This window comes from Arvicanthis niloticus, chromosome X, assembly GCF_011762505.2.
Source record: "Arvicanthis niloticus isolate mArvNil1 chromosome X, mArvNil1.pat.X, whole genome shotgun sequence".
In the NCBI taxonomy this organism is placed as follows: Eukaryota; Metazoa; Chordata; class Mammalia; order Rodentia; family Muridae; genus Arvicanthis; species Arvicanthis niloticus.
In genome coordinates, this window is record NC_047679.1 from 42,502,876 (window position 1) to 42,574,964 (window position 72,089).

At 40.0% G+C, this 72,089-nt stretch overlaps 1 protein-coding gene and 2 pseudogenes across 1 annotated transcript; all 3 read right to left on the reverse strand.

Moving 5' to 3' along the window:
- Positions 1-7,581: 7,581 nt before the first annotated feature.
- LOC117694923 (melanoma-associated antigen B4 pseudogene) lies at positions 7,582-8,607 on the reverse strand (annotated as a pseudogene).
- Positions 8,608-34,618: 26,011 nt separating this feature from the next.
- LOC117694602 (eukaryotic translation initiation factor 1 pseudogene) lies at positions 34,619-35,062 on the reverse strand (annotated as a pseudogene).
- Positions 35,063-45,399: 10,337 nt separating this feature from the next.
- Positions 45,400-46,440, reverse strand: LOC117694600 (melanoma-associated antigen B4-like). Its single transcript, XM_034485574.1, has one exon. The coding sequence runs from the start codon at positions 46,438-46,440 to the stop codon at positions 45,400-45,402; it is 1,041 nt and encodes a 346-aa protein (XP_034341465.1).
- Between the last annotated feature and the right edge of the window lie 25,649 nt (positions 46,441-72,089).

Consider the following 72,089-nt stretch of genomic DNA (forward strand, 5'->3'; position numbering starts at 1 on the left):
TCAGGTCTGCAACTCTACCTGGGGCAGATTGGGCATTCCAGCCCCCCTCCCACATCCATGATAAAATGTTTAAAATTTAATATGCATATACATTTTAATTGTGCATGTAAAAAGAATGAGTTTAGCACATAACAAATATGAATTTAAAAAGAGAACTAAAGTCACCATAGTGTGTTAATTTTTTTTGACATAAACAACATATGAAAACAATCAAAAATATAAAAAAATTATCATAGACTTATCATACAATTATACCCAAGGGAAAAAATGTTAGAAAGTTTATCCTATTTCTTTAAGAATTAATAAAGGCTTAGTAACACAAAAGATCAAAAAGTGAAGTTTATCCTACAGACAAGGAATTTTCTCTCTTTTCTTTCTCTGTCTCTAAATAGCCTGGGGGGATTTTTATTGTGTCCCAGACTAACTTCTAGCAGTTAATCTGAAGTCACAACTAGTGCCAAGTCATATCTAGTAACATTTCCGCAAAGTAGTCAAATTAAAAGTAGAAAGCAGACTACAATTTAATGTGATTGTACTGAGAAACAGAGAGGGACAAAGAGATCCAGTAAGTCCCTCAAGTCCATTTTTAGAATTCTGTAGTGAGATAAAAATTTAAATAGAGGATCTAGATAAAAATCTAATTAAGCTTAGATTTTTTAAAACCTACTTTTAGCAAGGGTTCTCAAATACTTTGACCCCTCTTCTATCCCACCATCCAGAAGAAGGGGAGAAGAGATGGTAAATAGGACAAGGGGATGTGGACCTGTTTAGAAGTGGTTCTTTAGGGTGATTCCAATCTCTGTTGTCAGGATACCAGCAGTTTAGTTCAGTAGTGTCAGGATACCAAACAATCAGCAGCAGTTGCATGATACAGCAGAAACAGCCAGGCCTCTGATGAATTGGTACAAGTCACTGGGAGTTACCTTAACGAGACACTATGCCAGGATTTCTCTGCAGTGCCTCTCTCAACAAAGTGAAGATCAGCAAAGACTCAAGACCAATAAAGCATTGAAAGTCTTGCTATGCAAGTGACCCATCACTGTCCATTGAATCCTATTTATAGTCTTTCCAAACATCATGTGTCCTCCCACAGGTCTGTATCAGCAAAAACCCAATGACTCTTCCTCGGCAAAACACCTCGTAAGTCTGCATCACATGATATAACCAGAAACTTCCACTTCAACCAAGTATATGCGAACCCACTAATTCCTAGTCAAGGTGCAGGTATACACACCATTGACTAAATTGTCTGGGTTTTAATCTCAGTATGTAAGGTGGTTTGAGAAGTTGTTTGAATTGTTTGAAATCTCTTGCAAGGAGACAAATTCCCCCTCCAGTTGGTACCCTAACTTTCCCCAGAATGAGATTCCTGGGAAAATCCCATTATCCTTATGGATATATCCCATTCTTTGATATGTCCCTTTTGAATCTTTGTATCTGCCGGAGTAGTTACACAAGGAATAGGGAGGTTTTATAAAGATACTCCCCAGAAAAGCCCTGTGTTACTACATATGATCCAATAGCAGACTATGGATGGGTCTAGGAAATGTCTATTTTTCGTTATTGACACTCAAACATTTAGTGGGTTTCATGTTAGAAAAACTGAAACCAAGGAATACAGAACCATCAGACAAATTACAGACAGGAAAACTCCCCAACAGTTAAATGGGTCTTAACATAAATCCCCAGGAATATTGGGGTGTGACACAAACTAGTTTCATTTGGTTATATTTTACAGCCTGAAGGGTTCCCCTGAGCTGTAGAGACCTCTACTTAGGGAGACTTTGGGCTTTAGGCTGAAAGGAAGTTTAAGACTGGTTTGTATAATAAAGACATTTTAAGCATGAGACTTAAATGATCAAGGAGATCTCTAAGACACATGTTCTCAAAATGTGCTAGTTCTGAACTATCTGGGCTGCAGGTTCTACATTTATAGTTAAGTAAACTCTGTTCTCTATAAGTGATGGAAATTGTGTAACAAATGGAAAACACTTTAAATTATGACTGCCACATATAAGATTTTTATATAAGGCTTTCCTTCTCTGCTACCTCATGCCTACAATTTTTAAACAGTATTTATCTGTCCTTATACCAGACATAAGGAAGATAGGTGAAGAGTCATTTGACATCTCGGCTTTAAAGTTTCTCAGTTTCATAATGACAAACAGATGCAATTTTCTGTCTCTGTTATTCTAAAGTATATGATCACTTTAGGAGCTACCCGGGTTCCCTGACTTGCCTCCCGGTAAAACTGTACTTCTTCCCACTTTGAGTGTATGCTAAATAAATATGTTTGGATGCCTTTATACACATGCGTGGATGCTAGAACTTAGTTTAATGTCTTAATTAATCCCCAGCTTATTTCTTGAGACAAAGTTCCTCCCTAATTTTGGAGCCCACTGATTTGGTTAAGTGGACTAGCCAGCAAGCCAAAGGAAATGCCCTATCTCTCTGTGCAGCATGAAGCTTCAAGAGCCCACCACAGCACCTGATTTTTAAAATGAGAGCTTATTGGATTAAACTTGGGTGCTCATGCTTGGGCCATGCCTGTGCTCCCTTCCTTCTGTATATTAAGTAAGCATGTGTCTCCCTAAGACCCAGTAGAAGCAAGTAAAGAAAGATATTTCCTGAGTACAAACTACAAGGAAGTTTGCGAAAACTTCATAAAAGCTTTATGATTGGCTGCTCATCACAGGACAACAAAAGAATGTCCTCCATTCAAAGTATGAACAGTCCTAGTAGTCCCAACCCAGATGTTTTGAGATGCAACCCTAGAACTCAGACTTGAACTGTCAGTTCACCTAAAGTGAGATGATAGACATCTCTGTCATTACCTTGGGTTCCAAATGGTTTCAGTAGAGGCTTCTGTGTAGCACTCACAAAAATGAAATAAAATTTGACACATTCATATTTTTATCAACCTGACTTAACCCCTGACACAGCCTGGCAATCTTTCCTGACTTGTTTTTCATATGAAGTGACTTTAAATATCTTTATTCTTTTTTGTTTATAAGAAATTTGTATGTTGACTTTATTTCATAATTTATTATCTACTATTCTTTTTTCCTTTGGAAAAGTATTCTAGTGCAACTGTATTGGAATAGCTCTTTTCATTCTCTCCCTCTTTTCTTTCTCTTTCATTGAAAATAGGTTCTTCCTTCATATGATACATCCCAACTACAGTTTTCCCAAGCTCCACTCCTCCAAGCTATCTGCCCAGTACCCTATCCCCAGATCCACTCCCTTTCCATTTTCTCTTCAGAAAAGAGCAGGCCTCTGAGAGCCGACATCCAACCAGGACAAAACAAGATACAATATAAGGCAAAACTCCTCAGTCAATGCTGGGCAAGGTAACCTAATAGGCAGAAAAGACTCTTAAGAGCTGGCAAAGAAGTCAGCGTCACACCTGCTCCCACTGTTAGTGTGGGGTAAGTGGACCATGCCATGAGACAGAAGAACTGGTAAGGCTGAGTGAGTCCAAACCCTGTGAAACTCAAAATTGAGTACAGTAGGTGCGGGGCAGATCCCTGCCATACTTTACCTGCTCTGGAACATGTAACCATGACACTCCAGTGAAAGGACCATGACAGTCACTCACGGTCCAGGGAAAACACTTGAAGTCCTTCTCCATGCTAATAGAGCATCATTAGCATCTCCAACTGAGCCAATGGGTAACATCTATCCTGGATCCCACCATACTCTTCAATATTTATAAACTCTCTAATAAAGTGCACAAGTTATTTGACTGAGAATTATCTGCAAATGGCTGTTTACTGAGATGTAGCACTTTGTTGAAGAGTTTTCACTTCCGAAGCATTTATTGTTGGGTCTTTGACCCACCTGGCAGACTGGGCTCATGCCTCTGTTGTCCATGCTGTCCTGCCACTGCAGTCACAAACCCATTGCCACTGCTGCCTGAACAAGCCACCATCCGTGTGCTGACACTGGCACTGCCATAGTAGCAGGCAAGACCTGGGACCCTAGGTGCTCCTGGCATCCTGCATCCCCTCTGACTCCTACAATCTTTCCAACCTCTAGTCATTGGGGTCTCCAATTTCTGAATGGAGGAGACCTCCAATTTAGCCCCCCCCCCTCTCTGCATAATGTCTGGCTGTGGGTCTCTGCACCTACTTACATATGCTGCCAAAGGAAGCCAATCTGATGATGACTGGACATCCCAGTGTTGAGAAGCTACTCTACAGGCTACAGAAAGATAAACTTAGAGATCAACCCTGCCATAAAACTCTCGACCTACAATTTGTCCTGCCTGCAAGATGTGTGGGAGTGGCCAACCAATGTTTGGTTTAACTCAAGGCCTGTGTAATGAAAAGTAACCCATGCTGTACACTGCTTGGATGGCCAGGAACCAGAGACTGGGTAACCCAGAGATATAGGGAAAAACCAAATATGACTGGAAAAAACAGTTCAATGAAACAATTCGTAATGATATTCTGCTATACTCTGACTCCTTGTAAGACCTATGGTCTCATTCCAACAGTCTAGAATCTCAGATACTCCTTAGGGAGAAATGAAATTTGCCTTGCTGTCCTCAACTACCCCAGTGTTCCCAAGGTGAATGGCAGCCAAAGAAATGTGTGTGTAGGGAGGTATCAGGTACCTAGTACAAGCTAGAAACCTAGCCTCTGTTGACCTGAGACAGAACACATTTCATTGTTCTAGAAGGCTTTGTGATGCCCCAAGAGGAAGTGAACATGATTCATTGTGTTACCATACCATGTCTCTCATCATTCTTTCTGTATTCCTGTATTGATTGTTCCCTCATTTACACTTGGGATCATATTGGCTCCTGTTAGGGAGTATTAAACACACACACACACACACACACACACACACACACACACACACATATCCATCCCTCCCACATACACACACACACACACACACACACACACACACACACACACACACACACAATTTTCTCTCCAGTTGAGACCATCCCTATCAATCCCAGGAGATCTTACTGCAGAGAATCACTTCACAAACTACTACACAGAGGTCTAACTTCAACCTTTCAGTTTTCATGGCTTCTCAGAGATACAGAGATGAGGCTTTGTAAGATGATCTTGCTTCTCTGTTTACCTTTGGGTCCAGAATATGGCTTTTCAAATGTTCCTGTTCTACTTGGAGTTTGTATGATGCCATTGGGGTTTATTAGCTTATCACATTCAGAGCCCAGCAATCCTTTCTCACCTAACATGAGAATGCTGCTCCTGGGGCTGTGATGTCCCTTAGAATTCATGAGGGCATAGGTGCTTGCAGAGCCCAGAAGAGGGCATAGAGTCCCCTAGAGCTGGAGGCACTGTGAACTATTAGGACACATTAAAGCTATTAATATTGAAAATGAAGTAAGTCACAGTGTGCCTCAACATAAGAAGAAAGGAGTAGTTTAATCTCTAAAGCACATGTTTAACCTCAACTCTTTCAGTTTATATGGGAACTTCACTAAACATGAGATCATTAAATTTGTAAGCCTCTTCTCTCCATTGAGAAATGATTTTGATAATATTTTTCTTATATGATGGGGATACATGTGTACAATGCAACAGGTCTATTGTTATATCTCTCTCATACTAAAAGTATCATTTATTAATGTGCACACTTTAACCTGAATCATTACTATCCATATTTTTCTCTACTTTTTTACCTAAAAAATTCTACAGAAAGTGCTATATTCCAGGTCAGGAACAAAAAGAAAAAATAAAACCTTCCCTGATGATAATTAGCAATGCATATAGAAAAAATATTTTTGTTGAACAAAACATTGCCCATTTATTATTTCTTCAAGAAGTAGAGACCTTACTGTACTCTCTGCAATCATGAGAGTTTCTTAGATAGTCTACCATTGCATATGCCATACCTCCTGCTTCTTTCATTACACATTTTCAGTAAAAAGGGTGACAATTCCTCTACAGCAAGTATTAAGCTTGTGTTTGGGTAAAGCATGAACCTTTAAAAAGATACATGCTTCTCAATGATTTAATTTTTCATATATACTTTAATGCCATAAGTAAAAGCTAGGGTACACGTCTGACATCATTGCAGAGACAAAGACTAAATGAAAATATTCATTAAAAACTTAATATCTTTAGAAAATCTTTCATTCATATTTCCTAGCTTGTTCTTAATCTAATTCAGATTATTTTACTGAATATCATCAAATACTTAGAACATTTCATATTAATCCAAAAATTTTGAGCACTCAACCTGGTAAATAGCAGTGCAGGCTCAGTTTCCAAAACATATTTGTATACATTCACACTCCAAGTTAGCATTTTTCTCAAAGAACCCCAAAATTACCAACAATACACTTGAGTATAACTTGCAAAAAGATGAACAGACTTCTTCAGTGAAATACTGGAGGCTACACTTTATCTCAGTAGTAAGCAGGATTGCTCAACTTGGACTTAGAAATTCTTTTGGCTTCTTTTGACCAGTCACCCATGAGGAGATTTTTTTTGAGATGCAGCTATCTTTGAATCATTTCTGCTCCTGTAATTAACCCCTCAGCCATATTCCTGTAATTAACTCTAATAAAATTTATGGTTCCTCAAGTTGGAAATTGGCATTATCTGCACTTGAGTATGTTGTAAGATCTTTATCTGGGGTGAATAGGCATGTATTATATAACCACAGGAAGAAAATATTGTGGCACAACATCGAGAAATGAGTATGAGGTGTCTTCTTGTAGGACTGAAAAACAGGACTTAATGGGCAGCATTTGTGCATTTAGCTGCCTTGTACGATAGTCATAAAATGTGGGGCTCAATAATATAAACATTTTGATTTGATTCATTGATACCTATCCACCTGACATTAGTTTTCTACTTTTAAATTATATGCGACAGAATATGCAGCATTTTATTTGCAATAAAATAAACGATCAGAAATTTTTCTTTCTAAAAGGTGTTTTAAAACATTTTCTCTGAAAATACCACAAAATTCTACTTATTTCACTGGGAATTCTACACATTTCATTCTGATGCATAATGATGGCTTCTCCTAGAATCCACTACTGCATGGGCAGATGCTGGATCTACTTACAGTAAATATCTTCAGTATAAAGTCTGAAGACTTCCCAAGCCTGGATGTTTAATGTTTACGAAGAACATAAGCCTTGGAAAAAAAAAACACATCTGATTTATTGTGATTGAATTTCTCATGCATTCTTTAATATCAAAACAAATGGAAGGGTATAAGTTCAAAAATAGTAACTTCAGTTAACAATCCAACAAATGACCAGATGTTGCTATTGGCCATTCTCAAATATTTTCCTACAGATTTTTCTATCTCCAAGATTTTTTCTGTATAAATGCCAGGTTCTAATTTGTATTTCAAACTAATACAAAGTTTGAACATTCAGCTTGATAAACAGAAATTAAGCACAGTCTACAAAATTTATCAATATACATTCTAATGCCAAGTTAATATTTTGCTAAAAGACTACAGAACTAGATCAACAACATTTTTGCAAAAAAAAAAAAAAAAAAAAAAAAAAAAGAAGAAAGAAAGAAAGATCAGACCTCTTCAGTCACAAAGCAGAGGCTACCTCTACCTTACATCTCACTTGCCAGTGGGATTGGTCAACTTGGACTTAGAATGTTTCTTGGCTTTGCGCTTAGTGCCAGCCTTGGCTGCAGCTTCAGCTTGGGCTTTCTCTTCTTCTTCAATCAAAGCCTGTTCATAACGAGATGAGTAAGCACTGGGCATGGTTTCACTGACCTTACCTAAAAATTCCAGCACTCTTCTCTTGCCCGATTCTACATAGGCTCTTGGGCCCCACAGGAACTCATAGGATGGAGGGTCACTATAAGGAACCTGGCGATATTCTAGGTACATTTCCTGCACTAGATCTTCAGTGATGAGCTTCCTGACATCCCCAAAGATGAGGTGTGGGACCCCATCATAGACTCCTAACATATTCAGGAACTTCCAGACCTCCTTCTCTGGGGCACGGTAACCATTTAAGTAGATCACACTTAGGAGAGGGATCAGAATGCCCCTATTGGGAACACCCATCTCATTACTCTCACTTCCATCATCCTGGAAATTGAGCTTACTGACAAGAACGTAGGTTTGACCATGGGGCTGGATTTCTTTCAACTCAATGCCAAAAACCATATCCAATCGATGGGAGGCTTTCTTGAGGATATCAGGGAAGTGGTTCTTGAAACTTTTGTTGATGACTTTGAGCATTTCTCCCCTCTTTGCAGGCTGCTTAAGTTTGTACTTGCAGAGCATGTACTCTACCAACAGCCCTGTCTTCTTTGATAGAAGATCCATCTGTTTGCTTCCAGAGGAGTGCAGGGACCTACAAGAGCTACCATTTTTCTCTTCTCGGCCCTTTGCACCTTTACCAGACCTTTTGCGGGCCATGCCTTGACCAGCAGAGGTGGTAGGTGCCTTGCCCTGGGGGAAGACAGCAGTAGAGGTGCCTGCAACATCATCTCCAGAATCATGACCAGAGCAGGAGGCTGACTGTCCTTTCTCTGCTGCCTTGGTTTCGTCATCCTTGAGCCTCTGGGCCTCTTCCCGGACCTGGCGACGCTTCTCACGAGCACGGGCCTTACTCTTCTTTCCTCTGGGCATGATGGCTGTGGTCAGGAATAGAAAGCAGTAGTCTGGGTAAAAGAGCAGGTGATCTCACGACCTTGATCGGGAAAATAATACACCATGAGCACTTTTTGGAGATGCCAAACATCTTGACTTTCCCTAACATTTCTTTTCCCACATCTTGAGATCATTGCTTTGAGGATGCACAGGGCTTCTTTCTGTTCTGACCAGATGCTATTAAATCTGTCCTACAGAGGGATCTAAACACTCTTAGTTCTTTTCACATTCTATTCTCCTGGCTCTATGAAAACACCTAGGGACTGGATAAAAGCTTCAGAGAGCTCAGTCTACTCAAATAACTGGGTACAGAATGCTGAGAATCCTGTAATGCTCAATCTAAGACTCTCTGGTGTCTTCAATTCTTCTTGAGGTTGCTTTTCTGGGTTCACTGTTAAGCATAGAACTATTGCTCTCCTTTTTTACCGGGCCCAGAATACCACACAAAGAATTTTATCTCTTGACTGAATGAAATACATGTTGATCGGCTAGGATGGTAATTCAATCCATAATGAGCTTGCCTTGCAAATTCAAGGTCTTGAGTTTTAAACCTATAATCCATGTTTTCAAAGAAAAGCAAAGTAAGATGGATTGCACTTGTAATATCAGTGCTAGGGTGAAGATACAGGGATCTCTGGGGCTCAGCAACCAGGAAAGATAGCCTACTTGCCAGAGGCAGGCCATGAAGAGAACACCCTCTCAAATCCAACACAGATAGCTCCTGAGCAAATGTAGCTTAACTTGGCATCTGGTTTCTACAGGCATGAACTCATGCACTGGGCCACACATATACATATGCTCTCAGACAAAGCATATTTCTTCCACAACACAAACACGGGGGTGGGAATGCTAAAAATCCCAGCACTAATGTTTGTCCTTTTGGGCTGAAGATTCCCTGGGAACAGTGACTAGCTAGTCAGGCCTACATGTCCTGCACATACTGTATGGCCTGGGCTTTAAGTAGCCCTACTGTTTCTAGAAGTGATTCTCCATGTTCATATATCCTCACTGTAATTAGGAACTACATACCAAGGGTAAAGTGGGCCTGCATTGGGCCTAGGCTGTCCCTTCTCAGGGGGCTCTCTCAGAGAAGCAGGCAGGCCTCTCCCTCTGCCAGCTCCTCCTTCATGAGCACTTTAAATATCTATGCTATGCACTAAGTCGCAGTTTGCATTCAACCAGGACATTAGCATCCCACTCAGACATTTTTAAACTGACACTTTTCCATTGTCTGCATTCATTTTACTAAGTTATGAGAACTGTTGTCAAATTCCACACGAGGAACCTTGTACATTAATCATATTCTCCTCCACTTCCCTCTCCCACTGCTGTTATTTCCTCATTTCCTTTCCCCTCCTTCTGGACAATTTCCCCACTATCCTCTTATTTCTAACAGTGCATGACCGTTTTGGAGAGAGCCTTTAACTCTTTGAATTTTTAATGCTATTTAATAACCTGTGCTTTTACCACCCTAGGAATTCAACCCAGGGCTTCAGAATTGTTAACAAAACTCTGAATTAGTTTTCCAGTCTATGTACATTTTATCTTTGTTATTACTACTACTACTACTATTATTATTATTATTATTATTATCATTATTATTATTATCATTATTATTTTGGCACATGGTTACTTTTTTTTCATTTTAAAGCAGGCATCCAATCTTTACAATATACTAAAGCAGTCCCTCCCTAGCTAGTGTGCACACTGTGTTGGTCTTTTATTTTAAAGAGGGCATCCCAACCTCAATATTTTTTGAGGCATGGCTATCCATTCAGACATACTGTGTGGGGTCTTGTTTGTTTTTAGAAGAGGGCACCCAAACCTCACAATATTCTGAGGCAGAGACTGCCCAGGCCTCATGATAACCTGAACCAAGGACCATTCACTCATACATACTATTTGTCTTTTTTTTTTTTTTAAGGGGGCACCCAAACCTCACGATATTCTGTGGGACGACTGCCCACTCACTTTTGGTCCTTTTTTTTGTTTGTTTGTTTTTAAAAATAACGTCTCCATCCAAACCTCACAATAGTCTGTGGCAAGCACCACCTACTCACATACTTTTTTGTTCATTTTGTTTGTTTGTTTTTGTTTTTAAACAGGGCACTCAAACCCTGTCAGATTCTGAGGCAGGGACTGCCCAGTCACACATACCGTGCTGGTCATTGTTTTGAAGATGGCACTCTAACCTCATGATAATCTTCAACAAGGTCCTCCCACTCACATCTGTGTGTTGGCACTTATTTTAAAGAGGGCACTCACACCTAGTAATAGTCTGAGGCAGGGACCACCCACTCAAATACTTCGCTGGTCATTTTTAAAAATATTTATTTTTAAAGAGGGCACTCAAATATCAGGAGATTCTGGGGCAATGATCTCACTCTGATGTGCTTGTCTTTTTAAAGAGGGATCTCAAACCTTGCAAGATTCTGAGGCAAGGACTGCCCGCTCACATACTATGCTGGTCCCTTAAAAACAGCACCCCAACCTTATGAGATTCTGAGGAAGCACTTCCCCCAACCCATGTGCATAGCACGGGGTCCCTTTTTTCCTCCAAAATATCAGGCTAACCTCGCAAGACCTAATCTAGTGATACCTTGAGGCAGGGACACCACTCTTCACCTTCACACCCCTCACCCCCCAAATCTGATCATACCGTGCTAGTCCTTTTAAGAGGTCATCCAAAGCTCGCAAGAATCTGAGGCAGGCACTGTCCACTCCCACGGAATGTGCTGATCCCTTTAAGATAGCATCCAAACCTCGCGAGGTTTTGAGGCGGGAACTGTCCACTCCCACGTAATTTGCTGATCCCGTTAACACAGCACCCAAACCTCGCGAGGTTTTGAGGCGGGAACTGTCCACTCCCACGTAATTTGCTGATCCCGTTAAGACAGCACCCAAACCTCGCGAGGTTTTGAGGCGGGAACTGTCCACTCCCACGTAATTTGCTGATCCCGTTAAGACAGCACCCAAACCTCGCAAGGTTTTGAGGTGGGCCCTGCCCACTCCCACATTTTATGATGATCTCTTTAAGATTACGTCCAAATCTCGCGTATCCAAACCTCACGCGAGATTCTGAGGCAGTGCCCTCTCCCCACCCCCATTGTGATTACTGTGTTTTTTTTTTTTTTTTTTTTTTAAAGATGGTGAAATCTCACGAGATTCTGAGGTAGTTTCTCTAGCTAAGTCGTCATGTGTTGGGAATGGCTAACGGCTAACCAACTGAGGCCTTTTTGGCTGTTGCTTGCTAGAACATATTTTTATTGAATTTCTATTTCTCTAACTCTGCTTCCCTAGGAATGAAGTTGGGTCCCTGACTTTCATTAAGCTCTAAGCCTAAGGCATGCTAGGCTGTTCAGTGTGGATACACATGTAGTCAGACATTTCCCTCTGTAATTTAGAGCTCAAACGTTTGACTTGCTTGCGTTAGGCCTCTGCCATCTGTTAAGTCAGGCCTACTTTCTTCTGGCTTTACAGTATGTTCTTAGTATCTACTCAGGATTTTTACCTTTGACTGCAAACCTCTTTTAGAAGATTCTGCCCCGATCTATTTGTATGGATAGGTTTTCTGTGCCGAGGATACTAATGCAGACTCCACTTGCTACAGGAAGAAAGAATAAACTACATCTGGGGAAGGGCAGGCCCTTAAGATTGGCAGCAGGGTCAGGATGGGACGCCTCTGCTGTGGGCACAAGACCTTGAAGAATCCTAAATGGGTCACTGTACACACATAAATCTTCAGACCCTACACAATCACAACACCTTCCTCAGTCCACTGCACACGGAACTCCCTGCTTCTGAAGACTGACAGTAGCACATATCCTACCCGTCCTGTCATGGTGGAGTTTCTTACACCTCACCACCTCCACATTTTTGTATACCACATCCCCACATGCACACACTCAGGCACTCAGACACATGCCCCAGACGACCTTGGGACTTAATCCTCAGCTTTCACACAGTATTCTGCCCTTCTAAATTCTGTAGGGCAAAATAAGGGTAATAAGGTCCTGATGTTGCCCCTGGTCCCTCACAGCTGTGAACAGTTTCTGTGCATCCTAGGACCCCTTCCTCTATGAACCCAAGTCTACAAGCCACAGACATAGCCCTTTTCTTCCTTAACCCTTGGAGAGGAAGTCTAGATTCACTATAAATGTTAACAGTTTTTTTTTCTTGGACTTCACAGGATATGAATGTCCTTAAATTTTCTTTTCTTTTCTTTTGGGGGGAGTCATTAATAATGGTGTACTTTATTCTGAAATGTTTTCTGGTTGAATTTACATCTTAAGTTTGAATCACGAGGCCTGAAGCACTTCCACATGGTCTTCAGCATCAACATTTGCCATGGACCTCATGATATTTTTCTTAATTCTTGGAGAATTTCATTTTATATATACTTTAGCTATTTTTTCTCAGTGTTCATATTTTGTGCAACATCTTTCCTCCCACTGATGGAGGCAATTCTCTGGAGTTCCTCCTGTGCTTGTTCTGTTTTGCCAGAGATCATGAGCCACCGGGCTGATTTAGGCCCCAAGCAAAACAGCACAAAAAAGGTGGGGTAAGGTTAATATCACCATGTTTTCGAGAATGGACTCATTAAGGTTCCAGTTTCTTCCCTGTACTGATAGAAGTCCCCCAGCCACCAGAGGAAGCCACACCTTCCTGAGTTGCTGGGCAGGTGATCTGGGCAAACCTCACATGGTACCCCCAGCTTGACTTCTCAACCTTGACAGGAAAGCTCTTTCCTTGACTGTAAGCCTCTTTGTTTAGGCAGAAATTCTTGTTCTCTTCCCACACAGGTCGCTCCTTTTGACTTTGGTTTTGAATTAGAACTTTCCCTAACATAACTGGATTTCCACCGATTACAGTCTATTATGCTTCTTGTTGTTACCTTTCAAACATAACAAAGACAAACTCTTGTTTGCTGGCATAACAGAGTAGATTCTCAAATACTGCGATTTCTCTTTCCACTGATCTGAGCCCAGCTGTTAAAAGCAAACTTTCACCTTCAAGTGTTCTGTTAGATCAGCTTGGCATCCTTACAAGAAAAGAAACATGGTTTCCCTTTAGGTTTATTTCCCGAGGTGTTGTTCTACTCAGCACTCCTTGTCTAGTAATTACTGACTGCTCGTCACATTTTCTCCAGTTAGGACCAAACCTCTTGGTTCTAAAGAGTAAAGGTCACTTTATTATAAATGATTTTGAAGTTTGTACTGGATATTCCTCAAGAGAAGAGTTTTTTGTGTACTTTTACTACAAAAATATCACATAAAGAAGTAACAAAACATATGTCTTAAGTGGTCGATCCACATAGATTGTTATCTATACATTTATCAAAATATCATGACATATACGTTGAATTCACAAATTACAAGTCATATGATTTTGTTATTTCTGTGATTGTGCGTATATGGAATATGTATAGTGCATGATGTGTGTGTGTGTGTGCCAGCATGTCGTGCAACCATGCAGCAGTCAAAAGACAACTCTATAGAGCCAACACTTCCTTTCCATCTTTTTATTGACTCTGGTGCTTGAGAGTGGTTGCCTCGAAAGTAGTATTTTTTATTTCTTTTTACTATTTTTTTCAAAAATCATTAATTTACTTAGAGCATGCACAGTAGTGAGCTTGGTAAGCTCAATGACAGCTGCAACTCTACCCCATTATGCATTCTAGGAATCCAACTCTGATGACCAGGCTTGAAAGCAGGTGTCCCAAACTGCTGAGTGATCCCAACCCATCCTCATGGAGTATTATTCTTATTCACAGAAATCTTTTGGGCCACAAAAGACATCCAAAAAATCCCAGTTTGTTGATATAAATAATAGCATGACATTGTAAATGGAAAACAGTCAATACATTATTCACATTTCTCAAAATCACAAGTACCGAAGGTAAATAATTCTATATTAGATGATTAATATTTTTTCATTAATTTATTTATTTTACATCTGTCGTGCAGCCCCTCTGTAGCCTCTTCTCCAAGTCTCATCTGTCTATCCACCTTCTGCCATTCCCCCTTCCCTCTTCTCCACAAAGAAAAGGGACAGCCCACACCCCTCAGTACCAATCTACCCTGGCACTTCAAATCTCATCAGGACTAAGTTCATCCTCTCTAACTGAGGACAGACAAAGCACTTTAGTTAGGGGAAAGAGACCTGAAGGCAGGCCACAGAATCCAAGTCAGAGACATCCACAACACCAATTGTTGGGGGAGCCCCATGAAGAACAAGTAACACATCTGCTACATATGTGGAGGAGGCATAGGTCCAGCATGCTCTTCAGTTGGTGGCTTGTTCTTTGTGAGCCCTCATGGGCTCAGGTAAGTTGGCTCTGTAGGTCTTCTTGTGTTGTCCCTGAGCCCTCTAGAGCTCTACCTAATGTTTGGCTGTAGGTCCCTGCATCTGTTTCCATCAGCTGCTGGGTGGAACCTCTCAGATGACAGTTATATCATGCTCCTGTCTACAAGCATAGCAGAATATCATTAATAGTGTCAGGATTGGCTGTCTCCCATGGGGTAGGTCTCAGGTTGGGCCAGACATTAGTTGGCCATTTCCTCAATCGCTGCTCCTTTTTATCTGTGCACATTTGAAGGCGGGATAAATTTGAGGGGGGAAAGGTTTTGCAGGTGGGTGGGCTGGTATCTCCCTCCCTCCACTGGAAGTTCTGCCTAGCTACACGAGGTAGCCACTCCAGGTTCCACATTTTCACTGGTAGGACTCTCAGATAGTGTCATCCCCAGATCCTCCTAAGAGCCTCCCCTATCCCAGGTCTCCAGCTTATCCCAGAAATTCCCCCCTATTTCCTTTCTCTTTTCCAGTCTTCTTACCCGCTGCCCCTGCTCTCCCTACATCTGTTCACCATCACAGTCCTCTCCCCACCACCTCTCCTACCCAGTTCCTTCTGTCCATCTAGTTCTTATTTTATTCTTATTTATATTTTATTTCCCCTTCTGAGTAAGATTCAAACATCCTCCCTCGGACCCTCCTTGTTACTTAGCTTATGAAAGTCTGTAGATGGTAGCATGGTTATCCTATACTTAAAGGCTAATATCCACTTAAAAGTGAGTACATACCATGCATGTCTTTCTGGGTATAGGTTACTGCACTCAGAATGATATTTTCTAGTTCCATCCATTTGCCTGCAAATTTCATGATGTCTTTGTTTTTAATAGCTGAGAAGTATTCTGTTGTGTAAATGTACCACATTTATGTTATCTATTCTTTGGTTGAGTGAAATCTGGGTTGTTTCCAGTTTCTGGCTATTATGAATAACATCTTCAGCAAAGTGGCTGGATATCAAATTACCTAAAAATCAGTAGCCATTCTTTGTACAAAAATTGGTCATATTTTAAAGAGAAAGCTTCTAGTTATCCTAGTAAAATAAGAATTTAAAAATCCACACATTCTTCTCCTCTTCAAATTGGCCCCTTGATATCTAGAAAGTTAACACCTGGCTGTTCCGAGCCCCTCCGTTGTCCCCTTCATCAGCGAAAAAAGGCACGTGAGGCAATGTTCGGGTGGTTACCACAGCGAGGCTTTGCTTCTTGTATAAGCAGAAGCAGAAAGACCGAAAGACCGGAAAAGGCACTGCTTATATACACCCTAGAGTGACTTGCTCACTTCTGATTGGCTGTTCACTCATTACCCATAATACGCTCCGGGATGGGCAGTGACTTTGGTGCGCTTTTTGCCTTTTGCACCTGCGCAGTCAGTTGTTTACTTGTGGAGACACAGGATGTCAGTGCCATCTTGCAATGGCGGAATGTATCACCGCTAATCGTGGCTTCCTACATCTCCCCCTGTTTAAATTATTAATATGGAACAGCCTTTTGCCTATCAAGCGCTGCACCAACTCAGTGAGGGAAAGCAGAGGCCTGATCCCCTGTGCAAAATGAGATATTGTAATGGGTTTACTTCCCATACCCATCTCGATGCCTTTTGACGGGGAAAGGGAGCCTCCACCCTGGGGTGCCACCAGGGGAGGTTTCTTGGCATCAAACCTTTGTGCAATCAGGCATACTTTCGGGAAATCTATCCACACTCATGGAACATTCCCTGTCGAGTACCCACTCGCAACACCTCTAGATATTCAGGTACCACAGTTATTCAGGCAAGGGCTGGCCAGACCTAGACCTCTCATCGACCCAGTGCAATGGGCTGAACCCTTGGGGTGCATCGACTGAGGGTCTCAGTCATCAGCTACTTTCTTAGCCTAGATAGCCAAATTTCAGGGGGAGATGCTTGCTCAAGGCTACGAGTGCTTGGGCGATAGCGGCCTTGTCACGTTTTTGTTGGGCTCTGAGCTTACAGACCAACCATAATATGAACACTAATCCACAACATAGGGCTGCACCAAACAGGCCTATCCCCACCCTTTAAGAAAGAAAGAAAAGGCAGAGGTAAGCCAAGAAGTAAAATCGCCAGGGGTAACTGGGTCCACTCATGTTCCATCAAGGCTCAAGATCCGGATCTGAAATTGCTGCTGCACCTGGTCCAGCTCCCTAGTCTACTTCCCTTGTAAATAAGCAGAAAGATTATGGCTTTGAATAAATGTATTATTCATAAATCTCAGAGGTGTAATACCTAGATGTGGGGTTGCTGACACGCAGCTCATTTGAACCACATCCATGAGCTGCTCCACATGGGCTTGGAGCAAATCAACTCTCTGATTGAGCAACAGAATGTCTGATACCAAGTATGCATCCACTTTCTGTAGAGTGGTCAAAGCCTCAGAGGTCTTTTCTGAAATTTGATTAACAACAGTAGCTGCTGTAACTTTATTAACCATGCCTGTGCCGGCTGTCACAGCTGCAGCTGCAGAGATGGTAATAGCAGTGATAATGGCTGCAGTAATGCCAAAGTCTCTTTTATGTCTCAATAATGATGTAGTAGGGAAAGTTTCAGGATCAGCTTCTACTGGGATGGGCACAGAGGTAGGCATGTGCACAACCAAGGCTAGGTCTAGTGATCCATTCCAGCATTGTGCCCAAAGGCATGAAACATTCTTACAATCCAAGATATCAGAATTATTTTGAAAGTTGGATAACATAAAGAAAAATGGGGGGTCCACACACACCAACACTGGTTGTGCAGATGCATTCCTAAACACCTTATTAATTTTAATGTTATTCAAATGGCTAGAGATATTAGATCGCGTAGCTGAAACATTTTGTTCTTCATGAAATATATCATTCAACAAGACAAAGGCAGATACACCTTTTTTAACATTCTAAACAGTGGCTACAACACATAATTTAATTGGGTTGAAGCAGGGTAAACTCAAGAAAATATACATATGATTTAATTACATATACTGTCTTCTCAATAGATGAGGCATCTGTAAATATAGTAAATATAGCAAACATCTTTTCTATGGTCTGCATGCATAGTAAATTTTAGGAAATATAAAAGCATGTATAGAGAAAAACTGTAACATATGATTATCAAATTTGTCTAAAATGTTTGTCATGTAATAGGCCAAATATCACTATTTTTCAATAACCAATTTAATTGTTATGTGGAATAAAGAATAAATCTTTTATCTAAAATGTTTTAGGATTTTATCATATAATCTTGTATAAATCCACATTAATGGTTTCTTTTATCAAAGGGCTGCTGTGGACAAATGAGAAGTAATAACACAAACAGCCAACAATTTATTGTAGTCTATATAATTTATCTGTTGATAACTAACAGCTTACTTTATTTTCAGCAAAGCTATCTATCTTTTATTAATTGTCAAGGGGAATTAGGACTTGCATCCCTTTGAAAATATCAAACAGAAGTTTAAATCCTCCTATGATAAGCTTAAGATGAGGTTTTAGCCAATTAATATCTCTTAAAAATTTTTAAAACTCACTAAGAGCAAATCAAGATTAAAAGTAAACCATTTTCTTTTTGCATGTACACTCACAAGCCAGAAGATGGCGTTAGATCCCCACCACAAATGGTTGTGAGCCACCATGTGGTTGCTGGGAGTTCAGCTTTTATATTTTAAAAGTCTAGCCTTTAATGGCTGAGCCATCTCTCTAGCCCCAACTTGTCTCAAATATTGAAAAGACACTGCCTTTGAATCCTTTCTGGAGCAACAAGTAGTCCAAAAACTTTTTTAAAGCAAAAAAATTTTTGGAGCAAAGGCTTGTGGAAAAAACTTCTTTAGAGAAATCCACTAATAAAGTATCACACAATGAATAATATACACTAAAAGATTTAATCTCTTAATTTTTTGTATTAAAGCAAAAACAATATTTATATATATAAAATGTAAAACAATTAACCATTTTCTGAAGCAATTATTTCTAACAAATATCGCTTCATGGGCTCTTAAAAATTATGAAGAAATTTACTGCCTGTAAACCTCTCACCTTTACCAGAAACGTAAAGGGATATAATAAAAACATCTTTTATATCTATAATAATTCTATAAGCATTTACTGAAATGGCAGCTGGAGTAGGCAAGTTAGGCTGTATAAATCTTAAATTTGAACTTTATTTTGGAATAATTTAATAACCAATTTTATTTTAGTCCAATGAATATTTCGGATAAAAGCCAACCTTATTCTCTAATAATTGTTACATATATTAGAGGAATCCAAAGCATCTCATTTTTAACAACTTTGAATATAAAGGAATTAAAATAATTTGAATGATATTTTATCAGCAGGTACAGTTATACTCATGGAGGGAAGTAGACATAATTTTAATTTCTGCAGCATAATTATAACTCTCAGCCCACAGACTGTTGTAAAGTCTTTGGGTCTTAGATTTATCCCTCTTCTCACAAGAAACAATGAAGACAAAGGACGAATTCTGGTAAGCACATTTCTAGTACCAGGTGGTGAAGACCCAGAACAAAAGGGATGTTTAGCACCTGGGCTTCTGTAGCTCAGTCTGTATTGTCTTAATTCAAATGTAAATGTGCTTAACCTCCCTCTGCCTGTTCTCTGAGGCTTGGCTAGGCCTGAAATGTGTGATTTTGACTTTAACTTTAACTTTAACTTTAAACCTTAAATTTAAACTGTAAACTTTAAAAGACACGTGTTGTAGATTTTCTCTATAAACATAGGCAAATCAAAAATTTTCAAACTCTCGGTTGGACTACCAACTGTAGCCAATGGAATATTGGCAGTTTAACTATGTTTTAAGCCTCTTTTGTAATATTAGAGTATAACCATATTTTTGAGAAACAAAACCAATATTTAACGATGTAAGCAATCTATTTTCTCTAAAATCAACACCAAGTAGATTATCTTTATGCTATAAAGTTTTGCTGCCACAAAACAAAGTGTAAAATTTAATGGAACACTCAATAGCTGTAAACAAAGGCAGCACTGCAGAATTTGAATGTACTGGCATGGGAACAGGCCAAGATCTAACTATGTCCCATAATGGTATACTTATCCCCAAATCGAACATCAGTATCAGGAGAATCAGAACCGTCATCTTGCAATCTAGCTTCATTCTTCACAATCTGCACCAGCCGAGTAGAGACCCAAATTGGATTGTCTTCACCTGTGGAATGAACACAAACAGCTCCCCTCCCCGGGCCACAACAGGCTCTCAGCCAGTCTTGTAGCCCCTTGTTCCTACGAGGGACAATGGCTGCACGACATTCAGCTGTGGCATTTTCAAAGATCATCTGTTCTATCCCTGGCATTGTTTGCTCTGGTTCCCCAAAGATTCTGCCATAAAGGAGGGTCCTTTTGTCCTCCACTCTCTCTCCACTAGCCGGTGGAGGGTCCTTAACCTTAACAGGCTCTGCAGTAGCCCTTATTTCTTTCGAGTACTCTTTTCTTTCTCCAGGCTCTTTGGCCTGATCCCCAGGCTCCTTGGCCTGATCTGTTTCTCCAGGCTCTTTGGCCTGATCTCCAGGCTCCTTGGCCTGATGCCAGCTAACACACTCTGGTTCTGGTATGCTAGGGTGGCCCTCTCCTGAAACCTCTTGACTTGCACTAATAGCTGAAAACAAAAGCAACGCAAGCAAGAGGCTAGCTAGTGGAGTGGCGGCGGTGAATGAAAGTCTGCTCGCAACGAAGGCTTCCACCCCAGGCATATCTCCCAGAGACGTACCTTGATCCTGTAGTTTAACCTGCCCCAAAACTTGGGGGGTCTCTGCTGCCCCTTGAAATTCCTGGGTTTTCGGTGCCAGATGTTCCGAGCCCCTCCGTGTCCCCTTTGCCTGCGAAAAAAGACACGTGAGGCAATGTTCGGGTGGTTACCACAGCGAGGCTTTACTTCTTGTATAAGCAGAAGTGGAAAGACCGAAAGACCGGAAAAGGCACTGCTTATATACACCCTAGAGTGACGTGTTCACTTCTGATTGGCTGTTCACTCGTTACCCATAATATGCCCCGGGATGGGCAGTGACTTTGGTGCGCTTTTTGCCTTTTGCACCTTCGCAGTCAGTTGTTTACTTGTGGAGACACGGGATGTCAGCGCCATCTTGCAATGGTGGAATGTATCACCGCTAACCGTGGCTTCCTACACCTGGCAATCATAGTAAAATATCTGCCTCAGCCCTCAGCTGATATATGAATATCAGTTCTATGCAGCCATAGCAGTCAAGGCAGTTGCTGTGGCTCAGGGACTCTCTTCTACAAGTTTAAATCACAGATCTTGTAGAATTGTCTTAAGTAGGGTTATTATTGCTGTGATGAAACACAATGACCAAAAAGCAAGTTGGGAAGGAAAGGGTTTATTTAACTTATACTTCCACAGTACTGTTCATAATCAAAGGAAGTCAGGACAGGAACTCGAACAAGGTAACATCTGGAGGTAGGAGCTGATGCAGAAGCCATGGAGGAGTGTTGTTTTCTGGCTTGCTCCTCATGGCTTGCTTACCCTGCATTCTTATAGATGCCAGAACCACCAGCCCAGGGATGGCCCCACCCACAATGGACTGATGGCCCCACCCACAATGGGCTGATGACCCCATCTCATCAATCACTAAATTAAAAAATGCTTTTCAGTCAGATGTTATATAGGCATTTTCTCCACTGAGGTTCATTCCTTTCAGATAAGGTCAGCTTGTGTTACATTGACATAAAACTAGCCATCACAAGAATCTATTACACCTGCCACTTTACCAAACAAGCATCATCCGTGACTGCATTCTAAATATTTGCCCTTATACCCGCAGGTAAGTTTCATTCTCACCCCACATCTGTGGGACAATAAACCAGATCAGGAAGCTTGGTGGGTAGAATGGGTTGAGACTCCAGAAACTCACACCTGAGATGGTAGGTGCCTCCCTACTCCCTGCCAAATTCCTGGCCTGAAACATGTGCCACATTTCCCACATAAAGAAATGTGACCTGAGGTCACATAGGCCCAGAAAAGAGTTCTCCATGCTAATGAGGTACCTAGAAGCCCTGAGAGTTTAGCCAATAAGCATCCCTTCCCACACATTCCTCCTTGCAAAAGGTATTTAATCTTGGGTCCACTTTGAGAAGTTGGTATGGTATACATCCATTTTCCATGAAGAACAGTCAATAAACAGTTTAGAAGCATGGGCAGTTTCTTTCATCCAGATTCGAAGTGGGGAGCCATGGAGAAGGCATTCCATTATTGAGCTGCTGCTTAATTCTCTCCACAGAAGGCCTCTCTGTGCTTCCAGGTACCACTGCCACGAAGTTAAGGAAAATTGCTGCTGAGCAAAGCAGGAGCTCCCTGATTTCCCTAGGCCCTGGGATAGATACCTTGCTCATTCCACAGGTTCCCCATTCTGCTCCCAACTCCTCAAGATCCAGCAACTTTTAGAGTTTGGGAGCCCCCAATCCTGGCCATGTCATGGGCCTATGGACCCCCAACACTTTGTTCCCAACTTCTCTGTGCAGTTCTTCAGCAACAACTGGGGGTCCAGAAGCCAGGGAATACCAGCAACTGCTTTCTCACATCTCAGACTATACTTTCCCACCCTCGAGCAGTGTCTTGGGTGCTTCCCTGAAGCCCAGCACCCTCCAGACTGTGGCATGGGATAGACACAGTCAAACTCCCTGCATTTTGCCTCCTCAAGCCAGCCTTGCCAAACAGCTGAGCAGGATTCCGGCCAGCACACCTCAAGGAAACCTCTCATTGCAGCAGAAAACCATTATAGAAAATCACAATGGACCAAAATACAGAGCTACAGAATGCAGTCCCAATGGATACATCTACAACATAACACATAATTTATACAGTTGGTCAAGTGACTGCACTGAGATACCATCCATATTGTAAAATAATGAAATGCCTCAAATTTCTACTATTACCAGACTGAGACTTTCCAGCTACCCTTAATTCATTTTTCTTTTCATTTTTGTTAATGTGTCATAACAAATAATGTTTCCATACTAAAAATAGAGCATATTCTATTTGGATCTAAGACTCAAGCAGCATTGTGGAAGAAGGAGAAAGAAGGATTGTAAGAATGAAATAGACTGTTCATTGTTATAAGCTGTTTATTGACTGTTCATCGTCGAAAATAGATGCATACTGTACCAACTTCTCAAGGTGAACTTGAGATTAAATACCTTTTGTAGGGAGGAATGTCTGGAAAGGGGTGCTTATTGGCTATTTCCTATGAGACTGTGTCATCAGAAGCCACACACACACAAAGTCTCAACAACATGATTGTTTAAGCAAACTGAATAAGAATGATACCAATAGGCATGACATAGTGGAGAAAGAAAAGCCTATGAGGTCTCAACCCTACATAAAAAACCTCAGGCAACTGAAGAATGCTGAGGCTGAGAATGAGAAAAATAGTCTTGCCCGGGGAAGAACTGTCCAATACCAAGTACTCAGCCCTGAAAACATACATACGAGTAACATGTGTATATACATATAGGCACGTAATAACAATTCATAAAATAGGAGGCCATGATTTTGAAAGAAATGAGAGGGTTTGGAAGGAGGAAAGGGAAGCAGAAAATGGTGTAATTGTATCATCATCTCAAAAATTAAAATGAATGACTTTTTAAAAAGCAGTGGGCTACAAAACAACACAGATATAAACACACACCATGGGCAGATTTGTTCATGTTTGTAATGTCATAAGGTTGGAGAGTTCATGTCAAGTCCAGGCTATATAGTGAGTTCAGTGCCAGCCTTATCTATGTAGTGACACTCTGTTTAGACCAAAACACCAATTTAATACCTATTTACATATTTATATTCAATTGTTTGTCTCAATATTTGTATATTTTCTTTGGCTCTTTTTATCCATTTTTTTGTTTTGTCCTATTCTGGTTTGTTTTCATTTTATCTTTCTTTTATTATTATTAGATGCCTGATTGTTTTCTAATGAAAGAGAGAAAGAGTGTGAATTTGCATGGGTCAGAAAGTAAGAAATATTGGAAGATTTGGTGGAGATGAAACCCCAATAAAAGAATATATTGTGTAAAAAATCTATTTTAAATAAGAAAACATTTAAACAACAAAAATAAATAAATAAATAAATAAATAAATAAATAAATAAATAAATGTAGTGGGATATTTTCCCACAAGTTGGGAGGAGCTAATATGGGAGGGGTACGGAGAGGAAGAGGAGGAGCTAGGAAAGAGATGTAGGAACTATGAAGAGCCACATATGTGTCAAGATCAGTCCTGGGTAACAACTTATATCTAGGTTAGTTAATTGGTTAACACTTCCAATTGTGTGGACATCTTGATATTTGAGCATTACCAAATATATAAAGCTATTGGATAATCTTTAATCATTAGAGTCTTATTTCTACCGGGTACTGTGTGGATGGTTGGATGGTCTGGGCTTAGTCCAGCCTTCTGGAGATAGCATGGAAGATAGATAGAGCCATCTCCTACTCTGGCGTCTTGTGGGTGGCAGGACCAGTGCTTCTGGCCCACCTGAGCTGTAGGCCTGAGCCAGGCAGCAGTGAGAACACGCAGCCACCATTCATGGCCTCAGGCCTTGCCAAGTCTGGAAGATGGCATCCCCCAGGAACCACAAGCCAGATCAGGTGCTGCTGCATAAAATATTACTGTAACAAATAAATAAATAAGTTCAAAAATATATTTGTATCTTCAGTTTTCTCCAGCTTTGTTTAGTAATTTTCATTTTAAATACTAATTATAAAATGAAATGAATATCTAAGCTTTTTAAAGAATTTCCCAATGTTTTGAGGCTATCCAACATCACATATACGTACTTCTCTCTGTGTGTGTTCTTTATTGTTTTCTTTCTTTTGTCCTCAACTAGCTAGATTTGATTGGCAGCTGTAATCTCTGCACTCAGCAGAGTTATGCCTTAGGTAGGACATAAGGTTTGCAAAACTTCTGAGACCAGCCTCAGGTACATGTTGAATTACTAGGTATCCTGGGCTATAGTTTAATGACCATTATTAAAGACAAACAAATAATGTTCTCTAACACACATTTTGGTGGGTTTATTCTTTTTATCACATAGTATGTGCAGTACTTTTAGTGTGGAAATGTTATTTATTGTGGTACATTAACAAAAATGAAATGAAAAATGAATCAAGGTGTATGTGAGTCTCAGTCTGATGATATTAGAAAATTGAAGCATTATATTATTATGGATGATATCTCAGTGCAGTCAACTGACCAACTGAAAACAGTATTAATTATTAAACCTTCTAAATTTCCGGCTCTACATCTATGAAATGATTTTGCTAAGTTATTCTCTACAATCTATGGAAGGCATGTAATTAAATAAAGTAATCGGTAACTGACATATGTTAGATCCTTTTGGTGGCTGTGTTTTCCAGCCAAGTATGTTTTCTTCCCTAGATCTTACATAAATGATAATAATGATAGATGATAGAATAACCCCATATGCAGGCCAGGACACTTTTCTCTTTCTCCTATTACTTCTCCCTTTCCCTCCTTCTGTACATGCTTGTAGTTGTATGCATGTGTTTCATAGTTCTGCACTGTAATGTGTGTGGTGGTTTCAATAGGAACGGTCCCCAAAGTCTCATGTATTTGAATGCTTGGTCATAGGGATTGTCATGATTAGGAGGTGTGACCTTGTTGGAGGAAATGTGTCATTGAGGATTGGCTTTGAGATTTCAGAAGCTCAAACCAGGCCTAGTGGTTCATTATCTCTTCTTACTCCCTCCAGATTTAGATGCAGAACTGCCAGCTACTTCTCCAGCACTACATTTCCCCTATATGCCACATGCTCCATGCCATTGATGACAATGTGCTAAACTTCTGAATCTGTAAGCAAGCCCCAATTAAATGGTTTTTCTTTATAAAAGTTGCAGTGGTCACAGTGTTTCACCATCACATCAACAACTAATACTTTGTGTGTGTGTGTGTGTGTGTGTGTGTGTGTGGTTGAGGCTTCCCACAATGAAAAACTTCACCCATTGGCTTCTTGAGATTTTCCTGTTTCCACCTTCCATTTATTATTTGTTAGGAATTCTGGAATTACAGACATGCTCATATTCCAGAATTACATGAGTTCCAAGAATATAAACTGAGGTCCTCAAGCTTCACTGGAAAGTGCCTTGCCCAGGGATTATTTCTCTAGCCTATGATTTGTATTTTATTTTTTTTTATGGTTTTAGCCTTGATTTTTAATTCTCTAAGGGATGAAGTTAGGTCCCTCTAGGTTTGCTTTCAAAAGTGTAGTGCCTGGTCTGGTTAGTATGGATACACATTTGGTTGGAGAACTCATCATTATCACTGATGCCCCAAAGTTTTATTTTAATCATGTTTTGTGATGTTGGCATCTTCAGAATCAGGGCTCCTTTCTAAGAAAAAGGTCCTCTCTCCTCTCTGAGATAGCAAATTGCATTGTAGCCATACTTTTGCAGGATAAGCCTGCCACCTACTAGTTGAACCATGTGCAGCTCTGTGGTTTGAGTGTTAACTGAGGTTATCATTATTGATACACATTCAGGGTCCTTACTTGGCCATAGACCAATTTCAAACCTGCTAGCAGCTGGTTCTTGCACAGGTCATCTGTGCCACAGGTACTAAGACCAAGTTCCTTCCTTTCTCACAGGAAAAGAGAGTAAAACACATCTGGTCAGGGGCAGGCTCTGATGTTTGACAGCAGGGCCACATTGCTATAACCCTCCACTTTTGTAGAGGCAGTATGCCAGAGTACGATTCCTCACTATACTTGATGAAGACACCCAGCCTTCCCCAACTCCAGCACTTTCCTCACTCTCTAGCACACTGAAAATGTCTGAGTCTCTGAAGCATACCCTGTAACTCATGTCCCATCCACAATGCCATGTTTCCATCCCCTCCTTACACCATCTGCACTTTCCACCCCTTCCCTGACACTTTCCATGCCCTGCCCCACATTGTATGCAAATCCTCTTGTACTTAGAGCCTATATCTCAGCTTTCAGGAACACTTCTGTGCTTTCCTAGAACATTCTACCCAACCCAGCAGAGGATAAGGATAAGAAGGTCATAACCTCTGTCTGATATTTCACAACCAGTATTAGTTGCAAGGAATCTTTAGATCCCTCCCTCTATGCTTCCAGAGACAAACATTCCTCCTTTTCTGCAGTTCTTGTACTGAAATCTAAATATACTACAGTGGTTGACATCTTTGTTCTGAACCTCAAAGTGCGGGAAGTGTCCTTGAATCTTCTCACACCCTCCTGTTCCCCAGACTGAACTTAGAAGCAATTCCCTAGTGTAAGTCCTAGTCTCCATAGGAAGTCACACCTTCATGAGCCCCAGAAGAGGTAATCTGGGAGAACCTCACATGGCACACAAAATGCAAGCTTCTTTGGCCTCACAGCAGGACAAGGATTCTGTGAAGCCACACTTTCTCATAGGAGACAACTCTCATTTTCAGAAAAATTTCTCAACTTGACTATTTTTAAACAAGAGGCCTCTTACAGAATTGAATCTGTCCATCAGACCCTGTTAGAGTGTTTGCCAGACATTCCAGGTAGAGATAAAGAATGCTCTCAACTTTTTCTGATGTATCATCAGAAAATATTCTGGGGACCCTAGGACACATCCCTCTACAGAACCGAGACCATTTGCCAACAACATAGAACACATCATCTTTCTTTACTTAAAGAGAAGTACAGATACACTGCAAATAAGAACAGTTTCTGAACCCTGACATATTCTGAATTATGGCTGAGGTGTTTGAGGTACCATTCTTTTCAAGAGTAGTCCTTTAATAAGTCCCCTTGGTTGTCCTCATCTTGATTTCATGTAGGTTCAATCCTCTGAGCCCTGAACAGCCAAGCTCACACAATTAGTTTATATTCTTTCACTGTATTTTTAATATTCCTTAATACCGTAGACTTTTGGTACTCGTACTACAAAATGTCTTAGGTTGTTTACTATATAAATCAGTTTTAACCTATACACATATCAAAACACAATTTGTACCTTCACAAGTTATAAATAGCATTTTTATTCATGAAAAATATGTTTCTAGTCCAAAATAGTTTATTAAAAACAATAACATATATTTTAAAAGAAGTCAATATATAGCTTCAAAATTATAGGTGCCAAAATTCAATAATTTACATTTAATGAATTTTAACATAAAGCTTCCAATTATACAAGTAGAGTAAGAATAAAAATGAAAAGCAATATGTTGCCATTGTTCAACTTTGTCCTTCATCACCTGTAAAATTGACATCTATTAAATTAGAAGTATTTAACCTCTACCCTTAGTAGTTGTAGAAGAATTTGATTCATGTGGTCCTTGGCAATGGAGAAGCATATTGGCCACTGTGGTTCAAGTTCTTTCTTCTTCAAATTAAAAGGCTTTTCTTCCTTTAAGTGGTTATAAAATTCAAGGCCTTCAATATCTGACTTCAAGGGCTGAATTCATATTGATATTTAACACATACTGAGACACTTCTCTTTTTCAATTGTTTTATTCTTGAAAGTTCTATATATTTATACAAAGTATTTTTTTTATCATATTCACCAACCACTATACTTTGGACTATCCCTCATTTCCCTATCCTTCCAGCTTCATGTCCTTTATGTTATTTCTTGTTTTCAATAGCCCAGAGTTGACTTATTGCTATCCATATGCAAGCTATTATGTTGTCTATCCACTGTGTCATGAGCAACCTACCAGGGGTCACATTCCCAGAGGAGTGACTATCCCAATCTTAGTAGTCAGCAACTGCAAAGAGCTCCTCCTATATGGATGGGACCTAACTGGGCTCTCCTCAATCCAGCTTAGAATGTACAGGTAAGCACATTTGCTGTAAGTTGATGCAAATCACACCCATGCCATGTCCAGAAGTCAATAGTTCTCAGTTCTCCTTCCTATCTGCTGCTTTTTACATTGAGACTCTTTTCTTGTTTTAAAAATTATTTTATTTATTTACTTTTCAGCTGTCGGCCCTTTCCTGGTCCCCCCTCCCACAGTTCCTCATTCTATGACTTCTCCCCCTTGCCTCCAACAGGGTATTCCCCCACCACCAGGCCTTCCCCTTCCCTGTGGCCTCAAGTCTTCAAATGATGAAGCACATCTCCCACTGAGGCAAACCCTGGCAGACTTCTGCTATATATGTGCCAGGGGCCTCGAACTGGCTCTACTTGGGAGACTCTTCTTAACTGACATTTTGTTACTCATTTTACCAAAGTGACAAATAAGAGTAATCATTGAATGATGTTAGGATTCTCTGATATGTTGGTAATCAGTAGTAGCTCTGTTGCAGATAAAATCTAAACTGTTTGTCCCACCCATTATTCTACACTATTAATTATTCAGCATTAATTTAATGATGCCCGTATAGAAGGTCTTCTCAATTGAATTACAGACTTTCTAGAAAACAATATAGACCCTATTCTCTTGGGAAGTTTCTCCTGAGCATGTTTGTCATTTACAAATGATCTCATGTAAATAAATGCACATGACAAACAAAGCATTTAAATTTAAGAGATGGGCTCCAAATAAAGATGATCACAGCTAGCGTTGTTTACATCTGTGGGAGAAGAGAGAGTTCAAGTCAAGCCAAGGCTACACTGGGAGTTCAGTTCAGGCCTCCTCTATGAAGCCACATTCATCTACATTTATACATCAAAGGGAAAAAAATAGCAAGAAAACAAAAATAACTAGAAAGAATAGGAAACAATACAGAAAGAAAGAAAACCTTCATGCTTACATCTTATCTCTTAGCTCATACTTATTTTAAGGAAGACATGGCTTAGGCCAAGTTTTTTCAGCCTATAATCTTTTGACACTTTTTGACTTCACATAAGTCCATAATCCCATCACAACTAAATATAGTCTTTTTTTCTTCATTATCACTCACAGTTGGATATGAGTTTAAGTTTATACCTGCAATCTCTAATCAAAAAGGAAGAAAAATGAAGATTTCAAATACCTGATGGCCAGTTTTAAATGTATAGTCATGTTCATTCAGAGCAACCTTGGCTATGTAGTATGCAAACCTATCTAAAAAATAAACTCAGAAACTAAAAAAACCCGCCACATATATAATTAATTAGTGATTTTATTGCTTTCATTGCATAGTACATGAAGTATTTTAAGTGTTATTAAACATTCACAAGAATGAAAAGAACAGTTAATTAGGGGCATTAAGGTAAAATTTATATTGAATGGAATGAAAAATTACAGTTTTAGGTTATCTTACATCATGGATGTGGTCCCAGCTCTCTCAATTACCAGTTGTGTGAACTCTGCAAATTATCAAACACACTGAACTTCAGGTTCCACATCTATAAGATAGTTTTCATAGGTCATGTCTCTCATGAATGCCGGAAGCTAAGTAATGAATGAAAAGCATATGTTGTCATGTGGTGACATGGTAAGTGGCGTGTACTGGATCCCCCTTTCTGCTTTCTTGTGGTTGCAGATTCTAACCAACTATTTTTTTCTTTTAGATATTACAATGAGAAGATAGAGGGAGTCTCCTCAGACTGTCCTATTCTGAACCCTTTTTGGTGTTATGATGAAAGACATGAGAAAAGATTTTTCTGTTCCCTCTACTCAAAAGGACATAATTATATTAGTTCCTACACAGGTTCCATGGCTCATCTCTTGATAGAACAGCAGGCTTCTCTCTTTCATCTCTCTCTCTCTCTCTCTCTCTCTCTCTCTCTCTCTCTCTCTCTTTCTCTCTCTCTCTGTCTTTCTCTCTGTCTTTCTCTCTGTCTCTCTGCCTCTGTTTCTGTCTCTGTCTCTGTCTGTCTGTCTGTCTCTCTCTCTCTCTCTCTCTCTCTCTCTCTCTCTGTGTGTGTGTGTGTGTGTGTGTGTGTGTGTGTGTGTGCATGCTCTTGTGCTTGTGTATGCCTCTGTATGGTGTGGGTATGTGTCTGTGCTTATTAAACGTCAGCCATCCTCCAGACTCCTCTTTGATCAATGCTGGGGTCATAGGTGCACAAGCTACAGACAAACACAGTTTTTCATGTGGCATGAATGGTTTGATCTCAAGTTCCTATGCCTGCCCTGCAAGCAATTTAACAACAGAGCTACCTCTTCAGTCATGGTCCCCTTTTCAATTTCAGGATACTTTCTATTTGTGAGGCTTTTGCCTCCTTGAAACCCAGAAGGAGAAAGTGAAGAGGACATTTCCTAGCTACATATTTGTCAGTGGTATCACTAGAATCTGAACTCTGTCAGATCAGAGCTGGTAGTTCAACACAGGGTAACAAATGCGTATCAGTTAAAACCGCTGGCTGTCCTAATGTTCTCACTTTAGTTGCTGTGAGACACGACATTGGAAGCAAGCCTTTCCCTACTCTGCTCAGATAGAGTGGGAACTGGTAGGCATCTCTGCCTGTCATTACCGCCAGTCCCAAATGGTGACAATTAGGAGGATTCTGTATGGCCCTGATCAAAATGACATAAACATGCACACACATTTTTCTCTCAATCCAAACCATGGCACAACCTGGCAACCCTCCCTAACTTCTTGTAAGACCTATGGTCTCATTCCAACAGTTTCGAATCTCAGATACTCCTTAGGGAGAAATGAAATTTGCTTTGCTGTCCTCAACTACTCCAGTGTTCCCAAGGTGAATAGCAGCCAAAGAAATGTGTGTGTAGGGAGGTATCAGGTACCTAGTACAAGCTAGAAACCTAGCCTCTGTTGACCTGAGACAGAACACATTTCATTGTTCTAGAAGGCTTTGTGATGCCCCAAGAGGAAGTGAACATGATTCATTGTGTTACCATACCATGTCTCTCATCATTCTTTCTGTATTTCTGTATTGATTGTTCCCTCATTTACACTTGGGATCATATTGGCTCCTGTTAGGGAGTATTAAACACACACACACACACACACACACACACACACACACACACACACACACAAACACACACACACTATCTCTCCAGTTGAGACCATCCCTATCAATCCCAGGAGATCTTACTGCAGAGAATCACTTCACAAACTACTACACAGAGGGCTAACTTCAACCTTTCAGTTTTCATGGCTTCTCAGAGATACAGAGATGAGGCTTTGTAAGATGATCTTGCTTCTCTGTTTACCTTTGGGTCCAGAATATGGCTTTTCAAATGTTCCTGTTCTACTTGGAGTTTGTATGATGCTATTGGGGTTTATTAGCTTATCACATTCAGAGCCCAGCAATCCTTTCTCACCTAACATGAGAATGCTGCTCCTGGAGCCACACTATCTCTCATAACATTATAGAATGTGTTTAACAAATTTTTACAAACACAGCATTCTGTGTGGGAGTTTCTTGTCCAAGTGGACATCTTTGTAACACACCTCATATTTGGAGCTATTGGTCTTTCCAGTTCTCTTATGTGTTCTCATATTCTAGGCCTTTGGTTTTTATTTTTTGGTTATTTTTCATTGGATATTTTCTTTATTTACATTTCAATTATTTTCGCCTTTCTAGGCCTCCCCTTTGGAAACCCTCTATTCCATCTCCCTTCCCCTTCCTCTATGAGGGTATTCCATCCCCCCCCCCAATACTGTCTTCCTGCCCTGACATTCTCCTACACTGGGGCATCGAGCATTCTCAAGCCCAAGTGCCACTCACTCCCCGCTCTGTGTATCTGTCTCTGTCTCTCTCCTTCTTCTCCTTGTCTGTCTTCTTATCCCCTCCTGGGATTGATCAGTTATCAACAGATCAGCAATATATAATAGGACCCCAAAAGTCTCTTTTCCTCCATTATTGGCAGTTAGTAAGGCTTGACTATTTTGGACCCAGTGACAGCATGCACAGGTGTTCGGTTTGCAAAGTCTATTTCCTATTTAGAATATGTTAATGTGTAGCCCCTGTATCCTCTATCTTTTCCTTTTTATTTATTTATTTGTTTGTTTGCACTCTTCTGCAATGTTTCCTGAGCCTTACGGAGTGGTATGAATGTCTTTTCTAGGGCTGAGCTTCTAACTTGAACTTTTATTCTTGTTATCTTGTGTAGCCCCTAGTTTTTGCATTTATGTGTGTTCACTACAAGGAAAGTTTTCTCTGTTTGAGACTGAGAGAAGCCTTTGTCTGTGGATACAACTATAGATATTTAGGAGTTAGTTTTGTGTTCTGTCAATTTGGCTAGTCACACAGGCTTTATTTTTATTCTGTCTCTGGAAATAAATGCTTCTTGAAATTCTGCCAAACTGAAAGTAATTACACCTCTGAAAACATTTATAAAACTGGGTCTCTGTCCCAAGTTTGGGGTGAGATGGAAATAAGCTGTAATCTATGAGAGCAACCCAAGGATACTTAAGAAGAAAACAACCAACAAAACAAGAGCCCCCCCCCAAAAGATGATTGGTCATTTTTATTGGCAAAATTAGATTTGTAGGTCACTTATGCAATGATGCCTATTTTCAACATCAAATCAGAAGACTATGGTAAGTTCTAGCTTTTCAATTTTGTTGAGTGAATCAAAGTTTCATGTTATTTCAGCAATTGCTCTAGGATAAAGCAACCTTCATTCTATCCTATCAGTAGATGTTATCACAAATTTAAATATTTACATAGTAACATGATAGTCTTTCTCTGTTCATACATTCATTTTGAAATTCTCTTGTTTCAACTACATATTCTAATCTAACACTTCAAGTAAAACCTCTTTCAGCGAACCGCTGGTGGCTCGGCCCTTAAGGCTCCCGCCCGCAGAGGGCGCCCTGTCTCTTGGTGCGCCGGTTCCAGTCCAGCCGTCTCTCCCGTCTTCCCACGTCGTCTCGTGGGGAAAAAAAAAAAAAAAAAAAAGTAAAAGCTCTTTCTCTACAAGAGTTGAGATCCTTGTTGTAGTTCTGAGGGTAAAACTGAAATGAAAGCCCAAGTGTATCCCCAATTCAGTGGAGTGGAACAGTGTGGGATCTAGAGCACAATTGTATTCTCATTTCTGTTACTTACCAGCCCAATGAACTTGGGCAAATTAAGATATTCTGTAGTCTCCATTCTCCATTGAGATGTTAGTTTGATAGTGTCTTTCTAGTAGTACTGAAAAGATATATGTTGACTGCTCAGCTCTATTGGTTGCACTATTCTCTTATCTAGTTATCAGATAGTGTCACTTATAAATGTGAGCGTTTTGCAGTGATTCATTACCACGAGTCCACTTGGAATAAGTTTACTCAATTTCATCCTATGAGATGCCACAAAATGTGTGACATTCTAGGATACAAACAAAAACCCCAAATAAAATATTCTATCATAAAGCTCCTTAGCAACAATGGGCCACTACCACATTACCCTATATTCTAGAGAAAGTAAAAAAGAAATTCCCCTGATCTTCAATGAAAACTTCTCCTGCAGTCTACCACCATGAGAAAAAAAAGTGTGTATATTTTTATTAATCACCTTCTGAGAGGATGGAGAATTTATGTTTGAGTAATGAATGAGCCATAAAGGAGATCTGGAGATTGGAGCAATGGCTAAAAGTTTCAGAGTTCTTCTTCTTTTTTTTTTTTTTTTTTTTTTTTTGGCTCTTTTCAGTATATTGCATGAAGGAGTTACACTAGTCCAAGTTAAAAGCAGACCCCAAATGATTACATTATACAAGCTGTGAGGTTTTTAAACTTGTGACAAGGGACAGAAGGGAAATACTCATTGCAAGGAAATCCTCACTTAAGCTTCCAAGAGCCACAAGCACTTAAAACCCATGAACCTTCAGCTGATCGTCCTTAGCCAGTCGAATCTCTATCAGGAGCTGGCATATGTTCTTGCGCTGGTCACCCTGTAGCTGAATTACTTCTCCGTATTCTGGATGCTCAATTACAGTACCATTGCAGGCAAATTTCTTCTTAAACGCCTTCACTAGTTTCTTTTTATCGTAATCATCAGCGATCCCTTGGACAGTTGTAAGGGTCCTCCTGCCGTTTCTCTGTTGAATTCTTACATAGATATAATCCTCAGTGCCAGCAGGAAGCAGGTCATCACCCTTACTTGCATCAGCAAAGGGGTCGAAAGAGTGGAGGTTCTGGATAGCGGACATACGATACGATTCCTTTTCCTCGGTGGAAACGGCCTGCGGAAGGTGGCTGCGGGAGAAGGCGGGCGGGGGCGGGGGGGGGGGGGGGACGGAGTGTCGGGAAGCGAGGGGGCTCCAGGGGGAGGCAGCTGAGTCCTCGGCGGCGGCTCAGTGACTGGGCCAGAGTTCTTGTTCTTGAAGGATGATTCTGTTTCCAGCATCCACACAGGGATCTTTTGTCTTCTCACCTTTGAGGGAAATCCATGTTCATCACACACATACATATATACACACAGGCAAAATACTCCTACACATAAAATAAAAGTAAACAAACCTAAAAGGAAAGAGAAAGATCTGATTTACTGGTAATTCCTCATGCATTTTTTTATACCAAAGTATGAGGGCATGGAGTACAGCAAAACAGGAACTGAGAACTTAACACTTTGATGCCCAGCTTCCCTTTCCCTGTCTTCTAAGCATTTTCTCAATCTAATTCTATGTTATCCAACTGTATACCACCAAGTTTGACTACAACCTCCCTGTTTACATTTTAAATTGATCCAAACTTTGGATCACTCAACTTAATAACACAGCAATAAGGACATGCTCTATATTTTCCATTGTACCTTTTGACATCAAGAAAACAATAAGATTTAAAAGTAACCAAATTTATCAAAAACTTATTCTAGTACAAAAAGAAAGAAGAATGGAACTTTTCAGTAATCTAGTGGCGGCTCGTAGCTCACTATTGAGTAAGAAGGTTGGACTTTTTCTTAGAATGTCCTTTGCCCTTTGCCCTTTCTTCCAGGCTTGGCTGCAGCTTCAGCTTATTTTTTTTCTTTTTCTGTCAAAGTTTCATTATACTAAAATGAGATGATGTTGTAGCCTAGGCTGCCCCACTTTGGGCGGCCTAAAAATGTTGAGAACCGCACTAGTCCCACGTTCGGGTGGCCAAAAGTGTTGGGACCGGAGCTAAATGTTGAGACCCGGGCTGCCCCGCGTTTGGTGGCCACTGTATCCCGGTCCAAGCTGCCGCTCCGTCCGTGGGTCGGGGTTCAGCAAGAGAGAGAGAGAGAGAGGATGGACTCGAAGAATGGAGACCAGACAGAGTGTGTTTCAATCCCGTTTATTCTTCAGTCTCTCTTCCTCTCTCCAAGTCCCAAGTCCTAAATTCCTAGTCCCTAGTTCCTAGTGCCTAGTGCCTCCAAGTTCTTTCTCCAAGTTACTTCTTCCAAGTGCCTGCTACCTAATGCCTAGTAACTAACTCCTAGTTCCAAGTTGTACTCTCTGAAGTGTCTCCTTCTCTCTTCTGTGTCTCCCTAAAGTCTGATTCTCTACCGTCTGCCTCTGCCTTTTATATGTCTCACTTCTAAGCCATGCCTTTTGGTCACACCTTTAATCATGCCCTTAGGTCTTGTCTCTAAATCTGATCTCTACACTTCTAAGTCACGCTCTTAAATTACACACCTCCTTTAATCTCACACACCTTTAATCTCACACACCCAAGGTATCTAAACCAAGATTATCGGAGTGTGCTCAGCTGTTGTAGGCTATTGTAATCCAAGTCTCATGTCAGGGTATATGGCTCAAGATGGCTGCAAAGCTGATAGCCGCTCTCTGCTAAAAGTCGGCCCCCAACAAGATGATACTAGATCTGTTTTCACTGATCCTGCCTAAAGAGCCCTTCACCTTTTCTTGTTGGCATCAGCATAAGTTTTTGGATCCTGTAAGAATAAATAGCATGGAATATCACTGCTGAGAACCTGACAGTATTCCAAGTACCTTTCCTGTACTAGATCTTAGGTGATGAGCTTCCTGATAGCCCCAAAGATGAGGTGTGGGACCCATCACAGACTCCTAACATATTTAGGAACTTCCAGACCTTCAGCTCTGAGGCACAGTAACCATTTAATTAGATCTATCATACCCATGCCTTTGAGAGGGTTGGAAGTCCCAGCTCACTGTCTCCACTTCCATCATACTGGAAATCTAACTTTCTGATCAGGATGGAAGACCAACCATTAAGCTAGACTTCTTTTAACTCAAGACCAAGTGATACGCAGCTATTTTGAGGATATCAGGGAATTGCTCTTTGGAAGCATTTATTGATAACTTTCAGCATTCCTTCCCTCCCCAAGGGCTTCATGATTTTGTACTTCGAGACGATGTGCTCCATCAGCATTCTGTTCTTCCTCATTATAAGAAAATATGTGAGCTACCAGTGCAGCAGAGCCCTAGAGGACCACTCATGTCCCTTCTTTTATTCTTTAGCATTGTTACCAGTCCTGTATTTGTCAGGGTTCTCTAGAGTAACAGAAATTGTAGAATAAATCTCTCTCCATGTGTATATGTGTGTATATGTGTACACACACACACACACACACACACACACACACACACGAATGAAGGGGGTTAATTGGAATGACTTACAGGCTGCAGTCCATCTAGTGCAAAAATAGCTGGCTGTGAACCCAAAATCCAGGAGTTGCTCAGTCCACAAGACTGGATATCTTGGCTGCTCTTCTGTATATCCTGGAATCTCAAAGAAGTAGCCTGTAATGCCAGTGAAGGAATGGATGTGTCAGTAAGGTGACCGCAAGCAGGTCAAGAGCAAAAGCTTCTTTCTTCCATGCCCTTATATAGGCTTACAGTGGAAGAGCTGGCCCAGATTAAAGGTATGTCTTCCCATCTCAAGATCTGGATCAAAGGTTTTTGTCTTTCTGCCTCAAAGGTCATGACTAGAAGTATATTCATCCACTTTAAACCAAGCAGAAATAATCTCTCATAAGTGTACCCTCCATTTCTGGATTGTAGTTTATTCTAGATGTAGTCAAGTTGACAATCATGAACAAACATCACAAGATCTCTTGTTGGCTGTGCCTTTGCCAGGAACGATAGTAGGTACCACACCCTGAGCCTTCAGAAATGCTCAGGCCAGTATCTCCTGAAGCAGCTTGAACATCATTAAGATTCTTGGCCAAGACTTGGAGTTGGAGGAATTTTTCATGAACACAGGCCTTACTCTTTTTCCTTCTTGGAATCATGGTTGTGATCAGCAACAGCAAGCAGTTGCTTAGATAGCAGATGAAGTGATGACATTTCCTGAATATGAAAAATAATACACTACAATTTTTTTCTGTAGATTGCAAATACCTTACCTTTTGTCAATATTTCTCTTTGCCTTTCCAGGTTTTGATAGCTATCATATTTTGGGCTGTCCCTGACTCTGTTGCTTTCCTGTAGAATCCATTCCCCTCACTGGGCCACCTTGTCTGGCCTCAGTGAGAAAGGATATGCCTGGTCCTGCAGTGACTTAATGTACCAGGGCTGGTACTTTGTCTTTAATCGTGTTCTGCTTCTCCATGTCCTGCACACTCAGACTCCTTTCTAAAACTAAGGCCCCCATTTCATCTCAGAAATGTGCACAGCTACAAAGCATCCTACACTTTCAGGACAAGCCTCCTGATCCATGAGAGAGAGCAAGTGAAGCTTCTGTGGTTATTCCAGGGGTATAAACTTTTCAGTACACATTCAGGGTCCTTACCTTGACCACAGAACTCTTTCAGTACTTACAAGCAGCTAGTTGCCAGGCAGGGTGTTGATGCCATGGTCACTAAGACTCAGTTCCTCCCCTTCTCAAAGAAAAAGGAGGTAAACCACATCTGGTCAGAGGCAGGCTCTGATTGACATCAGGGTCATGTTATGGGACCCCACTGCTGTGGAGGCAGTATAAAATATTCTGATTTCCTCACTATACTCCCTGAATACAACTAGCCTTTCCGAAACCCCCACAATTTCATCAGTCTACTGCACACAGACAATGCCTGAGACTCTTAAGTCCATTCCACCACTGTAACTCATGTCTCATCAAGCATTCCATGCCTCCACCCCCTCCTTATGCCACCTGACACCCTCGACCCCTGACACACACGTTGTAAGACTTGCATCAGGTTGCATGCAACTCTTCTTTTTAGAGCTTAATTCTCAACTTTCAGGTACACTTTTGTGCTTTCCAAGAACTTCCCTCCTCCCATGGGGAAAGGAGTTGTAGGAAGTAAAATTTACAAGGTCAAAACCTCTGTCTAATACAGTGGTTCACAACCTTCCTACTGCTGTAAACCTATTATTTTGTCATTACTTTGTAACTGTAAATTTTGCAACTGTTAAGTATCTTAGCTTAAGCATCTGCAGAATATGTGATATACAACCTGTGTGAAAGGGTTGTTTGAGTCCCTCCACTAGGGTCGTGAACCACAGGATGAGAACCACTGGTCTAGTACCTCCCAACCAGGAACAGTGATCTTGGGCTCCTGCACTGCATGTACCCCAGTCCACCAGCTACAGAGGTAGCCCTCCCTTGTCTTAGTCTTTTGAGTGAGAGTTTCTGAGGCCTGATAGCAGAGACAGGATTCTGAACCCACACATTCTCTTAATAGACAGTTCCTTCCATCCCACAGAGGGTCTCTCAGCTTTACTTTGGCCAGTAAAAGATAGAAAACACAATCATAAGGTTTATTTTCTTTCTGTTCATTTCTATATTTTTTCTGATCTCCCGTTATACCCAACTTTTCTTATCCTCTTGTTCATTTTTTATATTCAGGTCTAAATGTGGTATGAATTCACAGATAAAACAAGACTTGAAATTATTTTGTAGAATAAGCTCCATTCTACTAGTCTTACAGACAAGGACTACCCTGCACAGAATGTTTTGTTTTTGTGTGTGTATGTTGTTTTGTAGTCCATTCTTTAATTTCAAACCCTTGCTTTGTAATGTTCATTTCCACATCAAACTCCTTCTCAGTAATAGACCTCTTCTATGGAACATAAGAAGACAAGAATCTGCTTATAGCTGCAGTGAAGCAATGGTTTTTTAAAAGCATTTATGATAAAATGGAAATTGCAACCATCCATTAATAAATAATGAAAATATACACTCACCCCAAATGCATGACATTATTCAAACCTATTTACCATGCATATAATTCTGCCAAACCATAATATTGTTATGCATCCTTTTTGTGTGCCTATTGAAATCATTTGGTTACAGAAGCTGACCTAAATATAGCAGAGGTAGGGTCCTCACATAGGATAGTAACTCAGAGGGATAATCTTGAATGAGGATTTTGGGGAAATATTCATAGTTCTGTTTGCTAGAATTCTGATTGCACTGTGTGAGAACCATGGACCCTTACTTTATAATATGAGCACTGGAGACTTGGAGTAGCAAAAGTGAGACTATTTATGATATGACCTAGAAAGGGCAAGTGCCTTAGTTTCTGTTTTATTGTGAAGACACACTATGACCAAGGTAATTCTTATAAAAGAAAGCATTTAATTGTGGGCTTGCTTACAGTTTCAAAGAAGGAGTCCATTATCATCATGGCAAGAAGCAGACAAGCAGGACACTGGAGCAGTGTCCACAGGTAGCAGACAGAGAGGAGGTGAGGGAGAGAGACAGAGAGAAAGAGAGACAGAGAGAGAGACAGAGAGAGAGAGACAGAAAGAGACAGAGAGAGACAGAGAGACAGAGAGACAGAGAGACAGAGAGAGACAGAGACAGAGAGACAGACAGAGAGACAAAGTGAAAGAGTGAGACAGAGACAGAAGGAGACAGGCATAGACACAGAGACAGAAAGACAGAGACAGAGTCAAAAACCTCATCTCCAGAGACACACCATCTCAATAAGCCACACCTCCTAAACCCCCATGAAACAGTTCATCAACAGGGGACTAAGAAAAATATGAGCCTGTGGGTACCTTCCCATTCAAACCATTACAGTGTGCAATACCCTAGAATGACAGATTCCTGGTAGAGCTCAGAGGACAGATTGTTTGCCCTGATACATGCCTCTTCCTCATTTTCCCTCACTGTGTGAATATTCAGGAAGATTTAGTCTTATCTTTCTCTCTAATGCTTCCATTTCTATTTTTCTCAATTAAAACTACCTGTACATTTCACAGACTATTTCCTTTAAAGATTATTAGACACATGACCTTGTCATGTCTCTTGGCCATTAGTCAAGCATAACTGTTAGCAATTTTCTACTCTATAGTATGAGTGGGAGGGAATAGCTAGACTCCTAGGCTCTAAAAAGGAGTGTTTATGTTATGATTACCTGCATTTGGACTTAAACTAGCTCAGGGAATCATTGAAATGGACCTTTTAAAAATGGTATCCACAGCTGCAGGCTCACAATGGCCCCAAATATCCCTACCCTAATGTGCTCTACAGAAAATAATACCTGGGAGAGTTGATGAAAAATGAAGCCAATATGACAAGATAAACATGCCAAAAGAGACCATGCCCTGTAAGAGCCAGGAGGCTTGGCTTTAATGGGTACAAGGGGGAGAAGAAATCAGTAATAACCACAGAAGGACCTTTCACAAAAAGAGTACTACCTCAAACCCCTCAACCATGGTTCTGGCTGGAAATGTGAAGGATGGGCAACGGGTCCCAGTATGACTAGACTTCCACTTCAGGTAATAAGGGGAGGGAATTCTGTCTTAGAAGCACATGGCCTAAGACCAATAGAAGGGAAGATGCCAGGAGCCACACTGCTGAGCCAGCAGTTTGTGGTGCATGCACCTCATCTCTCTCTACAGTGCCCCAGCAAATAATATAACAGGTTTTTAGAGGTAAGACCCCAGTTCTGCAAGGCAGTTTTCTGTTCAAAGCCAAAGTAAAGCTGAGAGACCCTCTGTGGGATGGAAGGAACTGTCTATTAAGAGAATGTGTGGGTTCAGAATCCTGTCTCTGCTATCAGGCCTCAGAAACTCTCACTCAAAAGACTAAGACAAGGGAGGGCTACCTCTGTAGCTGGTGGACTGGGGTACATGCAGTGCAGGAGCCCAAGATCACTGTTCCTGGTTGGGAGGTACTAGACCAGTGGTTCTCATCCTGTGGTTCACGACCCTAGTGGAGGGACTCAAACAACCCTTTCACACGGGTTGTATATCACATATTCTGCAGATGCTTAAACTAAGATACTTAACAGTTTAATTCAAAGATATTTTGGTTCCATCATCTTTTAAATGTAGATATCATAGGTATATTCCTATTATAATTAAACGTACTCTTTTTATCTTTCTGTATACTTTAGTTGGCCAGGAAGTTTGGATCACACAGGTAATCCCTGTAGTAAGGAATGAGAATTGGCAGTCTTTAAAGCTAGCCTTACCTACATTGAAGTTCCAGAGTAACCTGGTTTACAGTGTAACATCCTGTCTCAATGACAAGGAAACATAAAAACCTCACATTGATTTTTCTGATCTTGTTGCTCTTGCTCTAATTATGGGTTTGAGTTAAGACTTTTTATTGATTATAATAGATTCACAACAAAAAAGTGACTTAGATATAAGCTTCACGTTGGATAAAAAAAATGTTATGGCTTTAGATTATCCCACACACAGGTTAAAAGACAAACATAGCTTGCTGAACTATGTGAGTTCAGAGACTCTTTGAGCTTCAGATTCCAACTCTGTGAAATGGTTTTGGTAAGTCTTGCCCTCCACAACTGGCAGAAGATAGGCATTGAAATAAAGTACTTGACACAGTGACTAGCATATTTCAGATTCTTCTCTTCAACTGTCTGTTAACTTCAGTTTTCCATCAGTGAGTCCTCCTCACCTTAGACATGATACAAAGAAAATGGGGGAGTCTCATCTGACAGCCCTGATCTAAAACCTTTTCAGTGTGATAATGTAAGGCAGAGCACGACATTTTTCTGTCTCTTCTACTCAAAGGTATAAAGCTTGGTCCTTACCCAGATAACCTGATTTATCCTATCATAAAAATGAGATAACCTATTTTTTGAACCTCATATCATATCCTTTATATGAGGCCTATATTGTCTTTAGTCCCAGCAGGAAGAAGTGAGGAAAATATTCTCTAGTATTTTAGCTTGCTTTGGATTACTGTCTAACATTCCTATCACCATGAAGAGATGTAATTCCCAAGGCAACTATAAAAGAAAGCATTTAATCATGGGTTTGCTTATGGTTTCAGAGGTGAGTCCATGACTACCATGGTGGCAAACAAGGCAGCAAGAAGGCAGGCATGCTGCTAGAGTACTAGCTGAAAGCTTACATCTTTTCTATAAGTTGGAGGCTAAGGGAATGAAGCTGTGTGACACACCCTCCACTAAAGCCATACCCAAGCTTTTCCAGAACAGAGCCACCAACTAGGTAGGGACCAAACATTCAAATACATAAACCTATGGGGACTACTCTTATTCAAGCCCCCATATTCCACTCCTTAGCCCTCCATAGGCATGTAGTCATGCCATAATGCAAAAAAAAAAAAAAATCATTTAATACAACTTCAAGAGTCTCCATAGTCTTTCACAGTCTCAACACTGTTTCAAATTTCAAAGGTTTTTTTTCTGAGATGCAAGACAATCTCTTAATTGTAATCCCTTGTTAAAAGAGTATATAAATCAAGGATATTTTACTTATTCACTTTACAGCCCATTCACTGCCCCCTTCTGGTCACCGCTTCCCACAATCCTTCCCCCATCCCCTTCTCCTCTGAGTGTAAGGGGGTTCCCCTGAGTATTCCCCCCAACCCTGGCACTTCAGGTCTAGTTATTTTTGAGACTCTGTCAGCAATAATGGGTGGATCTCCCTGTGACACACCTTATATAATGATTTTTTGATACCCACAATTCTTCTATAAATATTAATATTTCAGACTTCCTTTTGACTTTGTTTCTGAGATTAAATAATTTTAGGAAATGACAAACACTTGTAAGTCTAGAGTAATCTCACCCTGGTATACCTTCTTGAGAATGGCTTCCTGTGCCCAGAGTGATGTAGATAGACAGCAGATCCAGGATGATTAAGGAAAAAATACATTCAAATTCTCATTCTCCTTTTTTGGTAGAACTATAGTCACATCTGCCATGAGAGACTTGCCTTCCAGAGGAAATAAGATGTCCATTTTAGTGCTGAGTGAAACAATGCCATGCAGCTAGGTAACTTCTCTAAAATAATGTATTGCCTTCTCTGACGTGAAGTACCTAATCACTTGAAGTTATATAACACTGCAAATCTAAATATGCACAATGCCATTAAATATTCACTTTTCATGAATTATGATTTCATTATTAAAACCCTTTCATTAAAATTGTTTGGAGAATCAGAAAGCATGCAATGGCATGCTTATGGAGGTCAGACAATAATTGGGGGAAGTCTGTCCTCCTTCCACCATGTGGATCCTAGAGAGAAAACCTAGATTGTCAGGTATAGTAGCAGGAACTGAGCCACCTTGCAGGACCTCCATTTTATTTTGGAACTCCCTCTTTTTTGCTTCTAACTCCATAATTTGGGCACAAGTACCTTTTTTTCATATTTACCAAGGTGTGTGTTGGAGTACTGAAATAATGGCCTCAGTTTTGGTTTTCAGCTTAGGAGTGAAGTATTGTGGGCTCTAGATCAGGGGTCCAGTATGAACTCTGTTACTTTCTATCCCTGTGAACTCCAGAATATTTGGATATCCTGTAACCCTTGAACTTTCCACTAAGAAGTGAATTTAATAGTTCTTTTTGTAAGGACCAATAAGAATCATGTTGAATACATGGCTTTGGTACCTGACTCATCCTATATTCACTTATTGAAGACTGGAATTCATTAATGTGAGCATTTTGAACTGTTTCATTGTTACTATTTACTGGGAATGTTTTTCTTCATGTTTAAACTAAGAGATTCCATAAAATGTATAGTTCTGAGGACCCCAAACAGAGAATGAAAAGAACAAAAACATTTTCTCACAAGGCAAGAGAAATGGAAAATGTGTTTTGTTCAAACACACATTCCCATTTCTTCTTTAGGAAGGAGACCCACATTTGATCCACACCCATAATGAAAGCATCTTCTAGAAATCTATCATTGCATAAGTAGCTGTGGGGTATTATTTTGCTACACATCTCCAGGAAGTGTACTCAAGAACAGATGTTCAGTTAAGTGTTTTGGTAAAGGACAAACCTTAAATAAGAAATCCAATTCACTGCGATTTGGTTTCTTATACATCTTTTAATCACATAAGCAAAACAGGTATGCATCTCTTACAAGTTTGAGAAGAAAGAAAATATGGAGTAAAACAACACATAAACTGAAAGTTTATTACTTTTTCTCGGTCTTCTTTTCTCTCTCACTCTCAAGCACATTTATATTCTAATCTCATGTTGCCTTGTGGTATATTGCCAAAGGTAATTATGAAATTTCAAATAATACTTCACATCAAATCAAACTCAACTCAAATCAAACCTCAACTTAGTAAACAGCAATGAAGGCATATAATCTATTGTATTATTTCTATGTAACTTCTGACTTCAAGTAAACACTGTGATAAAAGACACTAAACAGTTTTATCAACAACTAATTGCAGCATCACAAAAACAAAGATTATCAAGCTCTTTTGATCACATAATAGAGACTACCTTAGATTTCAATAGCAGGTGTAGAGAGGCTGGACTTGGCTTTAGAATGTCTCTTGGCCTTGGATTTAGTGCTTCCCTGGGCTGCTCCTTCAGCTTGGGCTCTATCTTTTTCCTTCAAAGATTCTTCATGGCTGGATGGGTAGTTAGAGGAGCCAGTTTCATTGATGTGGGCCAAAAACTCCATCACCTTTACCTGGCTCCTTTCATCATAGGCTTTTCGACCCCACAGGAACTCATAGGATGGAGGGTCACTATAAGGAACCTGGCAATATTCTAGGTACCTTTCCTGAACTAAATCTTCAGTGATGAGCTTCCTGACATTCCCAAAGATGAGGTGTGGGACCCCATCATAGACTCCTAACATATTCAGGAACTTCCAGACCTCCTTCTCTGGGGCACGGTAACCATTTAAGTAGATCACACTTAGGAGAGGGATCAGAATGCCCCTATTGGGAACACCCATCTCATTACTCTCACTTCCATCATCCTGGAAATCGAGCTTACTGACAAGAATGTAGGATCGACCCTTGGGCTGGATTTCTTTCAACTCAAGGCCAAAAACCAGATCCATTCGGTTTGAAGCTTTCTTAAGGATCTCAGGGAACTGCTCCTTGAAACTTTTGGTGACAACATTCAACATTTCTTCCCTCAACAGGGGCTCTTTCTGTTTGTACTTGCTGAGCATGTACTCCATCAGCATCCCGGTCTTCCTTGTTAGAAGATCTTGCCGTGGGTTCTTCTTGGATTGCTGGACAGTAGAGGAACTCATATTTTTCTTCCGTTGGCTCTTGGCACTTGTATCAGTCCTTTTGCAGGCAATGCAAATACTGAAAGTGGTGGTGCAAGGCATTCCTTGAAACAATTTGGCAAGGGTTTCAGAAGAGGTACTTGGCACAGCATCTCCAGAGCCCTGAGCAGAGGAAGAGGATGATTCTTTTTTCTCTGGTGCCATGGTCTGAGTACTCCCAAGCTCCTGGGACTCAGTTTTGGTCTGATGGCGTTTCTCACGAGCCCGGGCTTTACTCTTCTGTCCCCTGGGCATGATGGATATGGTCAGTGACAGCAGGCAGGAACAGCAACAGAACAGGTGACTTGGCTCCCTAGACAGAGAGAATGAGATAATATGATCACCTTAATTGTGTTTTGAATATATTGCCTTTTATCAATATTCCTTTAACTTTCCCAAACCCACAGGGTTCCTGTTCTGACCAGCCTGTAGGTACTGCTGAGGATAATCAGCACAGCTCCTAGTGTTTGGGCACCCCTCAGTTCTACGATTATATAAACTTTTTTTTTTTTTTTTTTTTTTTTTTTTTTTTTTTTGCTTCTGAGCCACTCCTCTCTGCAGCTCTTATTTGACAGCTCAAAGATTCCGTGTAGCCCTGAGGGAGATTGCTTCAGGGAGGTTCAGTTCCACTGCACTAACTGGGTACACACAGTGCTAAAAATCAACAAAGCCCTTTCCGTCTTGGGCACTTTGGGGTCTTCAATCTTTCTTAATGTTCCTTACCTAGGCTCTCTGTAAGTTTGGCACCACCCTATTGTACATTTTTAGACTGAGGATAGTTACACTTGGAGCTAATGACCCTAGTCAATTGTTGAAACTGGCAACTCTTCTCCTTGCCTTCTGAAGGTGAGCATGTCCTCAGAACAGTGATTATTGCTAATAATACTAGCACATCCATAGCTTTCAATAGATCTGGGGCTCTAAATGGGCCTCTTTTTTTTCTGAAAATGATGACTCACCCTAGGTCATTCTCCTAAATTCACTCCTTTTAGGCACTGCACACACCAAGGATTGCCTGAATCTACTCCACTAGGCCAAGGTAGCTGATTTTGTAAAGCTATCTCTCAAGGAAATGAGATAGCAAGCACTTTACTTTGTCACATCCCTCAAGAGACTTAAAAAAGTCTATACTGATTTTAACATTTCATTTTGTTTTCAGTCCATGTAACATAGTTCTATGCTTAAACATTCTTAACTACTGCTTTCCTTCTTTGCATATTTTGACCATACTAAATAATGTGTTTTATCATGAAAATTTACACATGTGTAAGCAGCACTTAGATCATATTCTTCTGCTATTGTCCTCTCTTGTCCTTGTTTCTTCTTCATCTTCTTCTTCTTTTTTTTCCCCAGAGGCTTGTTTCTCATGGACCTCGTATTAAATCCTTTTGTGTTTTCTTTATTCTGCATCTTGTATTTTAAACATTGTATCACTACACAATTGAGGATAGCCTTGCTTTTCAGAATATTTTCTCCTGTCTTTGCATTCCTCCCACATGCTTCCCCAGGTTGTCTAAATACGAGTTACTTGGGCCTTTTTAGTTTACTTATTCTATTTTTTTTTTCAAAAAAACATTTTCTTTTGACTGTTACTGTTTGGGTTTTGTTTTCTTTCTTCACTTAGGGAGCAAGGGAGCACTTTGACCTCCGAACTCCTGAGGATTTAGTCAGTTTGTTCCATGTTTACTTGCCTAATCTGCACCAGGCCTTCTAGAGCCCAGTGCAAAGGTGGAGGATTGTGGAAGCACAAATGTTTAGAATGAGTATTCCTTATCACTTTAAACAAACTGTTTAAAGTTTGACTTAAATTGTGGACATCACCATGCCATCTTCAGGGCTTCTTCTTAAGATCAAGGTCCCCTCTCTCTTCTGAAACATTCTAAGATAAGTCACAACCCACAGCTTTCTCAGAACAAGCCTAGTGACTTAGAGATAAAATTGAATGCAGCCCCTTTGATTATCAGAAGAGTACATTCTTCTTAGTACATATTCTGGTTCCTTACCTTGACTGAAGATTCCTTTTAGAATTGCTAGCTGCTGTTCTATGGGAAGGCATGCAGCACCTCTGCCAAGGGTGCCAACAACAAGGTTTATCCCCTTCCTACAGGAAGAAAATGTAGATCACATCGTGTGAGGGGTTGGCCTTGAAGATTGACAGCAGGTCCAGGTTGCTAAGGAACCCCACTGACAGTTCAATTTGGAAGACAACCTGGAATTCCACCCTGTACTTCGGTAAGTGACCGAGCCTCCTCAAACCTTCACACTTTTGTCAGTCCACAGAACACAAAACTGCTTGTGTCAGCCTCCAAAACCCAAGTCAGCCTATGTCCCCACTTTACCCACTATGCATCCTTTCATTTTTTTTTAAATCTTCCTGACCCTCCTCATTTTGAATGTCACCCTATATTATATGACCCTCCCCCATTGGGACTTTCTTCTCAGCTTTAGATAAACATCTCTGCTTTCCCAGAGATAGGAGAGTAACAAGATTGCAATGACATCCAGTGTATCCCAATCAGGAACAGTTTCTACATGTCCTAAGATCCTTTCTTCTATTGATTAATTATACCAGCAGCAAACATTGCCTTCCTATTTCTTAATCCTTAGGGTGGAAGTCGAGATGTGACATAAAGCTTTACAGATTTCTCCCTGGCCTCCTAGGGATGAAAATAGAGTTAAGTCTTCTGATGTTCATCTACTTTCTACAGTTGTCTAGAAGACCCACTGTACTTCTTGAAGCCCTCCAGGCTCCACAGGAAGCCCATACCTTCCGAGGTCACAGAGCAGGTAATCTAGCCAAGCCGTGCATGAATGAATGTACAGCTGGAGTTTCTCAAGCCAGCGAACAGGACTCCGAGTCCCTGTTTGGGTGCAGTCCCTCTCATTTCCCTTGCAGAATGGAAGCGTGCTCATTGCATCCCATTAGGCACATTGCTAGGACCTTCAAGGCACAAATAAAGAACATCCCATACTCTGTGCTGGCTCAACAGAGTAGATTCTGAGGATCCTGCAATTTCTTCTATTTCTCTGAGCCCACCTAAATATTCTTTTTTTTCTTATGATTTTAATTTAACTTTTTTGTTTTATTTTTTATTGGATATTTTATTTACATTTCAGATGTTATCCCCCTACGCCATTCCCCCCACCACCCAGGAACCCCCACCCAACCCCCTCCTCCTGCTTCTATGAGGATGTGCCCCCACCTACCCCCCTAACTCCCACCTCCCCACCCTTGAATTCCCCCACAGTCGGCTTCCAGCCTTTATGGGACCAAGGATCTCCTCTCCCACCTGTGTCTGACAAGGCCATCCTCCCCTACATATACAGCTGGAGCCATGGGTCCCTCCCTATGTGCTACCAGGCTGGTGGTTTAGACCCTGGGGAGCTCTGGTTGGTTGGTATTGTTGCTCTCCTCATGGGGCCACAAACCCTTTCAGCTCCTTCAGTCTTCTCTCTCATTCCTCCATTGGGAACCCCATGGTTAGCTGTGAGCATCCACCTCTGAATATGTCAGACTCTGGCAGACCTCTAAGGAGACAGATATATCAGACTCCTATCAGCATGTACTTCCTGGCATACACAACAGTGTCTGCATTTGTTGACTGCACATGGGATGGATACCCAGATGGGGCAGTCTCTGGATGGCCCCTCCTTCAATCTCTGCTCCACAATTTGTCTCTCTATTTGTTCCCTTAAGTGTTTTGTTACTCCTTCTAAGAAGGACTGAAGCACACACACTTTGGTCTTTCTTCTTCTTGAGCTTCATGTGGTCTGTGAGTTGTATTTTGTGTATTGTGAGCTTTTGGGCTAATATCCAATTATCGGTGAGTGAATACCATGTGTGTTCTTTTGTGATTGGGTTACTTCACTCAGGATGAAATTTTCTAGTTCCATCCATTTACCTACAAATTTCTCTAATTTATTGTTTTCAATAGCTGTGTAATACTCCATTGTGTAAATGTACCACATTTTCTGTATCCATTCCTCTGTTGAAAGATATCTAGGTTCTTTCCAGCTTCTGGCTATTATAAATAAGGCTTCTATGAACATAGTGGAGCATATGGCTTTTGAGATAGACCTCATTCCAGTTCTTCAGGGCCCACATGAAGTTCAAGTTGCATGAGTAGAAGGCCTCAGTTGAGACTAGTGTCTCAGCTCTCACAGATAAACACAGTGCTGAGGTATTGTTTTCATTCTCTCTCTCTCTCTTTAAAAATTTAGTTCTTTCCCAATTTCACACACATATATAATGCCTCTGGTTACTGTCCCTAAACACTCTCTTACCTATATGTCCATTTCCCATATTCATTTGGTTTTATTTTGTGACTGTCTTAGGACAGACACTTTCAGTATACCATTTTATTCAGGGGTATCCTGAGAGGAGTGTTGGTGAGTCTCCTTACCTTGACTCCATATTGTGATTTTTTTTTTGTGAAGAGTCAAATTCACTCTATATCTTGCTCATTATTCCCAGATGTCATGCAGAAAAAACTAAGGACATACCTCAGCATCATAGCTCTCCCCTGTGTTTTCCCATAGTTACGAACAGGGTCTGGTACGTGCTCCTTATTATTCTTGGTATGAGTTCTTTCCAAATAAGATTGCTTTCCCTCTGTTCTCCTCTTGGGTAATCCAAATTAGTCTAGGGATGCTCATTTCTTAGGAGAGCTGATATTAGAGTCAATATTGCAAGGGAGCCCACTTTTCATCTTCCCAAATAGTTTTCCTTTAGCTTTCTTAGTGGGTATCTAACAACCTCAGGATCATAGCCTTGCTGAACTGTAGTTACTACCTTAGGCCACTGTTTTGTTTCAGCTCAAGGGAGATGCCTAGTTTGAATGTCCTGCCTAAGGCATTTGAGGGTTAAGTGAAGATTTAGATGGATTGCTGAATGAGGCCATAATTTTTGAGATGCGCTGGCATATTTTTAGTATTCATTCATAGAGTTCTTTTTCTCCTTGTCTTAAAGATTTCTTGAAAAACGAGGTGTCCATGAAAGCTCTTGAATATTGTTCCAACAGTAAAATTGCCTGCTGGCACTCTGGGCTTAATGTGAAGTGAGGCTAACTCCAGGTAAGGTGTTACGCTCTAAGCTACAGGTACTGAGGTGTCAGAGAAAAATGATGGCAATGCATACTCCTTTATATCAATTAGTATAAGTTTGATAGTATCCCAGTTTTAATGGATTTGCCTCAGCCATGGAAAATATCTGTGCAGAATGCTTGTGTGATCGCTAAATTTGCAATTTCTTGACATTGCTATGTGGCTTTGCTACTGTCATCTTTTTTTCTCGTTTACTGAAAGTCACATTTATGGTAATATTTTAATTCCTTTGTCTCTATACTATAATTCAATGCTTTATTAATAGAATTATTCAGATTCTTTTAAACAGATTAGGCCTAAGATTAAATAAGGACTTGATGGCTTTTAGTAATACTGCCAGTTTCCCATAGGACCTTTGAATATTCCATAATGGAGTAGCTGTATTGGAGAATATTGTAAAGAAACATGGCTGGACAGTGGTGGTGCATCCGTTTAATACCAGTACTTAGGAGGCAGAGGCAGGTGGATTCAAGGAGTTCAAGGCCAGCCTGGTCTACAGAGTGAGTTCCAGGACAGCCAAGGCTACACAGAGAAACCTTGTCTTGAAAAACCAAAAAAAAAAAAAAAGAAAGAAAGAAAAGAAACATGAATTAAGCAATGTAAGCACTGCAACAGGTGCAGAGTGTATGCAATGAATAGTGTCGGCTAAAGAATTCACATTGGGAGGCTAGCCTTACTGCTGCTATTAACTAGTCTTGTGAACCTGACCACATGCTCTAACCCCAAAGCAAAACACCTGTAAACAGAGGAGCTGCTACTGAAGAAAAGAATAGCCAGTGCTTTCCCGATAGTGGATTTGTCCTTGATGGTGCTAATGCTGTTGTATATGTGTATATGTATGTGTATATGTATGTGTATATGTATGTATATGGAAGTGTTCTCCAGAGTTGGATACAACTCAGAGTTCTTCTAAAGAACAGATGTTTGGTTAATCTGGGGACAATATGAGCCAATGACCAAGAGATAAAGATCATTACAGATTAATTTACTCTACATTGTGTAATAAGTCCAGTGAGTTCAGTTACCTACATATATTTTAATTTACAAACAGAAACACTAAATGGAATAAGGTAAATCAAGTGGCCTGGTAATGCATGTTTCTCATCTCAGCTTCTCGGGAGGCTGAGGGAGAAGGATTAAAAGTTCAAGGCTATTCTGGACAACCTAGTTATATCCATGACTTCAAATTATTTTTAAAAATTAGTTAAAATTGAACTACAGGTATAGCTCAGTGTTAGGGTGTTTGCATAGCATGAGTAAGACCCTAATTTCAGGGCCAGTATCATCTCCCATCTACAAAAAGACTTGGCCTCTGCATACATTTTTGTTTCTCCATTCACAGCTATTTTTAATGTACCATTTGAAGGGGCTCAAGCAGATCTGAGCACTGCAAACACTTCAGAAGATTTTGCCTTACTTTTCTTCTTCATTTCCTCTACTAAACTGTTAAATTACCTCCCTAAAGCTAGCCACCAAGGTCTGTTCCCTTGTTCCTCCACAGACTCATTACTGAAACAAAACACCAACTTCCAACAGTCAAAATTCATTATTTGGCTAATATGTCCAATTAGAATTTACCAGCCCACCCTAGCATAGACTGTCCCCATTTCCTTTTAAAAACCGATTCCTGCAGAAACACCCTCTGTTACTTACATTGCTTTTCTTGTTTGTTACTGCTATTTCTTCCTTTGCAGCCTCCCCCCACAATTCCACTTGCTCCTCTGAAGTAATGAATCTAGTTTGTGTGGAGAACTTGGTATCTAGGTATGTTCTGTACCAATTCAGGGGGAGGGTGTCACCTCCTTTTCAGCATTATTTAGAATTTCCATGAAAGTGCTTAGTATTGTAAATTTCCAAGAAAATGCTTACTTCAACTGTACTTTGGATGGGAGGTCGTGGATCACATATTTTCAATGTTTTGCTAAATACCAGAACCTTTTTTTTTTTTTCAATACTGAGAATTGAACATTGGTCTTCAAGCATATCAGGTAACTGAGCTCCCATTGAATTATATTTCCAATACCTAAAACACTTACTAAACTTGTTAAATAGCAATAAATGTGTGATCAATGTCATCCCAAAACATGAAGTTCAGAGCTAAATCATCCATTAAAGCCAGGTATGATGACTATTGTTAACAATCCCAGCACTAGGAAAGTTGTGTCAGGAGGATTGCTGAGAGTTCAAGACTAACCAGAGACACCTACTGACTTCTTAGCTAACCTGGGCTACAGGATGAGACCCTGTCTCAAATAAAATTCTTGCATTGAAAAGTAAAAATTAATTTAAAATATCAATGCATCTATAAATAAGGCACTACTTGGTATAAGTCGATCGTTAGACAGGTGCAAACAGCTGTCTGGGCGCCACTAATGATATGTCTCAGGATAGTTTAGTTTTTGCTAAGGAAACTTGAAAAGTATTCCAGTTTCTTTTTGTTCTTTTCTGAAAAAGAAATTAATATGATAACTGCTAACAGTCCTTAAAATTAACGTTAGTTTTCGTACAGCTGGACAGAATGGTCATCTCAGCTAGCTATCCAGTAGCACTTAACTGTACAGACAAAGGAGTGTTGCTTTAAGGTTGGTGAAGCCAGTGCAGAATCTTGAATTCTGCCTTTGGGTGACAAATGCCATGAAGTTAAGGGAGATGGGGCAGAGGACACATGCGCACTTTGAGGGCTTTCTGATGCACTGCTGTTCAAAGAAAAGACGGCAGTTCGCTGGGTGCCATTTTCAGGCATTGCAAGGGACCGCCCCGAGTAACCCGTCAGGGGTCCTTACTTTGTTGCTTCTAAGCTTTATGCAAAATCATTGTTAACTTCTAAAATGATCATGTGTATTTAAAAAAAATGATGCAGTTTTTAAAACTTTTATGTAAGAACTGACAGAGGGATTTGCTTGTATGTGGGAAACTGGCTTTGAGAAAGCACTCTGGAGGGTTTATTTTAAGTCCAGAGCTACCGAGATCTGTCAGTCGATATATATGCAACTAGATATGGGCAACAATTGTATTTTTTAAAATAAATATTTTTTAACATAAATAAATAAATAAATAAATAAATAAGGTACTAATACACACCAATAATATCAAGAATATATGTTCTGGGTACTTTTATAACCGAGACTACGTATATACAGAACCATGCTGTATTGTTTAGAACTGTTTTGTAGCAGTTTCCTATGAGATTGAGATATTTCCTCACACAGGATGCTATTAAGGCATAAGGTAAACAATTTAAACAGCTCCAGGAAGTCCTGGATCATTCACTAGGCTCCTGTCTGCCAGAATAGGAACAATTCTGCTCCTCTGTCTCAGAATAGGAACAATTCTGGGACAGAGTTTTGACTGTGGGGTGGCAACCCCATCCCTCACTTGATGCCCTGTCTTTCTACTTGAAGACCCAGCAACACCACTCTTGGGAATATTCTCAAAAGATGCCCCATCATGCCAAAAAGGCACATGTTTCACTATGTTAATAGTGGCCTTATTTGTGATAGCCAGAAGCTGGAAACAATCCAGATGTCCCTCAACAGAAGAATGGATACAGAAAATGTGGTTCATTTGCACAATGGAATACTATTCAGGTATTAAGAAAGAGGACATCCTGAGTTTTGCAGGCAAATGGATGGAACTGTAAAATATCATCCTGAGTGAGGTAACTCAGATACAGCCCATAGAACACAAAAAAGGTCAACAAGCTGAAGGGCCTAAGTGAGGATGCCTCAGTCCAACTTGGGAAGGAGAAGAAAGTAACTTGATGCTTGGCAAGGTAACTGAGGATAGGAGAGATTTCAGCTTTTAGCTCTGCTTGGGACTTTTAGGTCTTAAAGCCAGAGTGAAGAAGAGCACTAAAGCAACATTATTCTCAGTTCATATGGGAAGTTCAAATATAACAAGAAATTGTGGTACTCAAAAAAAAAAAAACCAAGTTTGAGGAATTTCAAGTGGGTTGAGTAGGCTTTGAAGGCAATAGTTACCTTGAAAAGATATTACTGGGACCCAGATAAGTGATAAAATGATATCTACACCAGCATTTCCTAAAACAGGGCAGATGGTATATTTGAATACAACACACACACACACACACACACACACACACACACACTCAACCAAACACTCAACACCAAAAGTCAAATGATTTTAGCGTAAGACAGTTTAATCAATGTTGGGTATGTTTTAGCTTCCAATTTTATTTTCACTGACAGGTCTCCCAGAACCTTTCCTATGTTTATATGCACCAGGAAACTCTCAAAATGATAATGTAGTTTGAATATGATATTTTGTTTTTAACCTATTACAAATTTAACATTTTTACTTTTTATTAATTATTTTATTATGTTTACATTCCAAATGTTGCCCACTTCCTGATCCCCCCTCAAGGAGTTCTTCACCCCCTCTGCCTCCCCTTTGCTTCTGAGAGTATGCTCCCCCACTCACCAACCTACTCCCACCTCACCCTGCTGGAATCCCCCTTTCCCTCAGGTATCAAGTTTCTACAGGATTAAGCATATCATTTCCAGCTGAGGACAGACAAGGCAGTCCTCTGCTACATCTGTAGTGGGGAAATGGGCCATGCTCTTTGGTTTGTGGCTTACTTAGCCTCTCACAGATCTGAAGGGTTGGGGTTAGTTGATATTTTTGTTTTTCCTATGGGGTTGCAACCCCCTTCAGCTCCTTCAGTCCTTTTCCTAACTCTTTCCATAGGGATCCCTGACTTCAGTTCAATGGTTGGCTCTACGTATCTGCATCTGTCTCAGTCAGCTGCTGGTAGAGCCTCTTAGAGGACAGCCATGCTATGCTCCTATCTGCAAGCACAACATGGCATCAGTAAGAGTGTTGAGATTTGGTGCCTGCACATGGAATGGATCCCAAGTTGGGACTGTCACTGGATGGCCTTTCCTTCAGTGTCTACTCCATTTTTGTCTGTGCATTTTTTTTAGACAGGAACACTTTTGGGTAAAGAATTTTGAGGATAAGTGGGTGGTCTTATGCCTCAAATGGGGGCCATGTCTATCTACTGGAGGTGGTCTCTTTAGGTTCCATCTCTTTCTCATTGTTGGACATTTTGGCTAAAGTCATCCTCATTGGGTTCTGGGTTCTGGAGGTTCTTACCTGCCCCATGTCACCCCACACTACTGCATATTTCTATTCATTCTCCTGGCCCTCTGGGCTTCTCTTCTGTCTCCTATCTATTTAATCTTGCCCCCATTTCCCCTCCCCCTTCACTCTCCCACCCATACATTGGAAAAAAGATAACATCTTCAACAAATGGTGCTGGTTTAACTGGCAGTCTGCATGTAGAAGAATGCAAACTGATTCTTATTTATTACCTTGTACAAAGCTCACGTCCAAGTAGATCAAGGATCTCCAAGTAAAACCAGATACACTGAATATAATAAGAGAGAAATTAAGAAATAGCGTCGAATTCATTGGCACAAGAGAATACTTCCTGAATAGATTACCAAAGGCTCTAAGATCAACAATTGACAAATGGGACCTCATGGGAAACTGAAAAGCTTCTATAAGGCCAAGGAAACTTGTCAATAAGACAAAATGGCAACCTACAGATTGGGGAAATATCTTCACTAACCCTACATCTAGTAGAGGGCTAATATCCAAAATATACAAAGAACTCAAGAAGTTAGACTCCAGAAAAAGAAATAACCCAATATAAAAATAGGGTACAGAGCTAAACAGAATTCTTAACCGAGGAAACTCAAATGGCCGAGAAGCACCTTAAGAAATGCTCAGCATCCTTAGTCATCAGGGAAATGCAAATCAAAACAACCCTGAGATACCACCTCACACCAGTCAGACTGGCTAAGATCAAAAACTCAGGTGATAGTAGATGCTGGCGAGGATGTGGAGAAAAGAGGAACACTCCTCCATTGCTGGTGGGGTTATGAGCTGGTACAACCACTCTGGAAATCAGTCTGGTGGTTCCTCAGAAAATTAGAATAAGAGTTTTCTAAACCTAGCTGATGATGAAAAACATGTCTCTCTGACATTTTTTCAACATTGTGTCTTAAAGCTTATTCAGAGACTAAACTGTGGAGTTTTTAAATAGATCATCAGTTTGGTTTTTTTTAAAATGTTTTTGGAGAGAGTGCAATGATCCTTGAATGGAAGAAGTATACAGTTCAAGCACATTTTCAGAACTAAATGTCTTCTTTAGTGTCTATAAAGATAATATCCAAAGTGCAAAGATATTTCAATAAATGACATGAAATATCAGTTGCTTTCTAAAACCTTAATTTAGAAACTCAATAAAGTTCCACCACATATAAAATATACTTTAGATGTCTGATTATTAAGAGATATAGTCAAAACAGTGATGTTAACTGTATGTCACTCTAGATTCTCCCTTCCAAAACGATTCTTTGCTAAGACTATTGTAAGCCAAAACACACACCTAAGTTCTCTGTTTCACAGGGGCATACTAGCTAAACTTCAGGAGCCTAGCTAAAAATGTTAAGCTCAGGGCAAATATTCCTCTTCAGCTGAGAGGGAGAAGGAGAACATTTGGAAGAGAAAATGTAATATCTTTTGAAATGGCTTGATTTAGACAGAAGCAGTACTATGAAAATGTAATAACATAGAAGCCACACAAATGCTTATATTTTATCCAAATGATATATGGCATATACAGTATAGAATATATATACTTTCCTGAAAAGGCCATCTGATTCTGGCTCCATCTGTACAAAGAGATTGATGTAATTTATAGTATTGTAATCATTTGAATAATGATTAATTCCGAAAGCATAGATAGATACACTGTGTAGAAATAATGTACCATATATCTGTCTGGAAAAGAGAAAGTAAGAGAATGGGAATGGGCACTCAGAGCAATGTTCTGACACAGTTTATGGAAATCTAAACTGATTTAGGAGAAGCATATCCTTCTCTTTCCTTAGACTTCAAAGAAATTTACAAACTAAAGTGATTTCTCAGAAAAATGTGCAAAACAATAAAAAATTATTTATTTCATGGCTTGGACTTAAAATGTTAGGCAGTTAGACAGATGTTGTGCTTATGGAGTTACTTTGTTCAATACTACATTTCAAAACTTTGTTAAATACAAGGAAATGAAATGATCAAAGATAGCTGACATTTTAAAAAGCTGCAGATGAATAACATATGTAAGACTTACCTATCACATCTGAGCAATTTGAGTGATTGCTAGTGCCTACTCTCCCAGTGGAATCAACCCCAATAAAAGTCATTTGTATATTGTTTTAGAAATATTCTACCTAGCTAATAAAGATATTAAATATAACCATTTCTAAAATTTGTTCCTCCAGCATACATTTTAACAGTATCTCATCCATTGGCTTCTAGAATTTTACTATTTTCCATAGTAATCTTGCCATAATATTTGGTTAGATAAAGTTTAATATGCTGTAAAAGTATCAGAGAATTGCAGCAAAGCATTGTGGCCTTGCTAAAAGAAATTGTAACTGAAATGTATATACAGAGTAACAACTACAATGAGGAAGCAACTTCAAGTTTTATAATTTTGTGCAACCACATGCTATTGTTTTATCATAGAGAAAGAAACTAAAGAAGAAATTTAAACATCAATGTATAAATGGATTTTAATTTTTAAATGCCAGTTTATTGTCCAGAACATTTTAATATTTCTTCTACTGCAGATTTTCACTTCATGGCGAAAGCTGCTTCAAAGGTATTAATACTCATTGTTCAAACTTATCATCGAAATGGGGCAGAACATTTTAAAATAACCTATAAAGTAATCAAAATAGCATAATCTGGTCTACTCAGAGCTAGCTTCTCTTTTCAAGCTGTTTTTGTTTGTGAGTAGAAAACTTTACAAGATACCTAAAACAAAACAACAACAACAACAAGAAAAACCCTTTGTATATATGATCTATGAATAGTGACAGAAGTCTGCCATCTAGTTACTTCTTTGCAGTTTGCAAATAGGTTAAAAAATCTCAGCTCCTTGCTTCTTTTCCTCATCCACTGACTATGCCTTCATTTGACTGCTGCAATGTTTTGCTTAAGCTGTTGGCAATAATTCTCATCTTTAAGAAAGACCCCTATGGAGGAAATAGTCCTAAAATTGCATAGACTATTAAAGAACAAGAATAAAAGGAAAAAAATCTAACATCACAATTTGAACTTCAGATTTTGTCAGTGACTGACAGAGAAAAATATAGTATAAAATGCATGGATTTCTCCTTCCAAGCTCTAACATCAATTAAACACACAATGGCTATGTAACCTGAACACATTATACACTTATTTAATGAAGTTGATTTAGTTAGACATTTTTGAATAAAAGTTAGATATCTAGATTAAATATTTGTGAACTAGAAGCAGGGGGCTTTAAACTTTTGATTATGTCAAATGTATTGCACAAGCCAGAAATTCATAGAATTAAGGTTTCCATGGCTTTACATTCTTGATTGAAGATAGTGTATATCAAAATGTGGAAAAAGAAAACTGAGTTCATGGAAGGAATAAACAAAGCTAGTCATTCTTTGATAGCAAAACCCAATGAGTATCTGAAATCCAGAATATATTAAATGACAAACAAAAGGTTCAAGAGGTATAAAAATATCAGTGAGAATTTCACTCAGAAGGGGAAACTAAATAGTCATCAGAGGTGAATGGAGGGCAGGAATAGGGTAGGAGAGAAGGAGAGGAGGGGAACAGGGATGGTGATCAGGTATTGGGAGAAGGGTCGAGAGAGAGAGAGAGAGAGAGAGAGAGAGAGAGAGAGAGAGAGAGAGAGAGAGAGAGAGAGCGAGCTGGGTGTGAGTATGGAAATGAGTGGTGGGGGGGACATCCCTATTGACTAGCTGGAGGCCTGGGACTGGAGAGGACATAAGGAGTCTATGGGGTGACCCTAACTGAGATTCCTACCAGAAAGGAATATAGAGACTGAAGGGGCCACCTTCTTGTCGAAGCCAGGCAGGACTTCCAGAGAAGGCAAAGAAACATCAAACCATCCACAAAACTTTCAACCCAAAATTTGTCCTGCCTGTAAACTGTGCAGGGATAAAGATGGTACATAGACTAGAGGAACAGCCAACCAATGACTGTCCCAACTTGAGACACATCTCATGTGAAAGACAACCCCTAACACTATTAATGATACTCTGCTATACTTGAAGAGACAAGAATCTAGAATGACTGTCTCCTGAGAGACTTCATCAAGCAGTGGATAGAAACAGATGCAGAGACCCACAGCCAAACATCAGGAGTTTTGAACAACAGTAGGGAATAGTAGTAAGCGAACTGGAGGGGCCAAAGGCACCACAAGAAGACTCACAGAATCAACTAACCTGGGACCATGGGGTTCATAGGGACAGGACAACCATCCAGGGAACATGCAGAAGCTGGACCATGAACCCTTATACATTTGTAGCAAATGTGCAGCTTGGTCTTCATGTAGGTCCCTGAATAAGTAGAGTGGGGGGTGTCTGGGTCTGTTTCCTGCCACTGGATCCCCTTCCCCCTACCTGGACTTCCTAGTTGGGCCTCAGTGGGAGAGGATGTGTCCAATTCTTCTGGGAGTATATGTTCCAGGACGGGGTGGTACCCAAGGAGGGCTCCCTTCTCTGGAAAGGGGAGAGGAATGAAGGGAAGGATTTGTGAGAGTGACTGGGAGGAATGGAGGGAGTGTGCTATGATCGGGATGTAAAGTGAATAAATAAATAAAGTTAAATAAATAGAAGAATAAAAGGAGTCAGAAAGAGTAAGAAAGTAAAAACCAGTTCTTATTTTAAAAAAAATCAGAGAGAAGTATAGATGCTGCTGAAATGAAAGGAGTTCAGTTGCAGCAAGCATTCCCAGGCATTGCAGTTGAGCAGGCTGCTCAGGCCAGGTGAGTAGTTCCAGCCCCAACTCAGTGGCAGACCACTTGCTGCAGCATAATCTCCAATGAATCTTACAGAGCTTTCCCTACAACCTCCTGCTCCACTCCTGTTATTCCAGCTCCCAACTCTAGCAGGCTTTCTCTGGGTACCTATCAGCCAAGCGTGCCAGAGAAGCAAGTAGGCCAGTGGAGCAGGTAGGTGAGCTTCAGCTCTTTACTCTTCACTCCTCCAAATCTAATTTCCCCAATCTCATTCTACTCCTGTGGCAGACTGATGGGTAGTGTCTCTCCTCACTCTGCCTCTGTTCCAGAAGACTACGCACATTTTGGTGCAACAGCCTGCTTTCCTCCCCTTCTTCCCCCACCCTTCCTAACCCATTCACATTCTTAAGTGTTACTTTTTAGTACCTAGAAACACATTTACCCAAAATCGTAAGTGGGAACATCAAGAAAGATCCCAGGACATCCCTTCCCAAGCAATGCATAATTGCCAGAATTTCCAAAGACCCAGAGAGAATAAAAAACACATGATCAGCATCTAGAATTGCAGTCATCCCAACCAAACTCAGATATCTAGACACTAGTGTAAAAACAGAATAAGTAACAGTCAAGATATATGTCTCCATTAGAGCCTAGCAATTCTACCACAGCAGTTCTGGATATTGCAACATAGCTGAATCACAAGAAAAGATCTTAAAACCACCAGTATGAAGATGATAGAGGGTTCATATTGAGGAAATGAGTAAGTCCCTTGAAGAAATATATTAAACACAAACAAACAGCAGAAAAAAATAAATAAAACTGTTCAAGGACCTGAAAATGGAAACAGAATTAATAAATAATACCAAAAACTGAGAAATCTGGGAATAAAACATTTAGAAACTAACAGGCATCTTGGAGGCAAGCCTCACCAACAGAGTAAAATAATGGAAGAGAAAAGAGACATTGAAAACATTCTAGCAGAAATGAATAGCTTGGTCAAAAAATGTTAAAATTTCAGAAAATTCGGACACAAAACATCCAAGGAATATGGGGCCTTATGCAAATATCAATATAAATAGTAGGAATAGAGGATGGAGAGGAAACCCATGTTAAATAATATTTTCAAGAAAATCATAGGAAAGAAAACAAAAAACAATAACCCTTAGCTAAATAAGAAGATGTCTATAAAGATACAAGAAGCACACAGAACACCAAAATAGATTGGACCAGAAAAGAAAGTTTCTTAGCATAAAATTATCAAAACACTAAACATGGAACAAAGAAAGAATATTAAAAGCTGAAAGGGGAAAAGAGTAAGTAGCACATAAAGGCAGACCTATTAGAACAATATGACATTTCAAAAGAGATCTAAATGACAGAAGGGTGAGGACAGATGTTTCACAGATTCTAAAAGACCACAGATCCAGCCCAAAGCAACATTTTCAATTATCATAGATGGAAAAGAGACATTACATGATAAAAAGAAATTTCATCATAATATGGAAGATTTTATTTCAAAATAGAGGTCTTTTAGAGGAAAATGGAAGACAAATCTACTATATTATTTAGTCAAATATTTGCCTAAATTAATCATAACATTTTTTGACATTTGTTTGTTTGTTTGTTTGTTTTTCATTATTTTACTTTTTTTACTTTATATCCCACTCACTGTCACCATCCTGGTCACCCCCCCACACACACTTATTCTCCATCCTTCCTTCCTTCTCCTGTGAGTGGGTGGGGCCCCTTGGGTATTTCCCCACCACGAAACTTCAAGTCTCTGTGAGGCTAGGTACTACCTCTCCCACTGAGGCCAGACATGGGAGTCCAGCTAGAAGAATATATGCCATGGACAGTCAACAGCCTTTGGGTTAGCTCCTGTTTCAGTTCTTGTGGACCAAGCTGCACATCTGCTACATATGAGCAGAGAGACCTAGGTCCAGGCTGTGTATGTTCTTGGTTGGTGGTTCAGACTCTGAGAACCCCAAGGGTCCAGGTTAATTGATTCTGTTGGCCTTCTGTTAATTGACTTCCTGCGGAATTCCTATCTCCTTCAAGGTCCACAATCCTTCCTCCTGTTCTTCCATAAGAGTCCCCAAGCTCCACCTACTGTTTGGCTATGGGTATCTGCATCTGTCTGAGTCAGCTGCTGGGTGGGGCCTCTCAGAAGATAACCATGTCTCAAAAGACAACTCTTATCGACAAGTATAACAGAGCATCATTTATAGCGGTTAGCTTTCTTGGTACTAAAAGGTACTCTGACTGCTACTTCCCAAGGAAGATGAGGAGATGGGTGATTCATACACAGTCTTATTCAGCTGTGAACCCTATGAATTGCAATAATGACCTGCATGGAAAGATGTACCCATAAATGTAACAATGACATAAATATTATGGGGGGTTACCAACTTCTTTCTGGTTTGATTTAAGGTGTATTCCATAGAAGGAAGCACATAGTTGGTACTATTAATTTGGTCAAGAACCTATGTAGGGGAGCTCACAGCTCTCAGAGTAAACCTATGACTATTATTCTATATAAACAGGTATATAAACACACAGAGTGGAAGACAGCCTTCTTCATGTGCCTGAATTTGTATCTTTGTCAATAGATTAGTGCAGCTCCAAGACCTTGTCAGAAAAGTTTGCTTGTACAATAAATGTTGGTTAACACAGAAACTCATAACCAGTCAAAGTACATAGAATAATACTCAGTAGAGTTCTTAGCCACAAATGGGTCACCTCTATAACAGCTGTTCACATGGCTCAGGAACCATCATGGAAAAGGGGACAGAAAGTTTGCAAGAATCAAGGGTTAGGAGAGGATTCCAGTAAAGTCTTCTGGATATTACAGGATCCCTGAACTGATGAGCTCAAACAGCTGCGGTCACATCTACACAATCAAGTCAGCCAAGATTCAAGCATGGAGTGTGAATTGGCTTGCAAGCCCCAACCCTCGAGGATCTACTGGCATTTGATTTTGGGGAGTATGTTTTCTTTAAGGGTGTGGCTCTTGGTAGGTTTACCAAGAAGTTGGCCCCACACTCATGAATACATGGGCAACAGAAACTGGACTTAATGGGTTAATGAGAGAAAATACAAGGACACAAAGTGGTGGGGAGGGGAGTGGAGGTAGGTTTGGAAGGAGTTATAGGAAGGAGTAGGGGCATTATTAAAATATACTATATGAAACTGCCAAATAATGAATGAAATATTTAAATTACAATTTCATTTATTAAGTTTTACTATGCTCATTTTAAATGTTTTATGATCTTATGTAGCTCTGATATTTATTAGCATAATTGTAGAAAATGTCCATCAATACGGAAAATGTTATGGGATTACATCGATCTATACAAATTTTGCATTTCCTTTGCTTTCCTTTCCTTCTTCTGTCTTAGTTATTCACAATTTTTTTTTTTTTTTACAAAGTGAATGTTAGATTGCAATAAATCAGTTCATTTGTATTTACTATTACTGGCTCCCAAACGCTTGTTATAGTATGGGTGTTAGGGTCCTGAGTCTGTACACCTAGATGATCAGCTATTAAGTTGATGGTTGCTGGGAGAGGAAGAAACAATTAAGCACCAGTGGATGGTCTCACACATGTCCTTGTGGGGAATAATAACTAGACTTGGAGTCATATATTTTTAAAATACATGAAGTTGTGAGGGATATGTGTTGGAGGAAGCAAGTGGAGTAGACAAGGATTAAGGATACACTGAATGAGCCAGGTGGTGGTGGTGCACGCCTTTAATCCCAGCACTTGGGAGGCAAAGGCAGGTGGATTTCTGAGTTCGAGGCCAGCCTGGTCTACAGAGTGAGTTCCAGGACAGCCAGGGCTACACAGAGAAACCCTGTCTCGAAAAAAACAAAAAACAAACAAACAAAAAAAAGGATACACTGAATGAATGTGTATAGTGTATAAACTCAAAGAGTAAATAAAAACCAAGAGCCATATATATATATATATATATATATATATATATTATATCATATATCTGTCACATATGTATATGACTCATACATAGGATGTATATATATTTAGTGCAGATATATTTCAATGTTTCTTAACATGTTTTATTTAAAAAGTTCACAATCATGAAACAATGGAAGTATATGCATAAGTTATAAACATTAATTTGAAACAAAATAGGACAAGTCCTATGTATCATATTTTTTCTATGTTTCTATATAATAGACACAGGTGACCCTATGTAGAGCTTCTACCACTTCTGACCTTCATTATGGGGATAGAATAGAATGCAGACTAAGAGCATGTTATTGTGATACTGAGTACTGCATACAGCCAGTGCTGGAATGATTTGATGGGTAGTAAAAGATGCCAGAATTTCACCACTATAGGCTATGAACCTCCTACTTTTGTAGCAACTGCTGTTAACATTGCCTTTGTCATTCTCTCTGATGCTACATCTTCTGCTACTGTTGTGTTAACCATACTTCTGTTCTAACAACCGCCACTCTCACTAATCTAGTAGATAAAAATCCCTTGAGGTTAGACAAAACTTCCTTGAAGTTTTCTTTTAGTCTCCTAAGATACTGGCAGTGTACACTTTCATCATCTCTTGCAGCTCATGAACAGATAGTCCCAACACACATGAGCTGTTTGCTGAGCCAAGTGCAAACCTTAGTGTTGAAAGTAAAAAATAAAATAAAGACAGAACTGTAGAAATGCTGTGATCCTGTGAAGCTGCCCTCTGCCTGCAGGTGACTGTCTCTTTCCCCTATATGTGTTTCATTTCTTGCATCCTCAGAAAGCTGATCTGGGAACTTTCTCTCTTTCTTGCACAGACTCCCTTGTGCTCAGCTACAAGCCTCAGTGATGCTTTTGGTGATATTGCTTTACCTTTTCATGGTTTTTTATCTCAGATCGAACAGAAGAACTCCTATCTGAGCTGATAGAACTAAGAGCTGATAACACTCAGAGCTTAAAGCTGGAAATATCAAAAGGAGCTGTACTTTCTTAAAATTTTGGTTTGAATTGAACAAAAGAACGCTTAGCAGATTGGTAAAAACATCTTTTAAATAAACAATGATATAAGATTCAGTTTGACAGACACAATGCTAAGTAACAGAAAGTTCTGGGTCATCCTTACTAGAAGATAACTCTTTATTAATATCTATTTGGACTATCACATGCATGAAGAACCTTATTTGTCTAGAATAAGGACATGTAGTTAAGTGTCTGTTTGCTTTTCATTCAAGTTTTGATTTAAATATTTACTAAATTATATAAGTTCAATATAAAATTATTCAAGTCCTATCACAAAGAAATGTATGAACTTCTAAGAAAATAAATAGATAATAATATAAAATATTAAATGTATGTTTCAAATAAATATGAAAATAAATGGAGTGTGATGATATCTCAGGTGATTTGGGGTGATTATAAAAAGTTTTGATAAGGATACATCACTCAATCTTGAAGAAGAGTGCATAAAAAGCCTTACCTGGATGAGAAAAAGGATAGACAAATGAGCAGAACACCTTGTCATATTTTGGAGCATGTCAATATCAAAGGTAAATTTGCTTTGCTAGTTACAAAGAAAGATAAGAATTGGCTACCAAATCCGTGATACTGGTTTATAGTTAGAGAAAGTCCATTTTTGAGATGTTATTTATTTTTTATTTATGATCATTGGTATTTTGTCTGCATGTATACCTGTGCACTATGTGAATCCAGAACCCACAGAGGCCAAAGAAGGCTTTTTCCCCCTGGAATCTGACAAAATTTTGACCACTATATTTGACTATTGGCTCAAATTGACTGTCAGACCTCATTTGAAAATTATTACTTTATCATCATGTAATACATTTCTTAATTTATTTCTATATTTTCCTCATTCAGTGGAGGAGGAGTAATATGTGGTAGACCGATGAGGGAGGTCTATCCTTTCTCTATATGGGCTTCATGGGTTGAACTCAGACTATCAGGTTTAGCAGAAGCCACCTTCCTTGATAAGCCTCTAATACTTCTTGAAAATTTTCCTCCTTATATAGGATGTTAAGCCTCAAATTATTACTACTAGTTCTTGTCTTTTCCCAACATGAAAAAAACTTTTTAATTAAATATATTCATTTTATTTTATGTATAAGTATTTTGCCTCTAGGTATGTGAAATTTGCTCCCAAGAGGTGCAGAAGATGAAGGCATTGGATCCGCTGGAACTGGAGTTAAGCATAGTTGTGAACCACCTTGTAGGTGCTAGGAATTGAACCTAGGTCCTCTGCAAGAGCAACAAGAGCTCATAACCTCTAGACTATCTGTTTAGCTACCTTTTCTTTAGAAACAAGCACTGTCTTTTATTTAGAATGAGTTTCTATTAGAAAACAACTAGCTGCATTTTGTTTTGTTACTCACTTAAATATCCTGTATCTTTCAGTTAATATATTTAAACTGTAACATATGTGTGTTAGGTTTTCTATTTCTGAGAAGAGACACCATGACCACAACAAATCTTATAAAGGAAACCATTTAACTAGGGTTGGCTTACAGTTTATCATCATGGTGAGAAGCATGGCAGACATGGTACTGGAGGAGCTGAGAGTTCTACATCCAGATCAGCAGGCATCAGGAAAAGAATCCGGTACTAGGTCTTGCTTGAGATTCTGAAACCTCTAAGCCTAACCCCCCAGTGGCACACCTCCTCCACCAAGATCACACCTACTGCAACAAGGCCACATGTCCCATAATGCTACTCCTTATGAACCTATGGGGCTGTTTTTATTTCATTCAAGCTATCACAATATAAAATGTTTTTCATATAGCAATATACATTATCTGTAACTGGTTTCTATTTGTTGTCTTTCAGTTTCTGAGTTTGCTACCTGTTTATTGCTATTGTTATTTTTACACGGGTCTTATGCTGCACAACTACCTTTGAATTCATTATGTATGGGAAGATGATTTTGAATTCTTGAAGTGGCTGCCTCCACTTTCCAAGTGCTGGAATCACAAGCATGTATTACCAGGTCCTGATGTTTTTACTGTTTTTTTTTTTTTTCTGAGCATTTTATGTGATTCTATTTTCTCTCCTATCTTAGCATATCAATTTACATTTAAAAGATTCAACAGATTTCACAGAGTTTATAACATGCATTTAAAACCAATCCAATGGTACTTTCTAATAACAGTATACTGTTGCTTCGCAATAGGATAAATGATACCTGTGGTAGTTTGAATATCCTTGGCCCATAGGGAGTAGCAGTGTCAGGTGAGTGAGGCTTTCTTGAAGCAAGTGTGTCACTGTTGGGTCAGGCTTTGGAGGTCTCCTCCTATTCTTAGGCTCCACCTAAATGAAAGATAGTTTTCTAGCTGCCTTTGTGTCAAGTGTAGAACTCACAGCTCCTTTTTTTCAGAACCATGTCTGCCTAGGTGCTACCATGCTTCCTGCCTTGATAATGTACTGAACCTTTGAACCTATAAGCCAACCCCAATTAAATGCTGTCTTTATAAGAATTGTCTTGGTCATGGTATTACTTTGCAGCAATAGAAATCCTAACTAAGACAATACCTTAGGGTATTTCTAATTCTTTCATTCTTGTTACATAGCAATTTCCTCTGAGATTGACAATATTTCATCTTGCAGGGAAGATCCTTAAATCAGAAAATAAACAACTCAAAATAGCTTCAGGAAATTCCAGAAACTGAGCAGATTCATTAGGCCCTGTATCCTAGAGTTACCAATAAAGAGAGCTATGGCTCACTTTCAGATGAGCCCAATGGCAAAGAAGACTCTTACACATGCTTTTTAAGGTTTCTATTGCTGTGAGAAACATCATAAGCACAGCAACTCTTATAAAAGAAAACATTAAATTGGGACTGGCTTACAGTTTAGTCCATAATTATAATGGCAAGAAGCATGTGGCTTGTAGGCAAACATGGTACAGGAGAGGTAGCTAAGAGATCTACATTTGGATCAATAGGAAGTAGGAAGAGAGAGTGAGACACTGGGCCTGGATTGAGCATCTGAAACTTCAAAACCCATCTCCAATGACACACTTCCTCCAATCAAGTCCACACCTACTCCAACAAGTGTTTGCTGTTCCCTATTAGCCTATGGGATACATTTTTATTCAATCCACCACACAAGCTGAACTTCAAAGAAGATTTTGAGACCAGCTGCTTGAAGAAAGCAGAAATCAGCAGAGCTGTCTAGAAGAGGTTTAGACCAACTGAGACGCTTGGGAAGTATACTCCCTGACCTGTTGAACTGCCTGCAGGCTGTGCCCTGTGCTCCACATTTTTAGCTTTTGTGAGCTATCAACCATGTTGGGGTGGACTGTGGTGATATCTTTGAGCCATATCTGCTCCTGTAAGTAATTAATCACCCATATTCCTGAAAGTAACCCTAATATAAAATTTATTGGTTCATCAATTTAAACTTTGGTAATATCCATATTTTTGTCTGTTATAGGCTCCCTATCTAGGATGAGTGGACATTTGTTGTGTATCCCTGGGAAAATTGCAGTCGTACAATATGATTGACACCCAAATAGAATATCACAGAACTGAAGATGTGTTGAGGAGTGATTGCAGTCCTGGCTATGGATAGCAAAGCATGAAACTGAGGATGAGCAGGTTGAGAGCAGAGCATCTGAGGGAGATTTTTCTGATAAATTTTCCTTCCCTGAATGGTGTGTGTTAATGTGTTTTTCTACTACAAGTGTAATTGTATAGTTCTTTTTATGGGTAATGAGGTATGCAACTAAGGCTGAGTCACCAGGATTAAGAGTATCTGTAGGATTAATCCCAGGAAGACTTTTCAACAATTAAGGAAAGAGCCTGGCTTGTGATGCTGTGGGATGTGGCAATAGATGGGACCAGTCTGACAGCTGTAGAGGAAGAAAAACTGAGTAATATACTCCCCATCCCTTTTAAAGACAAAAGCTGCATAATCTGAGACAATATGAGGGAAATCAGTCCCTCTCTGATAGACTGATTTTATCAGAGCCATTAGGAACACTTGGTTATCGCTTTCTGACATCCCTGCATACACCCGGGAATGGAAAAAAAAAATACAGGAAGGTTGGCATTTCTGCGGGAACTATCTAAAAGAAGTTGTGTTTGAAGCCTAGCTCCCAGAGCTAAAAGAAAGTGTTCACAGAGGAAATAAAGAAAAGGTTGATACAGCAGGGACCCGAGGGCTGGTGTGGAGCTCTAACAACTTGCTGAGCCTTTTGATAGGGCAAGATCTTTAGAAAATGGGAAAGGCTTTGGCATTTCTAGTTACTTAGACTAGTATGTAATGAGGGTTGGTAGAGTGAGAGAGCAATCTAGAGGCGAGAAGATAAAAGCAAATAAAGGAAGAGGTCTGCTTAGGTTTCTCAAAGACAAACAGCAATATTTATGTTGGGCCAGAGTTGTGAAGGGGGAAAAAGTGGTAGAAAGCCCGATTGTGTGTTAAGGATCATTTGAAAACCCTTAAAGCCTGGGGAGCAGTTTACAGAAGATATCCATGATAGGACAATAGAGGTGAACATGATCAAGCCTGTCATAGGGGTTACCACCCTATCCAGGGTACATTTTCTTCCAGAAAAAGGTTTTGCTAAGTGGTAGAGAAGATTTTCAGATTCAAAACTTCCCCCAATATCCAGGTATACTTGGTGAAAAGACAACAGGTACAGCTACAGCCACAGTGCCAACCTTGGGCCTCTTAGCTCCAGGTAACCAGCAGGTGCATCGGGGGAGAGCAGAGCCACTTTCTTCCCTGGCTCTCAGCAGACCTGAACAGATTAATTCGGGCCCACTGAGTTCATCAGCTCTGGAGAAACGTAGGGAGTCACTGTGGAAAAGTTCCAGGATTTGGAAATGTGATAGTTGAAAAAGAATGTCTTAGTCAGTGTTCTATTGCTATAAAAAGACACCATGACCAAGGCAACTCTTATAAAATAAAATATTTAATTAGGGGCTTTCTTATAGTTTTTAACTCACTATCATCATGGTGAGGAGCATGGCTGTATCCATGGTGATGGAGAAGCAAATGCAAACTGTATCTTAATCCACAAGTTGAGAGAAAGAGAGAGAGGGGAGAAGGAGGGAGGGGGAGGGAGAGAGAGACACAGAGAGAGACAGAGACAGAGACAGACAGAGACAGACAGAGACAGAGATGGGGCCTGGATTGGTCTTTTGAAACTTCAAAACCCACCTTAGTGACAATATGTTCTCAAACAAGACCATACCTCCTAATCCTGTAAGCCAGGATAAAAACTTGTGGCTGGAGAAGTCATGGGTTCCAACAGGGAAACAACTTTTACGTGATGTGCCTGTCAAACTACCTCCTAAACATATGTGTTTACATTCATAGATCATTGTACTTGACAGACTCAACTCATAACCACTGGTAACAACAAATGACTGCTATTGTGGCCTAATTCTTACTCATAGATGAGCATCTATAATCACCCTTTCCAATGCTCAGGGATAATTTTGGAAGAGGGCATGGAAAGAATGTGATACACAGAGGAAAGTATGGAGTATTGTGTAGTAGTTTCCTATAGATTGAAACATTCCACCTGGCAGGGAATCTCCTCAAGACAGAAAGTAAACAGCTCAAAATAGCTTTAAGAAATTCCTGAAACTGACAAGATTCCCTAGATCCTTCCCTCTTCAAGACTACATAAACAGTAAAGACTGCTGAATGTCTGTTTCAGACAAGATAAGCTGCAGAGAAGACTGCAACTAGACCAGCTGCCTGGAAGAAGCAGAAACTAGTTGATCTTCCTGGAAGGGGTTTAGCCCAACTGAAACATTTGGAAAGGACACACCCCAACCTGTTGAGCTGCCTGTTTACTATGATTTCTTAGGTTATGTTCAGTTTATTAATAGGTCCCTACAAAATATTTTTCATTTTAGTCATAACATTTTAATTTCTCCTATGTCCCTCATTGTAGATGTTTCATTTTTCTCCTAAGGTTGCCCATCTCTTTGTACTTGGTTTATCAAAGGTCTT

What these genes read in the sequence shown, in the direction of transcription:
- LOC117694600 (XM_034485574.1), bottom strand. Translation starts at nt 46,440, where the DNA reads ATGCCCAGGGGACAGAAGAGTAAAGCCCGGGCTCGTGAGAAACGCCAT.